At 35.6% G+C, this 72,089-nt stretch overlaps 1 long non-coding RNA gene across 1 annotated transcript; it reads right to left on the minus strand.

The window, feature by feature from the left end:
* Nucleotides 1-1,611: 1,611 nt before the first annotated feature.
* On the minus strand, nucleotides 1,612-30,389 carry LOC140639473 (uncharacterized). The gene is made up of 3 exons (XR_012036188.1): nucleotides 30,225-30,389; nucleotides 29,342-29,432; nucleotides 1,612-1,920 (listed from the first exon to the last, which is right to left on the minus strand). It is a non-coding gene; the product is annotated as an uncharacterized lncRNA (long non-coding RNA).
* Between the last annotated feature and the right edge of the window lie 41,700 nt (nucleotides 30,390-72,089).

The following is a 72,089-nucleotide window of genomic DNA, read 5'->3' on the forward strand; positions in this document are numbered from 1 at the left end:
TAAAACTCAGGATCATTTCTGAAAAAAGGTCTGACATTTCTGTTGAGGGTATGTCCTGTGTGGGTGAGACAAAAGACAAACATGAAAATGGTGAGAACTATAATGTCAATTCAAGAGTGGAGAAATATCAGAAGAAAATAAATGAGGTAGTGAGCCAGAGAAAGAGGGAGGGGCATCATCTGAGCTTATGTGGTTAAGAAATCCCTTACAACACTGGGGACATTTGAGATACCATCCCAGTGACAGAAATAAGCCAGCCATCTGAAGAGTCTTTCATATTAGCATAGACAGTGGCTCATCATCTCAAAGCTGGAAGTATCTGGGGACATTTGAAGAAGAGAGAAAGCCAGTGAGACTGACAGGATGTGCGGTAGAAAATGCTTCCAGAGAGGTAAGCAGGTGCCAGATCAGTTTGAGAACTTTCTAGGTAATTACGTTAGATTGTAAATGAGGAGCCCCTATAGTAAACAGAGGAGTTGCATGTTCTGATAGATGTTTAAACAATATCCTTGGATGTTGTCTGGAGAATCGAATGTAGGAAGCAAAAGAAAAAGAGAGCAGAACATACAGGAAGCTCTCACTACAGTCTAGGCGAGAGGTATACACATCTTTAATGGAAGTGGGAGTAGTGAAAACAGTAGTAGCCTTGGCAGGTTTGGGTTCTTACTTGGACACAGACCTTTGTGGCTGTGGTGTGCTGGTGATCTGGCTCCATAACCAACCAAACAAACTTTGATGTGTGATAGTGCCAATTTTTATGCTGTAAATGTGTCAACTATGAGCATGTTTGAACTATCAATGCAATATCACTGAAGATGTAGCTAAGGAAGGATAAGCAGGAACAGCTCTTCGGAGTCATTATGAACCAGCTCCAACATATCACTACTTGCCTGCCTTCTGCATTTCACTCAACTGCCATCTTTTCTCTTGGTTGTTATCCCACTCATATCACACCACTGTTCTACCTCAACTGGGATGAAATGTCACTCCATGCAGCAAGAGATCTGTGCTTTTGCATAGTGTCACGGTGGTCAAAGGATAATTTCCACACAAAACCTTAAAAGAGGGAAATGTGAGGCAAGATAAAACTAGTAAATTGAATTGTCCACTCTTTCACTTTTTAAGATTTATTTATCTATTTAAGAGAGGGAGAGAGAATGACTGAGCCTCCCAGGGTCCCCTTTTCTCCCTTTCAGTATGAAGCTAGATATAGTTTTACTGATGCAAACAATTGCTCTGACTTTTAGTGGCCGATATTGTAACACGACATAATGCATCATTTACATGATCTGTTTCCTGGCATTTACGTGATTTGTTATCCTCACCTTCGCATCCTTGGGCTGGATGGCATGTCACACATAGAGTGTCAGACCTTCAGTGCTTCCTTGAAGCTCTTGTTTCTAGTGGATGTAGACAGAGATTTGTATGTGTGCAAGTAGGTATGAGTGCATGATAGACAGACATGACTATGCTTGCTAATAGAATGGACGTGTGGGATGACAGAGAAAAAGAAGTGGCCAATTGTTTTTCAATAAAATTTTTATTTTAGAACAGTTTAGATTTACAGAAAGATTGTGAAGATAGTACAGAAAGTTCTCATGTACTCCCCATCTAGCTTCCCTTTTTTATTATCATCTAACATGGTACGTATGTCACGATTAATGAACCAATTTTGTAACATTGTTGTTAACTGAAGTCCGAGTTTTATTCAGATCCCCTTAGTTTTTATTGAATGTACTTTTTGTCTTCCAGGATCTCATCCAGATACCTCACTGCATTTGATTGTCTTGTTCCCTTAAGCATCATCTTGACTGTGACAATCACTCAGACTGCCCTTGTTTTTGATGCTCTTGAGAGTTTTGAAGAAATCTGCCCAGTTATTTTGTAGAACGTTCCTTATTGAGATTTGTCCAGTGGTTTCTAGGAATAGAGAAGGATTATCTGTTTTGGCAAAAAAGATCACAGAAGTAAAGTCCATTTTCATCTTACATCAAGGGGACATACAATCAACATGCCTTATATTGACCTTAACTTCTGAGCTCACATAGTCTTTGCCAGATTTTTGTGCTGTCAAGTTATTCCTTCCCCATCTCCCTTTCCCACATTGTGCTCTGGAAGGCAGTCACTATGTGAAGCTCATTCTTTTCCTTAAAAACATTTTATTTATTTATTTATTTATTTATTTATTTATTTATTTATTTGAGGGAGAGAGCGCACAAGCAGGGGGAACAGCAGGAAACCTGACGCAGGGCTTCGTCCCAAGGACCCTAGGATCATGACCTGAGCCAAAGACGGATACTCAATGGACTGAGCCACCTAGGAACCCCTGAAAGTCATACTTAATAGTGGAAAATTATGCTGTTCCTGAGAGTAGAGTACATAAGTTATTTGGGATTCTACTGTACAGGAGATTTGTCTCTAATTATTTATTTAAATATTTAATCATTTACTAGTATCAATATAAATTCATGGTTGTATATATATATATATATATATATATATATATATATATATATATATATATCATGGGTTATAATCTGATACTATTTTGTCTATTTTCTTGCTCAGATAATTTCAGTTTTGCCATGGAGAGGTCTTTTAATTGGCTCCTACCCCATAGCATGGGTTTTTGTTTGAGCACTTCCTTACTTTCAGAGACTGCAAAATGCCAAGTTCATCCTTTGTTTCCTGTCCCTATCCTTGAAAAAATCAGCCCATTTTGAAGAGTAGCATTACAAATTAAGATCTAGGACCTTGACATGCTAATTGTTACTGAAATGCCTTTGGTTCTATGCTTTCCCTGCTGACAAAGCAAGGAAAAATGTGTGTACATTAACATATATAGATCTATGTATTTTTATATATATCTCTATGTGTATTAAGTTAAATATCAGTAGAAATGTCAATAGTGAGTCTTTACTGATATTTCCAACTCTAATCCATCAGCACATGAAACACTTTAGCCTTCTCCCCTTTCTTGCCTGTAAACTTCCACTCCAGCAGTGAGAAATCGGCTTCTTACCATCTGCCATCCATTTACCAAATTTTTCAGTTTCAGTGTACACGTGCCCATGTATATCAGCATCTGAACTGTTAACCCATACCCCCATGGGGAAAATTATCGACTAGAGTACGGTCCTCACATACAATTTCCTTAGCCTTTAGTTTACTGACACATTTCATTTCTGAAATCACTTAGGTCAACACCTTTCCCCCCCACATCCTTTGGTGAAGTTGTTTTATATATCTGTAAAAAATTAGATTATTTTGTAACATTTTGCAATGCATCTTGATGTTCCTTGATCTGATTTTTTTCAAAATTTTGCATACATTTTCAAATTTGTAAGAACTCTTTGTACTTTAAAGTTCTATGGGTTTTCAAACATGTGCACCTTTATAGTATTACACAGAATATTCACTCTGTGTTGTCTTTTCAATTAGACTTACATCAATACAAATGCCTGGCAACCACTGCTTTTTACCTTCTTTATAGTTTCTATAACTTTGCCTTTTCTAGAAGACCATATAATTAAAATCATATAGTATATAACCTTTCAGAATAGTTTATTTCAATCAGCAATATGGATTTAGTAGCTTTCCTTGGTGTAATAGCTCATTTCTTTTTATCACTGGATACTATTATATTTATGGATATACCACAATTACAGTTCACCTATTTAAAGACATATTGGTTGCTTTCAGTTTGGGGTGATTATGAATGAAGCTACTATAAACATTCACTTACAGGTTATCATGTAAACACAGCATTCATATATATTGGTAATTATCAAGTAGAGCCATTACTACATTGTATAGTAAAAATATTCTAGCTTTTTGGGAGCTATCAAACTGTCTTCCAAAATAACAATGTATATTCCTACCAGCAACGAAAGAGAGAACCTGTTGTTCCACATCCTTGCCAGCTATGGATGAATATTGTCAGATTTTGGGATTTTTAGCCTTTCTAATAGGAGTGTAGCACTATATCATTTTAATTCGCATTTTGTGAACAAAATATTAGTTGAGCATCTGTAATAATGATTAAATGTGCCATGCATATATCTTCTTCATTGAGTTATCTGTCAGATATTTTGGCCATTTTTTGATTGGTTGTTTTCTTTATTGCTGATTTTTTTCTTTTTTTTTTCTTTTTTTTTTTACATTTTTTTTTATTGGAGTTCAATTTGCCAACATATAGCATAACACTCAGTGCTCATCCCAAGTGCCCCCCTCATTGCCCATCACCCAGTCACCCCAATCCCCCGCCCACTTCCCCTTCCCCTTCCCCTTTCATTTCCCAGAATTAAGTGTCTCTTATCTTTTGTCACCCTTACTGATATTTTCACTCATTTTCTCTCCTTTCCCTTTCACTAATTTTTATATTCCCCAAATGAATGAGACCATAGAATGTTTGTCCTTTTCCGATTGAAAGTTCTTTTCATATTTTGGAAATAAATCTTCAATTAGGTGTTTTACAAATGTTTTCTCCCAATCTCTAACTTGTCTTTTCATTTTTTTAACTTGAATAAGTTCCAACTTATCAATTATTTTTGATAGATTATAATTTTGCTGTTTTATCTAAAACTTATTGCCATATACAAGGTCACATAGATTTACTTACATGTTTTCTTACTAGAGGTTTTAAAATTTTGTGACTTATATTCAGCTTTATAATCAACTGTTGAGTTTTTCTTTTTTTTGAGTTTTTAATTTTTTTTGAGTTTTTCTTTTTAATTGTACATCTGTGTCACACTGATTTTTATTTATTTATTTTTTCCCCAGTCTGGACATCAAATTGTTTCACAATAATTCGCTGAAAGACTATCATTTCTCCATTGAATACCTTTGCTTCTTTATACAGGACCAGTTGACTGTATTTATATGGGTCTATTTTTGGCCTCTCTATCCTGTTGCATTGATCTGTGTGTTTATTCTTTTGCATGTGTGTGTGTGTGTAGAAGGCATCTCTTTTGGGATCCCTAGGTGGCTCAGTGATTGAGTGTCTGCCTTTGGGTCAGGGCATGATCCTGGGGTCCTGCATCAAATCCTGCATTGGGCTTCCCACAGGGAGCCAGCTTCTCCCTCTGCCTATATCACTGCCTCTCTTTCTATGTCTCTCATGAATGAATAAATAACATATTTTTTAAAAGGGGGGGAAAGCATCTATTTTTATTTAAATTCAATTTGCCAACATATAGTAGTACATCACTAGTTTCAAATGTAGTTTTCAATAATACATCAGTTGTGTATAACACCCAGTGATCATCAAATCACATGCCTTCCTTATGCTCATCACCAAGTTATCCTATCCACCCATTCACTTCCCCTTCAGCAACCATCGGTTTGTTTCCCAGAGTTAATAGTCTCAAGGCTTGTCTTCCTCTCTTATTTTCCCCTTTCCGTTTCCCCTCCTTCTCTTATGCTCCTTGCCCTATTGCTTATATTCTGCATATACATGAAACCATATGATAATTGTCTTTCAGATTTTTTAAAGATTTTATTTATTTATTCATGAGAGACACACAGAGAGAGGCCATAGGCAGAGGGAGAAGCAGGCTCCATGTGGGAAGCCTGATGTGGGATTCAATCCCAGGACCCCAGGATCACGCCCTGGGTCAAAGGCAGACGCTCAACCACTGAGCCACCCAGGCATCCCATCTTTCTCAGATTAACTTATTTCACTTAGAATAATACCCTTCAGTTCCAACCACATAGATGAAAATTGTTGATATTTATCCTTTCTGATGGCTATTCTTTTTCTTCTTTAGTCTGGTGGTATGGTGAGTTATATTGATTGAACTTTGAGTGTTGAACCAACCTTACATCTTTGGAGTATCTCACTTATTTATAGAGTATAACACTTTGTATACATTGTCAAATTCATTTTCTGATATTTCAATAAGAAGTTTTGAATCTAGATTTAGAAGAGACATCGATGTGTAATTTTGTTTTCTTATAATGTCTTTGTATGCTTTGAGTATTAGGGTAATCCTGCTCTCATAGAATGAGTTAGTAAGTTTTAACTCTTGTTCCATTGCTACAATTACTAGTAAAAACATCTGGGACTCGTGCTTTCTTTGGGGGCTATTAACTGATACAATTTCCTTAACAGAAACAAAGTTATTTCAATTATATATTTCTTTGTGTGTGAATTTTGGCAGTTTTTGTGTTTCTTGGAATTAGCATATATTATCTAAGTCATCGTTTGTATGGGCATAGAGTTGTTCATAATGTTCCTTTACTATCCTTTTATGTTCGGGAATCAGTAGAGATGGTTCTTCTTTTGTTTCTGATATTATTAGTATTATCTTTTCTCTTTTTCTCTTGGTTAGTGGTTTATAAATTTTATTGATCTTTTCAGAGGACCACTTGTTTTTCAAAGAACTAACTTTAAAGCTGACACTTGTTTCTTATTCTGAGGTCTACTTTGTCTAAAATTAATATTAGCTACTCCAGTATTCTTTCAACTAGGGTCAGCATGTCATATCTTCCTTCATCCCTTTACTTTTTCTCACAACAGAGGCTTTATGTTTAAAATAGGCTTCTCTTTAACAATGCATAATTGTTTTTCTTTTAATCACCTTAGATATTTTCTGTGTTTGAATCGGTACATTTAGACAATTCATACTTAAAGTAATTATAGATATATTGGTTTGATACTATTTTTACCAGTTTCTATTCATTACATTTGTTTTTATTTTTATTTTTCTATTTTTTCTGATGTTAATTATACATTTATTTAACATATCTATTATATCCTTTTAAAATATTATTGGTTATCCTCAGAGTTTGCAGTATACATTTTTAACTAATTTAACTGCATCTTCATATAACACTATACTGTTTCATGTATAGTGCAAGTAACTTAGAGTAGTTCCAATTTTTCCCTCCTATCCCTTATGACATTTCTGCCATTCATATCTCTTATCGACCAGTTATAATATCCAGTATATGTTTACTATCATTACTTTAAATATGTAACTATCTTTAGTTAAATTGATAGTAAGAATTTTAAAAGATTTTATTTTGTCATCATATATTCCTTTTATAACACTCTCTTTATGTAGATCTGAGTTTCTAACCTAAGTAATTTTTTTCTTCCCTGAATCACTTCTGGTCAACATTTTTTTAGACATTATTTATTTATTCATGAGACACACACACACAGAGGCAGAGACACAAGCAGAGAGAGAAACAGGCTCCACGCGGAAGGAGATGCTCAACCACTGAGCCACCCAGGCATCCCTAGTCAACATTTTCTTAGTGCAAATATGCTAGCTGTGACTTCCCATTAGCTTATAGTTGTCTGATAAAGCTGTTATTTCTCCTTCACGTCTGAAGTATAATTTCACTGCATAAAGCATACTAGATTATTGGATTATTTTTTCCTTTCAATAATTTGAATATTTCATTCTGTTCTCTTTTTGCTTGAATAATTTCTGACAAAACATTTGCTTTAATTTTTAACCTAGTTCCTATATAAGTAAAGCATACTGTCTTCCCTCTAGATTCTTTCAAATCTTTCTCTTTGTCTTTGGTTTTCTGCAGTTTGTATATGATTTGCCTAAGTATCATTTTTGGTATGTGGCTCATAAAATGTTATCTGAGCTTCCTTAATCCATGGTTTGGTATGTGTTATTAATTTTGGATATTTCACAAATATCATTATTTCAAACATTTCTTTGATGTTTCTTCTAACTTCTGTTTCTGATAGTTCAATAATGTATATGTTCCGCCTTTTGAAATTGTCCCACACACTCACAGTTCTTTTATGTTCTACTCTTTTTTCTTTTTCCTTCTCTTTTTTACCCTCTTTACATATAAGTCTGGTATATTTCTATTGATCTTTCTTCTAGCTTACTAGTTCTTCTCTTGGCTATATTGAATCTATCATTGTGTCAGTCAAAGGCCTTCTTCATTTTTGTTATAGTATTTAACACACTAATCATAATTATTTTACATTCCCTGTCTCATAACTCTGACAACCTTTATCATATTTGAGTCAGATTCTCATAATTGCTTGGCCTCTTTCGGCTGTATTTTTACTTGCCTTTGGCATGCCTTGTTATTTATTTTTGGAAAGTTCAGCATGTTTATCAAGTAATAGGAACTTGGAAAAATAAGCTTTTAGTGGGAGGATTTATGTTAATCTGATGAGAAGTTGGGTTGTCTTTGATATTTGCCATAGCTTTAGTGCCAGGGGTTTCAAATTCTTCCAAATATCTCTATTTTCTCTCCTCTGTTGACTTTGGGCTTTTCTAAATACTCCCCCTCAGAATCTTGCAGGTATTTCAGCTGAAAACAACTATTACTACATTAGAGCTCTTTAGATGTGAAGGAAGGGAAAACATTCTTTAATTTTATGATAAGTCTCAGTCTTTTAGTAGGCCTGGGTCTCTTGGCAGGGGCCTTACAACTCTATCTCATGTCCTCTTAGACAGGATGGCTAGAGGACGGACTAGATGAATTAACATATGGAAAGGAAAAAAATAGCTGTAAGAAGATTAATATAGAGGTAAACAAAAATATCCTTGACCTCAAGGATCTTCTGTAATGAATTAGTATATTTACAAATATCCAATATATTGGTTCACACTAGGGTGATTTTGTATTTGATGATAAGAAACAATCATCAAGTAGATGACTTTATTGACATTTGTTTTCAGAGTTAAGTACTGTCTTTTTGGTGGGTTAAGAAGCAGTTCATCCTTTTCTATGCTTTTTCTCCAAGTATACATCTTCAAAACTTTAGCATAAATCAGAGCCATATGATAAAAGGAGGTTGGGTCCTGAATTGCTATGTGGGAGATACACTCACCAAGGAGAATCATCAAGGAGAATGACCCCGTGGAAGTTATATGAGAAACAGTTAACACTTCTATGAAATCAATTTAGAGGCTGTTTGAAGGACATATAGCTTTGTTCTATAGGTTAACCTTACATAGCTTCATCTTCTTGTTAGCCAGCCTTTCTCACACTTTACATTTGTCAGTTAGATTTAGTGCTTCAGTTACTATGATGCTAATCTGTGGAGAATAAGATAGAGTGTGTGGTTTTGTTTCCAAACCCCCTTTTCCAAATAAAAACTAATGTAAAATTGATTCAAATGGAGTTGCTTGGGTCCCGTACTGGCTGGGGTGCTTGGGGTGCATCCAGTGGGGCCATTCTATCTAGCCTCTGTGTTGACATTTGAGTTTTCTGCTCAATACCTTCAAGAGTCTGAAGGCCATGGTTTGAAACACATGGGGACGCTTATATTGAAAAGCATGCTGGAGTCAACAGATACGGTTTTTAGTAGTCTAGGCTTTGCTAGTTACATGTTATGTGACATAGAAGAGTCATTTTTGTCACTGAATCCAGTATTCTTAATTATGAAACTTGAGGATGTTTAAATTTAAGTTAAATTTAAAGCAATAACATAAACTAAAACTGCCCGTCAACTTATTATCAGAATCTGTAAAGAATTTCCACAAGCTACAAAGTCCTAAGACTAATTTATTTAAAAAATGAATTTAGGGCAGCCCGGGTAGCTCAGCAGTTTAAGCGCTGCCTTCAGCCCAGGTTGTGATCCTGGAGTCCAGGGATCGAGTCCCACATCGAGCTCCCTGCATAGAGCCTGCTTCTCCCTCTGCCTGTGTCTCTGCTTCTCTCTTTGTGTGTCTCTCAAGAATAAATAAATAAAATCTTAAAAAAAAGCCTTTGTTACCTTTGAAAAAAAAATAAATTTGATTATTTAATTAAAAAAAATAAATCAGAGGACAAGTAATGTTGGCCATTTAGAAAAGTTTGTGCTGTTTTGGGAAAGAGAAAAAGCACTTGAAAATGTGCAAAAATGTGTCTTTCCTCCTCCTCTCATTGTCTGCTGCGTCAATTCATTCAGAGATGTTTATTAAGTACCATCAAGATTGCAAGATATGCAATTTGGAATTTCAAAATTTATATTAACCAGAACACTGAAAAACTATTCGTCTAATAAGCAAATGTGGAATTTTAAAGCCTCACTAGTGCCATCACTTACCCTTTATAAATACTTGCCTTGATCTGTGCAATCAAAGGCTGAATTTTTTATAAAATACATAAACAGAGATACAGAAGGCTGATAAAAATGATCACCTATGTTTATACAATTATGGATGATGTTAGTGATTTTATCAGTAAAAAAGTGATACATACTCTGCATAGATTTGGAAGGTATAAATGTGTAATCAGAACAATATCATCTTATAAAATTTAGCTTATTTAGCTTAATATAAAAATCATTGCCAAGAGATTGTGGGGAAAGCTAAGATTTATGGATTCTTGCTGCTCTATCAAAACTGCCAACAGAAAGTTTATCTGGTTGCTAGGAAGAAGTCCAGTGAGATTATTTGACACGTATGTCACTGCCTTGAATCTTGAGGTCAGCATAGTACACTACCAGATATGGTGATGATATAGCTTGGCAAGATGATAGTCTTTGCCCCCTGGCAATGAGAGGCCTTCTATAGGGCTGTCTGCATTTTCTTGTGCTGAAGAACCCAAGTTGTATAATATTGAGACGAAGACTGTCTCTACTGCCATGTGCTACTGAAAATCATTTTCAAAATATTCCCCAGGACTCATGCCATCAAAGTTCCTTTTGCTCATAAATTCTTCAGACTGCAAGTTCATGTTTTGTAGAGGAAGATCATAAATTCGACGTTACGCACATGGATTCCTAGATGCCTTTGAGACCTTGAAGTGTCTAGTAGTCCATTGTATATATGTCTGAAGGTCAGAAGAAGGATTTGAACTAGAGATAAAATTTTGTTCATCTTCTGAGTATAGAAGAGTCTGTGCATGGAGGGTAGAGAGTGAGAGGAGAAGAGCTTTGAGACTTTTCCTGAAAGACTCAATATTTTAAAAAGTGTTGGCGGAGATGGAGCCCAAGAACATTGAGAAAGGAAATCAGAAGGGAAAGATGAACATCTGGAAGGAATGTGCACCATCCTGGTAATGAAAGGAAGAGAAACTTTCCGAAGGGCAGGTGTGGGGAACTGTTTATAGTTGCTAAGATTTCTAGTAAAATAAACATGGAAAAAAATGCATTTCATTTGGAGATACGGAGGTCTCTCAACAAGTAGGCAAATTCACATTATCCATGGATCCCATACTTGGGAATTCACCTATTCACTACAGTTTATTTGCAATCCCCCACATCAATATTTGCAGTATTTTCACCATCATTTGTGGATATGCACAGAGCTGCAAAAAATTTCTTAGCCTATGGTGCAGGTACCCAGCTGAGGCTGAACCGGGCATCATTCTGCCTTCTTTCTTTCAGTTCTCATACCACAAATGTGTCTTTTTCATACTTTATTTAGTGGCAGGTATTTCTCATTTGTGTGTTGGTGATGGTGGTTGTGGTGACTTCAGTGTTTCAAATATCCTCCAAGCATAGCGCCGAAGTATTGTCTGATGTTACTTACCAAGTGTGAGAAGGCTGGGATGTGCCTTATGAAGAAAATACAGGTGTTAATTAAATTCATTCATGAATAGTTTATAGTGCTATTGGTCGTGAGATCAATGTTAAAGACTCAACAATGATATGGAATAAGGTGTCTTTAAATGGAAACATGATAAAACAGGTTACTTACTGACCTATTGATGAAAATACTTTAACTAGAGGCTTATAGGAACCACTACCTGTATTTCTCCTAGGAGCAAATGGTTCATAATAAGCTCATTGCTCATGGTGATGTTGTAGAATGCAACTACTAAGAATAATGAGAAGCACTTATATATTTAAATGAATCAATACAATTTTTATCAGACATTTGTACCATAGAGACAGAGAATTCATTATCACCCTAAGCAGGCTTGTGTCACTTTGGATTTTATGTTAAAATATTCTTTTTTATATTAAAATATTCTTAATATTTACTGAAATCTCTCCCACTATTTCTCCTGTTGATTAGGAGATTCATTTGCTTTATTTTAGTAAAGCTTCATTTATTTCCTTTATTTTAGTGCAAACTTGGAACCTTTTATAGCAATTTTAATTTCAGTTGAGAGTTGGAAAACATTTATCTTTCAATATCATTTTTTTAATTTGGACTAGTAGAGAATAACAGGTCAGTATAATTGCCTGATACTTTCTATATTGTATAGCTTTTTGGTCTAAATAAAATAATTTGTATATCTATGTTTTAAAATGCTGGAAAAAGAGTATTAAATTTACCATTTGTTATTTGTCTTTACCTCCTTGTCTCTGATTGCTCTCTTATTAATAAAATGCCAAAAAAATGTATTATTTGACTCTTCAAACTCTTTTTCACTGTGTTATTCTATGAAATCAACTTGGAGATTGGGTTGAAGGCATATAGCTTAGTTCTATAGGTTAATCTTATATAGTTTCATCTTTCATCAGCTAGTCTTTCTCACAAGGTACATTTGTCAAAGTTAGATTTAGTGCCTCAGTAACTATAGTACTAATCTGTGGGGAGTAAAGGTAGAGTGTATGGTTTTATTTTCAAACCCCCTTTTCCAAATAAAAGTCTATGAGGAAAGCTTAATATGTAAAATCAATTCAAGCAGAGTTGCTAGGGTCCCATAGTGACTGGGGTGCTTGGGGTGCATCCCAGTGGGGCCATTCTATCTAGTCTCTGTGTTGACATTTGAGCTTTCAGCTCAATACCCTTGGGAGTCTGGAGGCCATGATTTGAAACACATGGGGACGCTTATATTGAAAAGCATGCTGGAGTCAACAGATATGGTTTTTAGTCTAGACTTTGCTAGTTACATGTTATGTGACACAGAGGAGTCATTTTTGTCACTGAATCCCGTATTATTAATTATGAAATAAAAATTCTGATATCTAAGGCCATGGTATCTATGAAAGAGTTTTTAGATACTATAGAAATTGGAAAGTATTCTTGAAACATTGCTAGATGTATGGGTTTAGGGATAATCTAGAATTATTTGTTTCCAAAATTATCAGTCTAATAAAAATATGACCTAACTACATATTCCAGAAGACAGAGGTATATGTCTACCTGAATATTTAGGTTATTCTGACAGCCAGAGGAGTCAAGGAATATTTGGATTTAATTTATCTTGCAGGTGTTGGTCAGGTTTGAAGACAGAGTTCTTTGAAAGAAATTTTGTATGGTAGAGAAGGCATAAAACTTTGATAAAAAAATAAACAAGGAAGGTTATATTCTAGGGAATACACATTAAGCCATGATCATTTATTAATATCTCGGCTGCAAGAATGGTAAATAATTAGATAAATATTTCTAGCCAAGCTGAGCATTGAGAGAATGGAATAGTTTTATAGATTGTGGCTGAAAGAGTAGTCTCAGGCCACCAACACTTAACGGACTTTTTGTCTTTTTACTTGTCATGTTTCTCCTCCAAATGTAGTATAAGAAAACATTGTGTATCTTTCCATTTCTTTTAAAATCCCCAATGAAGAGTTGTTTCTGCCATTATTCCTGGGAATCTTCTTTCTCATTCGATCACCTACTCTGATCACCTATTACATCTCCATGAAAGAAGTAAAACAACTACTTCTTGGAAGTAGCATTGTTTAGTGTTTCTGAGTTTAACATTCTGTGCATCAATCTTCTCTTCCTACCCTTTTAATTCACACTTAAATATGTCTAATTTTTTTTAATTTTTAGAAATATGCATAACATCTAAGTGAAAAAAAACAGGGACTGCATTTTTAATTTCATTTCATAGATGAAGGCTCATCTGATGTATGAATATATTCGTTGTCTATTCTTAGCACAAATTTCCAATTTAATTTACTACAGAGAGACAGCAAGTAAGTGTGAAATGTATATATATTTTTTTAATTTTTCAAACAGCAAAGGTTAATTTTTCCCATATTAAATCACTGTTTTTGTATCCATTTCCTGCAAGCATGAGCTCAGGAAGTGATAAAGTTGACACAGTTGCTGATGGATTTTTCAGCAGCTCATGCCAGGTTGTTTCCTGGTGCCAAACACAATGGAGCAGGAAATATGGCACGTGACCAGAAAAATCTTATTGTTTTAAATAAGTTTTCTCTCTCACTATGTCTCTGAGCAGAATTTCCCAGAATATTTAAATATTTCTTCACTATGATGGATGAGCCTACAAATGTTCTGATAGTTATCTTCATGCATAGTTTTCTTGTTAGCTTAACACTTAGAAGCCCCAAATTATGAAATAGTCCAAGAAATTCATGATAACTCTTTTCAGAACAGATTAAATAAGACATATTTTTGGAAGAAAGGATTTGATCAAATAGAAAAACAAAAATGTCTCAATATAATTCTTATGACTTTGATTTCATTTAAAGTAATAATCCACTTATTAATGTTGTATTTCAAATAAAGGATTTTGCTTCTAAGAAATATTTTTCATAATGCTATATTATCTGTCCTTTTTATAGGACCGATTGTTGCCAAACATTGAATTTTCTTCCCATCTTTATCCCCAAATGTTTATTAATTTATAAAAAGCATTTCTTCCTTTCCAAAGATCCAAAACTTATGGCTTTCTGGCTGTTCCCTTGTAGTTAGTATAAATTTGGCTTGGATAGTCATTTATGTATTTTTTTTTCTCAGAGTGGAATTAAAGTTTTTATAAGGACACTGCAATCAAGAAGTCAGCAGCCAAATGTAGACTTTAAAAAGACTATTCATGTTGCATAAGGGTCTTTTCAAGTACAAAGACCACATCATCATTTAATGTGTGAATTGTTTAAATGAGCATTTTAAAAATCAAGCCTGCGGAATTAAATTACTCTATTCCCAACTGCCAGGACATAAATAGATCATACTAAGAGTTAGGAAGCCTTTACTTTCTCCTGAAAAAACATACTACCAGGATTCTTTCTTTCTTTCTTTCTTTTTTTTTTTTTTTTTTTTTTAAGATTTTATTTATTTATTCATGAGACAGAGAGAGAGAGAGGCAGAGACACAGGCAGAGGGAGAAGCAGGCTCCATTCAGGGAACCCAATGTGGGACTCGATCCAGGTCTCCAGAATCAGGCCCTGGACTGAAGGCGGTGCTAAACCACTGAGCCACCCGGGCTGCCCTACCAGGATTATTTCTTGAAGCAAACACTGTCACTGAAAAACTGCGATTCATTTGGTGGACTAATGGTAACTCCTACTGTAGGCAGCTGTAAGAAAGTAACCAAACAGATAATCAGACAAACAGACCTGCTATGGGTAGGCCATAGTTCTGTTGGTAAAGCTGAGCTGTGGTTCAGATTACCAAATTCATTAGCATCAGAATATTGTTATTTCTTAAGAAATGGGATGAAAACAAATAAGTAGGCAAGGAAACAAAATGAAAACCTTATTTAAAAATGAAAATTGGGGAAAAGATGATAAACTACAATGGTGAATATATCACATAATGGAGTTGACTTACTGTAAAATTTTAACTTTCTGTGCATCTATTGTCCTTTCTAAATTTATCACAAAATATCAGGAAAATCAGAAAAGAGACACAAAAAATGAGAGGGAGAAAAAAAGGGAGAGGGAGACAGATGGAGAGAGAAAAAAAGAGAGAGGGGTGCGTTTATAGCCTTTCCTGTTTTCCTGAAAGTAGTGAACACAGCAAATACAAGAGAAGAGGGCAGCTCAATTCTTACTAAAGAGAAAGTTGCCATTGCCTTAAACAAAGCAGAGATATCACCCATTACTGTAGAATGACCCACCAACAAAGAGATCAGACTGTGGAGGTTGCATCTGTTTGCCCCATATTTTAACTTTATTTTGGTGTGCTGACATTTGGAGTGGCTCTGATTGGTCTGGAATTAGCCTTCTTATCATGTGAAACATCTGTACTGTATTGTTCCAAAGGATTAGCTGCCCACTGGGGATTTTGTGAAGTCAGGACAATAGAGGTCATTAAAGGTGCAAACATTTATTTTCCGGTCTCTAGTTCAGCAGGGGAAAGCCATGCAGCTGATAGATTTTTTTTCCTTTTTAATCCAAAGCTCAGCATTCTTGCAAATATAATGAAACAAGAGTGATCCGAGCTGGAGTTGTTAGACTGGAATTGATGACTTTAGGAATTCAGAATTTTTTTGCTGGCCAGAAAGAGGAGAGAGGAAAACATGAATTCTATGTTGAAGTTATGAGTTGAAAGCAAAAGAACATGCTTTTGGAGAGTGGTGCCTGATGGTTCTGAGTGGGATACCCAGAACAGTCTTGTGTGATATTGCAAATTAAAATATAAGCTTTCTCCTGCAGTTTCAAGACTTGCAATCAACATTTTCTTGTTTTCCCTTTCATCTGGTATCCCTAATTCTATCAATTGTACTCTCCCCAAGCTTCCTGACAGTGCAGTTATAACTTACAACATAGTGATATTGGATAGATAAAATCTGAGAATGTGGAAAAATGAGTTTTCTAGTGTTACAGGTTGAAATCCGCCAGTCCCACAAAATAGATTATGAAGTCCTAACCTCCAGTACTTTAGAATGTGAACTTATTTAAAAATTGAGTCTTTACAGATATAGTTGATTTAGATGGATCATACTGGAGGAGGAAGGGCTGCCAATCCAATGACTGCTCTCCTTATAGGAAGACAACTACGTGAAGATAGAGGCAATGGGAAGAATTCCATGTGGCAATGAAAGCAGAGAGCGGAGTCATTCAGCGGCAAGCCAAGAAAAGCCAAAGATTGCCAGCAAATCACTAGAAGCTAAGAAGAGGCAAGGGAGGATTCCAGAAGGTATCAGAAGAATCATGGCCCTTGATTTTGGACTTCTAGTCTCCAGAAGTGTAAAACAATACATTTCTATTGTTTTAAGCCACCCAGTGTGTGGTATTTCGTTATGGCAGCCCTAGAAAAACAATATACCTAATATCATAAGTTTAATGAGTGAGGCCCTGCTTCAACCTTAGCTTTCTCTAAGTGGCAAAACGATCTGCCTATACCATCCTTTTATCTTCTAAGCTGTATTAAGGACAATGTGAAGGTTGAGTAGGTAGGCACATGGAGGTGGTGTTGACACATAAAATTTTGCAAGCAGGTATGTCATCTCCCAACTCTCTTTGCACATTGAAGGGCTAAGGGCCCCTCCACTGGTCTGCTCTGAGCAGCTTTTCGCTAATACTTTGCATATCACCTCTGAAAAGTTGTCTTACCTTTGAGTTCTATAAGGTACATGATTTAAATGCCCATTATATATATTGGACCAATATTTTTCAAGTTGTGGGTTGTGACCCACTAGTGGATGATAAAATCGATTTAATGGATAACCCCCCTCCCACACAAATGAAACCAAATAGGATGAAACAGAATAGTTATGAAGTACACTTATGCATTCTTCAGATATTGTTTTGGAGACATTTATACACCTATGGCTGTATGGAAGGTAGAGGCTTGTGTGTGTGTGTACCCGCACCTGTGTGAGCGCACACATTCTACGTTGTGTTATAAAATGCATTTCTTATTATGGGTCACTTAGAAAAATATTTGAAAGCCTCAGGATTAGGTTCTGTCTCATAAGTGACAACTATCTAATTATACGAAATTGAGAATAAATCACTTTAAATAAACTTAATGTTTTATTTTACAGAATACACTGGTCATGATCCCATTATTTTTGATAAATAATAGAAATTTGTGGATTTTCAGTGAGAAAAAGGACATGTTAGGATTGCCAAACTGCTTTTTCTCCAATCACAGACTTGTCAGATATCTTAAATATTACGAAATTTTATGTTTGCTTTCAAATCAGAGTTTCCTTAGTTTTCCAGGCCTCTTGCCCTAGGAACAATAGGGCAAGGAAACACATTATAATAAATATTTTCAAAGCTCCATTACACAGCATCAACAAACAGAAGAAAAAAACAACACATCTGTGAAAAATAACACAGATAAACTATATAAGAACTTTCAAAGTAAAACATCCAGAAGGAACAACTAAATGTGTTATTGTTTAATGGGACATTCTTTTGTTCATAATGTGAAAGGATCACTTTATTTTTGGTCCCTCAAAGGTTATCTAGCCATTTCCTTCTAAGTCAAATGAGAGGTTTAGCTGGCCAGAATTATGAAATGTTTTACCAGTGATATCCAAGAAAAAGGAAGACTGACCCTGGTGTCCTAATTTCCAGACTTGTACTTTAGAAACCATATAATTCTGATACAATGGAATCAAACCAATAATTTCTTGAAAGATACAAATTACCAAAAATGATAAGATACAGAATATCTGACTGACTTTTAACAAGTGATATGATTGAATCAGTAATTAAAGTTCTTCCAATGAAGAACAGGCTAATTTGAGTTTGCTTAATTGGATATATCTATCAAATGTTTAAAGAAGAAATAATATTAGTCCTCATGGAATCTTATAGAAAATAAAGAAGGAGGAAATATTTCACAACTCCCTCTAGGAGGCCAGTATTAGTCTGATAATATAAAAACTAGGCCAAAACATCACAAGGAAAACAACTACAGGCCAATAACTCTCATGAACATAACACATGTAAACAATATAAGAACTTTCAATAGTTTCCATATAATAACAACAATATTTATATAATTATTTTAATATTATTTATAATAGCATCAAAAATAAAATACTTAAGAATAAAGTTAACAAAAATGCAAGACCTCAACAGTAAATATTATAAAATATTGCTGAGAGAAATTAAATGTATAAATCGAGAGACATTCCATGTCTGTAAATTGAAAAACTAAATTGTTAGGATCACTGTTCTATCCAAATTTTTCTACAGAATTTTTAATAGAAATTTACAAGCTGACCCTAAAATTCACATGGAAATAAGAACCCCGAATAGGCAAAATTAGTTTTAAAAGAAAAAAGTGAAGGACTTCTACTACCTTACTATAAAGATTTCAAACTTGATTATAAAGCTACTGCAACAAGACAATGAGAAAACTACTATGGAGATAAACATACAGACCAATGGAACAGAATTAATACCCAGAAATAAACTCTTATACTGATGGTCAACTAATTTTCAACAAAGATGCCAAAAGTATTCGATGGGAAATTTTTCAACAAGTGAATCAGAAACAGAAGAAATTACCAAATTAATTATATAAAATGATTAATTTAGTTTTCTAACCTCATTCCATATATAAATATTGGTCACAGGCTTTAATTTACAAGTGACAGCTATTCAACCTATAGAAGAAAATATTGGAGAAATATTGATGATCTTGTGTTGTATAGAGTTTTTAAATACGGCATCAAAAGCAGGAGCCATTTTGTCAAAAATCTTATATTAAATTGGGGTTCACCAAATAAAAACTGTGTGTACTTCAAAAGACTTCATTATAAAAGGAAAGGATGGAAGTGGAGATAGTGATGAATAGAGAGCACAGAGAACATTTAGGACAGTGAAAGCATGATGTATGATACTATCACAATGACTACATGTCATTATACATTCATCCAACCTGTAGAGTATACAACACCAAGAATGGATGCCAAGGCAAATGATGGACTTTGGGTGTCATAGATGTGTTAATTAATATAGGTTCATCAATTGTAGCCAATGAATCAATCTGGTGGGGAATATTAATAATGGAAGAGGTGATGCATGTTTGGGGACAGGGGCTATATGAGTAATCTCTATATCTTCCTTTTAATTTTGATGTAAACCTAAAATAGTTCAGGGACTCCTAGGTGGATCAGTGGTTGAGCTTCTGCCTTTTTTTTCTTTAGAGACAGACTGCATGTGTGAGGGGTGGGGGAGAAACAGAGGGAGAGGGAGATAATTTTAAGCAGACTCCATGCCCAGTGCAGAGCCTGACATGGTGCTTGATCTCACAATGGTGAGATCATGACCTGAGTCAAAATCAAAAGTCAAAAAAAAAAAAAAAAAAAGTCAGATGCTTAACTCACTGAGCCACTCAGGTGCCTCATAGCACTTTCCTAATTTAAGATTTATTTACTGGGATGCATGGGTAGCTCAGTGGTGGAGCATTTACCTTTGGCTCAGGGTGTGATCCTGGGGTTCTGGGATAGAGTCCTACATCAGGCTCCCTGCAGGGATCCTGCTTCTCCCTCTGCCTATGTGTCTCTGCCTCTCTCTTGTCTCTCATGAATAAATAAATAAAATCTTAAAAAAAAAAAACTGAAACAGTTCAATAAAAATACAGAAAAAGAAAAGACACGGACTGGAAGAAAACATTTGCAGATTATGTATCTGATAAAGCACTCATATCCAGACCATATAAAGAACTACAACTCATAGTAAGAACATAAACAACCCAATTAAAAATTGGCAAAAATGCTGTATCAGTTTCCAAGGGCTGCTATAACAAAGTACCAGAAACCAGTGGCTTTAAAACAACAGAAATTTATTGTTTCACTATTTTAGAGGTTATAAGACTAAAATCAAATGGAGTCATGCTCTTTTTGAAGCTCTGGGTAGAATCTGTTCTTGCCTCTTCCTAGCCTCAGGCTTGTTATAATCTCTGCCTCTGTCATCACACAGTGTTTTTTCCTCCTGTGTCTGTGTCTTCATATGGTGTTCTCTTCCCTCTGTCTCTCTCTTTCTTATAAAAGTATTGGTTATGTTGAATTAAGGTCCTACCCTACTCCAATATGACTCCATGTTAATATGACTGCATCAGGGAAATTCTTATTTCCAAATAAGGTCAAATTCACAGGTACCAGGGGGTGGGACTTCACAATAACTTTGGGAAAATACAATTAAACTCATAGTGGATGTATATAGACATTTCACCAAAAAGATATACAAATTGTCAATAAACACACGTTCAATATCAGTAGTCATGGGATAATACAAATTAAAAATTTAGTAAGCTATCACTTCATACATTTCTGATGGCTATAATAAAACTGATAGGCTCTGACAAGTATTAGGTAGAGCTGAGGAAACTGGAAACTAGATTTTCTCCTCTAGCGGGCATAAAAAGGGAGAAGTTCAGCACTTTCATGAAAAATTAAACATAATTTTGCTATGCAATTTAGTAATTCCTCTCCTAGATACTGACAAAAGAAAAACCAAAACACGTCCTCACAAAGGCTTATATGTGAATATTTATAGCAGCATTACATGAAATAGCCAAGAGCCTTAAACAATTTAAATGTCCATCAGTTGGTGACTGGATAAACAATATGTCTATACACAGAATATTATTTAGCTGGGGGTTCCCTGGGTGGCTCAGTGGTTTAGCGCTGCCTTCAGCCCAGGGCATGATCCTAGAAACCCGGGATCGAGTCCCACGTCGGATTCCCTGCATGGAGCCTGCTTCTCCCTCTGCCTGTGTCCATGCCTGTCTCTCTCTCTCTCTCTCTCTCTCTGTCTCTCTCTGTCTCTCTCTCTCGTCTCCCATGAATAAATAAATAAATAAATCTTTAAAAAAAGAATATTATTTAGTGATACAATGGAACTTGCTGCAACATGGATACATCTTACTAACATTAGGGTAAGTGACGGGAGTTAGATTCAAAACACTACATATTGGGGGTACCTGGGTGGCTCAGTTGATTGAGCATCTGCCTTTGGCTCAGGTCATGATCCCAGGGTCCTGGAACCGAGCCCCATATCAGGATCCCTGCTCCGAGGGGAGCCTGCTTCTCCCTCTCCTCTGCCTGCTGCTCCTCTTGCTTGTGCTCTCTCTCTCTCTCTCAAATAAATAAATAAATAAATATTTAAAAAATAAATAAAAATACAATGATTCTACCTAAATAAGTTTTAAAAAACACACACAAAATACTACATATTGTGTGATTTGATTTACATGAAATTTCCTGAAAAGCTAAATGAAAAGGACAGATAATCAGTGATTGCCTGGGGTTGAGCATGGGAGTGGGAATTGACTGCTGAGGGGATTATAAATTGGGATGATGGAATGTTCTTTTTTTTTTTTTAAGAATTTATTTATCTATTTCAGAGAGAGAGAGAAAACACAAGTTGAGGGAGCGGCAGAGGGAAGGGAGAAGCAGAGGGAGCCCATGCTGGGCTAGATCTCAGGACTCTGGGATCATAATTTGAGCTAAAGGGAGACACTTAACCGACTGAGCCACCCAGGCACCCCTAATGGGAATGTTCTAAAACTAGATTGTGGTGATGGTTTCACATGTTTATACATTTACTAAAAATCACTTGTCTGCATTTCTAATCTGTGATCAATCTGTAAATTATACATTGCCGGAACTACTAACAATTTACTGGCAAGGATGGTGGTTAGGCAGTATAGATGGATGAAGCCAGCTTACAGTGATGATTATCAAAGGTGGATAATAATTAATGGAGATTCATTATAGTATTCTTTTTACTTTAGTGCAGATTTGGCATTATTCATAAAAATTTTTAATTAAAGAAATCAAGGAGGTAAGGTTCTATCTCAGAAGCTTGAAAAAGGACAAATTAAAAATAAGTAAACATAAAGAAGCAAGTATTAAAGATAAAACCATAAATCAATAAAATTGAAACTAGAGAACAATCTACAAACCCCAAAGTGGGTCCGCTGGAAAGGTCAATAAAATTGATAAACACTTATAGCACTGAAGAAAAAAGGGAAAAATATATCTGTGGTAGGTATTATTACAAATCTTATAGACATTAATAAGATAATTAGAAGATATGGACACATTATATAAATCTTAGGCAAGATGAACAGATTCCTTGAAAAATACATGTTATAAAACTGACACAAAAAGAAATCAGAAATCTGAACAGTGACATAACTGTTGAAGAAATTGAATTTGTAATTGGAAAGAGAAAATTTTACTTAATTGGCTTCACTTGTAAATTCTGCCAAACATCCGAGGAAGAGAAACTATCATTGTTATACCAGCCCTTTCAGTACAGAATGAGAAACACACACACATACACACACATATTATTTTAGTTATAAAATCAGTCTAAAACTATTGTAGAAAATTAGAATATAAAGATAAGAGTAAGATGAAAATAAAAACCATTTACCTTTCCCTTTCCTCTACATTGCCTAGGTTAACGTGGTTGATTTTATTTTATAATTATTGTGTCATTTAATTGACTGTATCATTTAATTATAAACAAAAGAATGTGGCATGCTTTAACACAGCAAAAGCAACCATCATGCTGCTAATAATTGACAGTATTATCTGGAATGAAATCATGAATTTGCAAAAAAATATATTTATTATTATTATTATTTAAGATGTATTTATTTAACCATGAAAGTCATAGGCTGAGAGAGACAGAGACAGAGACATAGGCAGAGGGAGATGCAAACTCCTTGCAGGGAGCCAGATACGGAACTCGATCCCGGATCCCGGGATCACGACCTGAGCCGAAGGCAGGTGCCCAACTACTGAGCCACTCAGGTGTCCCTTTATTACTTTTTTAAGTGATTGAAGTATAGTTGATATGCAATATGTAATTAGTTTCAGGTGTACAACATAGTCAATAATTCTACATATTACTCAATGTTCACCAAGATAAGTATGCTACCATCTGTCACCATCCAATATTAGTTTTTTAAACATTTTGTTTAAATTCAATTTGCCAACATATAGTATAAACACCGGGTACTCATCCCATTATGTGCCCTCCATAGTGCCATCATTCAGTTACCCCACCCCACCCCAATCACTTCCCTTTCTGGAATCCTGTTTGTTTCCCAGAGTTAGGAGTCTCTCATGGTTTGTTCTCTTCTCCAATTTTTCCCCATTCTGTTTCCCTCCCTTCCTTTATGGTCTCTTTCATTGTTTCTTATATTCTACATATAAGTGAGGTCATATGATAACCGTCCAATATTATTACGATATTATTGTCTGATATTCCCCATACCACACTTTTCAATCCTGTGACTCATGTATTTTATAACTGGAAGTCTGTACTCCTTAATCTCCTTGAACTGTTTCACCCCTCACTCCATGTCCCTCTTCTCTGGCAACCACCAGTTTGTTCTGTGTATTAATGAGTCTGTTTCTGTGTTTTTGTTTGTTTGTTTTGTTTTTCAGATTTCACATATAAGTGAAATCATAGGGTATTTGTCTTTGTCTGACTTATTTACTTAGCATAATATCTTCTTAAGTCCATCCATGTTGTAACAAATGGCAAAATCTCATTTTTTATGGCTTTGTACACACACACACACACACACACACACACACATACCCCACATTTCCTTTATCCATCCATCTACTCATGTACACACGTGGGCTGCTCTCATATCTTGGCTATTGTAAATAACGCTACAATAAACATAGTGTTGCACATATCTTTTTGAATTAGTGTCTTCATTTTCTTCAGGTAAATACCCAGGAGTGGAACAAATGGATCATATGGTAGTATATTTTTAGGTTTTTGAGGAATCCCCATTTGTTTTCTACTGCAGCTGTATCAATTTAGTAATTGTTTTTATTTTTATTTTTTTGCAATTTTCCTTTATGAATGATAATCATATAGCTAAATTCATAAACCTTATACACTATTCTTTTTATATCACTCAATAATATAATAACCTTTTTGTGATAGTAAAAAATGAAATGTTCTCATAATATTCAATGTTATTAGACATAATACTCATAATAGGTATCACTTGCACAACACTTATTGATAGGATGATATATATATGTCATATATGTATATGTCATATATATATATAATTTTAAGCACAGAACTAAATCATTGCATTTGAATCTCAAAAAATACATGCAGGGACACCTGGGTGGCTCAGTTGGGTTAGCATCTGACTTCCGCTCAGGTCATGATCTTGGGTCTTGGTATCAAGCCCAAAGTAGGGCTCTCCACTCAGCAAGGAGTCTGCTTCTCCCTCTCCCTTTCCCTTTGCCTCTCCCCCAACTCCTGCTCTCTCCCTCTCTCTCTCTCAAATAAATACACAAACTATTTTTAAAAATTACCTACAGGTGTCCATTTTAGGGGTATGGAAAATGTGACAAAGAGGTTATATAATATGCCCAAGTCTACACAGCCAGGAGCTAGCAAAATCATACTCTTAACCACTATGGTCCACTGTTTCCATGCCAAATTATAGCTTACTCACTCGTTCTCTCCTACTGTAGACTTTTAGTCTTGATTATCTCTTTGTATAAGACTGTCTAGAGTTTGGATTGAGTGAATTTCCTAGTAATTAATTTTTCTTCTAAGTTTTAGGCATTGCCCCAGTGGGAAAAATCTTGATTTTGAGAAATTTAGTGAGTATATTTATATCTCTCCATTGGATTACTTTTCTCCACTATCTGTGCTTTATTCTCTGTTCTTTTAGTAGCCAAGTGCCCCTGGAATTATATAGTATGAGAATAAGGAAACCACCTCTGCTAAATGTCAGTTTGGTTCATTTGAAAGAGAGTATTGCCGTCAGAAACCAATTTTTGTTTTATTGCTTGCCATCTTATTTCAAATTAAATCACCTAATCTATTCTTTGCACCATACAGTATTTGTTATAAAAATAGTACAATACTGGCATGATAAATGTTTAATATATGTCCATTTAAATTTGGAAAATTTTCTAGACTACTTTGAGTATTTATATTGTTTTTATTTCTCCCATCTGGATATAGAATACATGTGCATATATATTAAAATATGTGTATATAAAATGGTATATATATATATACATGTATTTGAGAATATATATTGGAAGTCATATTATTATAGTCAAACATCTGAGTTTTTCCTTTTTTGGTAATCTAAAAAAATAATTATCACTCATTGAAAGTATCTTGTATGCCAAGTATTTTATATGTTTTGTGTACATTATTTCATTTAATCCTTTTGATAATTCTGTGAGGTCAGTATTACATATGAGAAAACTGAGATACCCTTAAGGAGCTTGATAGTAAAGATAAATTCTATATTATTATTATATTCTTTTTTTAAAAAAAATATTTATTTATTCATGAGGGACACAGAGAGAGAGAGGCAGAGGCATAGAGGAAGAAGCAGGCTCCTCGCAGGGAGACCGATGTAGGACTGGATCCCCGGACCCAGGATCACGCCCTGAGCTGAAGGCAGATATTCAACTGCTGAGCCACCCAGGCATCCCGTGAAGGTAAATTTTAAGTTGCAGATCCAGCACATTCAGAATTGTAAAAGCATACCGTTTGACTTTCAAAGTCCATAACCTGAACCACAAGGCAATAGTATCTCCATGGGTTAAATTATCCATTGACAGTATAGTCTTAAACTATTTCTACGTTAATTTTCACACATACTTAAATAGTATTATAATAGAGCAGTTTTCTTAACCCTTCCTGCAGTTTTGAATTACTGGGGATGCTTTTAAAATACTGAAGCCTGGGCCCCAACTCACCTAAATTGAAAGCAGAAAATTAAGACATTGTGTCCAAATGTCAGCATTTTTCTAAAGCATTTTAGTGATGGAAAGTAAGTGAGGGTTCTAAACTACTATAACAAAACAGTGCATGAGCAAGCATTTCCTTGAAGTTTGAAGACCAATAAGGTTTTTTTTTTTTTAGTTTCCAATAATAAGATATCAAAATGTCAATTTACTGGTATGAAATCATTTATTTAATTAATATCTGTGAGTAAATATATTTATAAACTCTGACTAAGTCTACCTCCATGAAAATACCCTCTTGAAGTTTCTACATTTCTTCATGAATGATAGGCAATAGCACTGCCATTATTAGGGAATGGATTAACAGCAGGGTTGGGTTATAACCGTTATCAAAGGATATCAAGTTACAAACTTTGGAAAGCAGTTATAGGTAATGAATTAATTATTGAAACATGCAATTAAATAAAAATGTTCTGAATCTCTTAGATACAAATTTCAGAAATAAGCAGAGGTAAAGCAGATATACAAACGAAACTAAACTAACCAGATGTCATTTATTATGGAGAATGTCAGTGTTTCAAAAAAAAAAAAAACGATTTTAGCCAGTAAATGAAACTAGAAAATAAAATAGAAGAAAAATATAATTTTATAGGATATAAATAGTGAAAGATAGAAAAGCAATGTTTTTGTAGCGGGGGAGGATGATGTGATAGCAATTGTTCAGTGTGCTCCATAGGTAAGATAATTGGTAAGGAAGGGCATCATATATTGGACCAGTTCCCTCTATTTTTGTGAGTTACTCATATGCAGTGCACATCTGCTGTAAGTTTTCATGCCTAGAGGATAAAAGGAACTGAGTGCCTAGAGTTTCAAGCAGAAAAAGACTAAGAGAGTGGAGAAAATAGATCATGGGCAAACATATGTACATAAGTAGAATAATTGGGAAAGTACAAGAATCTTGGAAGATTGAAATTATAGAAATGTGAAGTCTGATAAGGAATAATAGCATAAAACTGAGAAAGAGTAGGTTTGGAAAGTTCCAGACATGGGAATCCTCACAACCTAATCATCCACGTGAACAGGTTAAAACTCTATCACTTATTAGAGTTAGTGAGGACTAGAAAACACTCCAACTATTATAGGGGAGATTTGCATAGACTAGGACAGAGAGCCGGCGGGATTTAATTATAATTGCATAATTTAGAATGAGTTTATTGTCAAAATTGAGAAAATACACTCTATGTTATTTTTTATTTTTATTATTTTGTAAGATTTTATTTATTTATTTGAGAGGGAGAGACAGAGCATGAGCAGGGGTAGAGGGAAAGAGAGAAGCAGACTCCCCACTGAGTGAGGAGCCTGATGTGGGCTCCATCCCAGAACGCTGAGATCACGACCTGAGCCAAAGGACGCTTAACCAACTGAGCCACCCAGGTGCTCTGAGAAAATACACTCTAATTAGTTATTTCATTACAGTTTTGCTGCTATCTTGATGCATTTACCCTTTGTATTATTATATTCCACACTTGCTCTGCAGAAACATCTCTGTAAGGGCTGAGCCAGAATTTCTATATTGTAAGGCTTTTCCTTCCTGGGTAATTAGATGTAGTGGAGTAGGGCTAAGCTAATTTTCCAGAAACTGCTTTTGGATAGCAAGCTCGTGGTCTTTGGATAGACTGTAGGTTAATTTGAGATGAATTGGCAATAAAGGTCATTTAATAATGCATTTTATTCATTTTATATATTACATATGTTATATATAAATGTACATATATGTGTGTATATATGTATGTATATGTGCATATGTATATATATATACATATGCACATATACATATTACTGAATGAAATGAAAATTGGGGTGGGATGTTAATGGAGAATTATAATAATATTGAGTCAACAAATAAGGAAAAGGCAATAAGATGGGTTCTGGAAGATCTCACAAGTCTGAGATCACAACCTGAGTGAAACCAAGAGTCTGATGCTTAACCTACTGTGCCACCCAGGCACCCCTATTTAATCCATTTCAAAATGCCAAATCTGGAGAGTGGATTAGGGCCACAAATGGAAGATGGGGCTAGAATTCAAATCTAAAAGGACAAAATTAATCCAAAATAAAAGGATCTTAGAAAAAATTCAAGAATAATTTAGGCTGGCTTCAGAGATTACCTGAAACCCTCTCTTGCCAATTCATTGAATGAAATTTGAAAAGCATATTAGAGAAACACTGTATTCAAGGTAATGCTTACCTGTCAGGGAAGGAAAAGGAATGGGACAAAAAAGAAGCACCTATTTAAATGCAATGACATTGGTGATGTTCTATTTGTTAAATGGATGGTGGGTTCATAGTTGTTCATTTTATTATTATATTTCATCACTTACACATATGTAGTACACATTCCAAATGTATCAAATAGCTAATAATTAAATTTTAAATGTTAAAAAATATCGGTTTAAAACTTAGAACATATTGTAATTCTTATTGGTACGATGTCAACAAATATAATAAGTAACAGTGTGCTGAGCATTTTTCCTAAATGTGGAACTGTTGCCACGTGCACTGTATGTTCATTTGCTCATGTGATTTTTCTTGCAAGAGTTGGGAATGAGAGAAAAGTAAACGAGAGCAATCTCTTTAATGACAGATCGAATTTTCAAATCTATGGGCAATAAATTGTAAGATATTGAAGAGATTTATTCAAAAACTAAAAGTTTAAAATAATCTGCTACAGCCCTTCATGCATAGTTGTCTGGAAAATCATGTTCCTGTTATTCATTTTTATTTATTTGGCATCTGTCACAATCCCATTGCACATAATCATTCAAACAAAACTTTGTTTTCTTCTGGTACTAGTTTCTACGTTTCTCAGGTTTAAACAACTATCTATCCCTGTTTAAGAGGAGTGCAAGGAAATCTTAGTGTTTGGAAGGCCCATCTCATGCCTGTATGCCAGTAGATTTAATTTATAACACTGATTTAGTTTTCTGCAATTTTCAGAAACCATGTTTTTCAATCCTGTGTGGAAAGCACACATACTCAACCCCCCAACACAATCACATACACTCTTCCAGGTAAACAGGTGTAAAAGAAGAGATTGACATACCTTTTCTAGTTGACCAGCAATATGGGTACCATCAGGAGGTTTTCTATCTATCTGGGAAGCAGGAGTTTTCAAAATGCTACAGAGTAGTAAACTGAGTAAATAAAGAACAAACAGCAATAACTCGTTTAGCAGAAACACATTGTCCCCTATTAAGAACTTCTGATCTATAGGTTTTCTCATACCCCTGGAAGTGTCTCCCCTGAGTAGTTCTCTACCCACATACCAACAGTTGGAAAACATTAGCAATGAGAAAAACATTGTCACACATGTGAAATTAGTTCTCGATCCAACCTTCCTTCACAAGTTAATGTCACCGTGCTTATTCTGAAAGACCCTTTTATATAAAGAATGGCCAGAGCAGACATGCTGGAATTCTTTGTATAAAATAATCTCTGTTCCCTGAAAGGTCTGAGCTCAGACCGATACTCTTTCAAATCCTCCTTTGCAGATTTAATTTTGGACAAGCCCAAGGATGCTAGTGAACATAAGACCTGTGCTTCAACATAAGAAACGACTCTGTTGCCAGACAGGTGTGTATGCATATGTTTTAGAATATATTATTGTTGTTACTACTTTTGATAAATTAAATTTCTGAAAATCCCAAAGTAAAAATATTTCCCCCATTGGAAACTACTCATTAGTATCTAAAATTTTGTGAAACCGGGTGCTGGATGGTTTGTACCAGTAACTTCTGAATCTGTATCTCTTTCCTTAGCAGGAGACTCACCTCTTCCATGGTGTATATGCATGTGGGTGTCCATCTGCCAAGCTTCAACATGGCTGAGATTGCATATCCCCCTGTCAAATTCTCCCCACTTCATCATCCATTTTATCTTAAAAACCTGACTGCCATCCTTGATTTTTTTTCTTCCTTCTTACTCACCAACTCTTCTCCAAATCAGCTCTCCAACTTGCCCATTTCTCCTGGTTCCCACACTCTACCTTCATCTGGGGCCATTTTTATCATTAGTGTTTGCTCCACTTCCAGCTCATCCACTTTCCATTCTGTGACCTCAGTAGTCTTTCTACACCTAAGTGTGGTCATGAGCTTCCCTACTGACAACACTGTAAACTTCTTTGTTCATGAGACTTACTTATTGAATAAAGTTGAAACTCCTTAAATGGCCATCAAGTTCCTTTAAACACTGTCCAGTACTCTCTAATCTCGGCTTCTGATGCCCTTACTCCTCAGCCTCCTGAAGTTCTCCCAGCTCCAGAGCTCTCTCTTCGCTCCGAGTTATTTTCAATGTTACTCTTTTGCCAAATTTCAAACCTGTTCACTAGCCCCAGTGTCTCTTTTATCTACATAAAAAATAGGTCGTTCTTTCCTTGATAATGATGACTGGCTCCCTTAGAAGTTTCTATAATCTCTCCAGAGGAGAACCCATTGAGACAAAGTCACAAATAAATGTAAATTCATGTTCATTAAATGTGCAAATATTATAGAATCCAGGAATACTAAGTGTCAGTGAGGCTGAGAAGCCAGGCTGGGTATCATATACTGCTGATGGGAATATACATTGATTCAACCACTAGGGAAAATAATACATCATTAGTTAGTTATGCAAAGATATAAATACTAAGCTGCAGCAATTCATCCCCCAGGTATATATTACTAAAGATAGTCTTACATGTACACTCCAGGAAGACATAAAAATATCATCATTTATAATATATATGGGATATATATATAGATAGGAGGGATATATACAGTAGTCCCTCCTTATCCATGTATCCATGTTTCACTTTCTGGATTTTTAGCCACCTGTAGTCATCCGTGGTCCAGAAGCAGATGGTCCTCCTCTGACATATTATCAGAAGGTCAGTAATGGCCTAATATTATATCCTAATGCCTAGGTCATTCTCCGCACTTCATCTCATCATATCGGCATTTTATTATCTCGCATCACTTCAAGAAGAAAGATGAGTGGGTTGGGGGTGCTAGGTGGCTCAGTTGGTTAAGCATCCAACTCCTGATTTGGGCTCAGATCACGATCTCAGGGTCCTGGGATCAAGTCCTATGATGAGTTCCATGTTCAACAGGGAGTCTGCTTGGGATCCTCTCTCTCTTCTTGTCTCTCTCCCTGCTCGCTCTTCTCCTCTCTCTCTCTAAAAATAAATAAATAAATCTTTAAAGAAATAAAAGAGGAAACATGGGTACAGTACAGTAAGATATTTTGAGAGACCACATTTACATAACTTTTATTACAGTATATTGTTCTAAATTATTCTATTTTATTATTTTATTCATTATTATTAATCTCTTACTCTGACTAACTTATACAATAAATTCTTATCATAGTTATGTATGGGGGGAAAATCGGGGTGTACATGGGTGGGGTTGGTTCTATCCACAGCTTCAGGCATCTATTGGAGGTCTTTGGGCATATCCTCCATGGAGAAGGGGGCATTACTATACAATATAATATACTATCATTCACTTCATCAATAGAATTCCATCAATGGAATTTCAAAATTTAAAGGGAATTTTCAGTATTGAAATTGAACATTAATTAATTTTTAAAATTAATTGAACAAAATTCATTTCAAAAAATATAAACTGTTGTGAGTCAAATTTACAAAATATTGCAGAGTTTACCTAATATATTTGTACATATTCACATGATTTAGGGATTTTCACATATGAAGTGAAATTATGAAGGAAAGTAAGTGACTTATTAATGGACAAGCCAGGATGGTTACCATTAGGTGGAAAAGATAATGTAATTAAAGAGGGACACACTGAGGACTTGAAAGCTTCTGGGATGTTTTATATCTTAAGTTATTTGGTATACTTATGATTTTTAAAATATTTTTAATTTAAATAACATATAAAATTATATATATATATATATATATATATATATATATATTTCACAAAACAATTATAAACAAAAACCTGAAAGGATTTTAACCATACCAAGAGTAAAGTAGATCTTTGTAGACTATGTCATGATTCAAATAAAGCATCTATAGGTCCAGTCTTTGGGCAGATAGAGTTAAGAGATGACAAGAACCTTAAAACTTTTGAAAACTATTTTCCTTCTAACTTCTCTATTGATAAAAAAGAGCTTTGTAGAGAGGCAAAGAGAAAACATGGTGCTATAAAGAAGTTGAATTCATAATAGGTCCAGAGATTTGTAGGAAACACCTCAGTATTTCTAATGAAAATTAGATATCAAGGAGCTGAAAAATCTTACCAAGTTAAGTTATTATCTTCTTATTCATGCTTTTGTTATAATTTGTACATAAATTGAACATTAAGATGCAAGATCATGTTTAGTTTGTCCCATGGTCCATTAATGCATTGAGACTAGAGAAACTTACATTATCACAGTAGGAATTCAAAACTGTGTTGAATGAGTGCATGAAATTTTTAAAAATGTGATAATGACCTGTATAAAATAAAATAAGAAATAATGTTAGCAGTATAACAAAACTGGGAACAAGTAAATGTATTTCTGATGTTTTCTAACTTGGGAACAATTGGTTTCGAAAGCTAAAATTTAGGAACATAATATACATTAAAAAAACATACTTCCTATAAATAATTCCATAAGAATATGAAGGTCCTCAGCAGTCAACATCAGTTGCATAAGGAGAGTTTGCCTGAATATCAAAGCAGTGAGCTTTCCAATGGGGAAAGGGCCCTACAAGATTAGTAATAATACTAGGGGCAGGCTCTAATCCGTGCTTAGTAGTTCTTTATGCATGATCTTACTACAGCTTAATAAATGCATAACAGCTTTATATTTGCATGCAGTACCACACTTGCTGGGACAGCTAGTAACTTTATATTTTTAAAGATGTATTTATTTATTTTAGAAAGAGAGAGAGAGCACCAGAGCACATGAGTGGTGGGAGGGGCAGAGGGAGAAAGAGAGAATCTCAAGCAGACTCCCCGCCGATTTAGAAGCGGGACTATGTGAGGCTCTATGTGGGGCTCAATGTAGGGCTCAGTCTCATGACCTGAGATCATAACCTGAGCCAAAATCGAGTCAGTGGTTTAACTGAGCCACCCAAGTGCCCTATGGGACAGCTAGTAACTTTAATAATGACAATGATATAGTGAAGTTATTTTTCAGAATTTTCATGTGTCAGGCACTGATATAATTGGTTCACAAACTGCATCTAATTTATCAGTAGCTGCTGTTATTATTCCTGTTTTGCAGATGAATAAATTTAGTGAAGCTAATTGGCTTGCCCACAAATACACAGCTAATCAGTGTCAGAACCAGGATTAGAACCCAGGAGGCAGACAGTGATAGAGCACATGTTCTTAAATGATATACATGTGTGCACTGGATCTCAAATTACTGGAATAATCAGTCCAAATGAAATGCAAAGTTATATTTATATATATACTCCCACAAATCATTGTAAGAAATCAATCCCCCGTTAGAGAATGAGGGCAACTAATTCTCTACCTAAAACTTGTATTTGTTATGTGCTCAGAAAGAGGAAGCAATATGGTACAGCTGTCAAAAGAGGTGAACATATTTGGCTGAATTAATTAGAAAAAAAATTGTTTCCTGAAATAAAAAGACAACTTGGCATGGTATTCTGGACATGATTAAAGAACATCTGAAATATTTCGGTCAGTTTGGGATGATATATTTTAAGAATTTAATACTTGGCTAGTGAGACTAGGATATAAACATGTCTGAAAAGCATATCACAGTAGAGAGAGTTGAAAGAATTTGAGCAACTTCATTGTAAAAGACTTTTGATGAGACCCAACAATTTTCTTCAAATATCAGAAAACCACATGGAAAAAAGAGGAATTAGACATCCCATGTCATTCTTTGTGCAGAACCATACCCACCATCTAGAAATTACAGTAAATTGAATTTACTTTCATTGTGCTGAAGAAGAGTCCATTCAGACCTCTTCAAATGGTATCAGCCAGCTAAGGAGATGCTCATTTTCAGAGTTGAAGCCAAAGCTGAATGAATACCTATCAAAACTATTACACTGGTCATTTTTGCATGGAGTGAGAAGTTGAACCAATGAACTCTAAAGTGTCTTCAATTTCTCAGATCAAATTTTATGTCTGTATTTTAATGAAAAAAAAAAGAGAAAGGAAAGGATAATCACTATTCTTTGTGGTTTTATTCTGCACTAGCAAAAATAAAAGTATAATTTAATTTAAAAAAAATTACAACCCTTTTAATCCCCAAGCCATTTTCGACATAGTATCTGATGCATGAATATGGACAGACCAGCCTGCATTTTGTTTTCAAGAGATAAATAATTTTAAAGCACTATATCAAGGTAGTAATTATAGCCTCAATATTAGGCGCCTAAAAATATAGTTTATACTATCGAATTTAGCAGGTAGGACCCAATGGCGAAATACTAGTTTTGCTTTTGAGTTTCAGATAAGACATTACAACTTAACCCACTAGCAGGAAAAGAAACTGTAAATTATCTAACTAGAAGTCTAGAACACAGTACACAGAGAAAAAGACAAGAGTTCTGAGTTCATATACTTTCTGTAATTTTGTTCATCAGCAATATACCTCCTTATGGAAGATGCTGATCTTCAGGAATTCTCTTCATTTCATCACTGAAACAAAAATGATATGCCTATCTTTTTCAAAACCCAGGTTTCTCAGTCTCATCTTTCTGCTTAATTATCTTCCTGTAAAATCAACAAGTAGTGGATTGAGTATGGGTGTAGGAGAATCCATTATGGTAGGAAATGAAAAACAAAGTTGCAGACCAGCCTTCATCATAACCTAATTGTGTGACTCTTGGGCATTATAAATAACATGATTGGACTTCTGGTGTTTGGCTACGATTAAAGGATACAGCTCCCCTATTTACCTCACAAGGCTATAAAACACCTCAAATTCATTCCATCGAATACTTACTCTTCACTAAATATTGAGCTAGTTCCTGGGGGAGGAGACATATAAAACAAAGACAAAACCTTGGAAAACATCACTGATTTGGAAATCAAACAGGAAAACTTTTCATGGATGTGGAATTTAAACCACTAAGGTGAGATCGTCATGTGTCTTCATGATGTAGCACAGTGCCTGGAAAGTGAAAAGTACTAGAACTCTTTGTAAGTATCATAACAAATAATTCCCACGTAATCCAGACATCAACATTATTATTCCCATTTTACGCATGAGGAAAATAAAGTTGAGAAAGATACAAATGAGAAAATTGGGACCAACAATCATATTACCTGAACAACTTTTGTTTATAAAAAGTGCTTTACTAAGATAACACAGATACTCTACATATGCAGTAAAACTTTGGACCAGTTCTATCATCAGTAAAAGCTTAAATGGAGGAATGAATGAATCACTAAATAGTTCATAAATATGGTGAAAAGCATAAATGTAGTTTAAAAAGCATCACTATAACTTCATCAAAGTTTTAACCATGAGTATTTCAGGCATTAATTCATGTCTCAGTGCTGATTTTCTTTTAGGTTTACACTCAGTAAGAAGTTACAATTTACTTGTTTCCTTTTTCCAAGTTCAAGGCTCGTCCCAACTGAAAAGTAATTCTGTACTAAGCATCATGAACCATCTTGATGGAGAGAGATAATTTCCTCCTTTGGGAAGTTTCAAGGTTTCCCTAGTTTGCTATAATACAGCTGTTTCCTGCTCACCCAGCACTCCCCTTTAGTTCATGGTTCTTTGAGATTTTTTTCCTGATTTCTGATCTCTTAATCCCAGCAGTATAAGTGTCTTCCAGGAGAAACTACCCTTCCCAGTTTCTGATTTACAGGCGCTCTATGCCATTTTACTGTGGGCCAGATACCTTAATCCTGCCTGCAGCATCTGTGGCTGTCTTCTCTTGAATCTCCATTTGCTTCATCTTGTGTCTTAGCACCCTTAATTTTATAGCCACAGTTTTATTATCCCACACTGACAGAATTAGTTATGAATTTTCTTCCTTTCCAAGACAGAAACAGAACTGATTTGTTCTCATTGTAGCCGGCCATTTTCTATAGAAGATAAGGAACATCTCTTTTAAACACTGATGAGTGGCAAATACCAAGAAAGTGAGAAAAGGCAAGCTCTCTTTGGAATGTTAGCCCCAAAAGGGAATATCAAGATGATCACCCCCAGGCACTCGCAACTGAAATTAGCTGATGTGCTAATTGCTTTTCTTGCAGATGGATGACTTCTACTGAACCACCTTGAGATGCTGCAGCACAAGACGGCATTTGAAAAAAAAAAAAAAATCTAACTTTTATCAGGCTTCTGTGTTCTCTCCCAACCCTATATTAGAACAATGGATTTGGAAGTAAATGAGATATTTAAAAAACACTCATAAAGCTACTTGAATTGCATACTCAGAGAAGGCCAACCTGTGATTTAATTAAAGGAATTATACATCTACAAATTGTCTACCCTGACTGTTTCGATGAAGAAATGATCAAAAGCATATGCTTCTTTAACAACAATTCAGAGTGCAATTGGAAAAATGCTATTACTTCAGAAATTGATGACGGTGCTGCAGGCCCCCAAAGATGTGGACAATACATTTGGAGAATAGTAGCTACTCTGAAGACCAGATTCTTCTTTCAAGCTTATATGGCACCATCACCAACCCAAACTTTGTATCCATCTAAAGTATGCAGGTAGAATTAACATCAAGGGACACTGTGGGGTTGCGTTTGATTCAGCGATATGTGGAGAATTTATGCTAGCATAAAAATGATGAATTTAGTTACCTCTGATAATGCCACTGGAATTGGAGAGCATCAGGTGTAGGGTTGGAGCTTAGATTAGATGCCACTCCCTGAGAAGTTTCACTGTGAAGAAGGCAGCTCACAAATACAGTCATTATTTGCCATAACCTTAGAGGATTTTTGAAATTTACAAAAGATCAGAGTAAACAAAAAATAAATAATAATTGAAATTGTAGAGTTTGAATCCTTACAAGATTCCTAACCTCTGAATTGATTGCATATTGTAATCTGTCATAACATGTTTAGTATTTAATAGTGTAATGAAAGTATTGAGTTTTTGGCAAATAGTGTGAACTATTCTTTTACAAAGTTTTTAAACATTTATGTGAAGAGGCTTATTTAATGTAGATGAACATAATGTCAAGTTTCTAGGGAAAGAGACATGTTGAGAAATGCATTACAGATATTAGAATTCAGACAGTTATGTTCTTTCTTAATTTACTGAGTGAATTATTTTCCAGGTACACACTACAAGGCACATTTTTGTTGATTCTCCATCAGGATGAAGTTATTTCAAATTTCTCCTTTATGTGTCTTTTAAAAACACAACATCATCATTCAAAACAGAATTTTCCTATAATATGATTTACTCTCAATTAAGAAACATACATATATTTTTGAACTTTTGTTATTATCATATCAGAGCTTTTATCAGGCACTCTTTAGTAAACTTGTGGTCATTGCACATTGTCTTTATTATTAGGAGAGTAATCCAACTGTTTCCTCTACTCTTTATTTTTCATGTGTGAGTTCCTAATAATTCTAGGACTCAAAATTAACAAAGGTACAAAAGCCCAGTCTGTGTTACCAGAGTTTTATGGTATATAAGCAAACTCTCCCTTCCTTCCTTCCTTCCTTCCTTGCTTCCTTCCTTCCTTCCTTCCTTCCTTCCTTCCTCCCTCCCTCCCTCCGTCTCTCTCTCTTTCTCTTTCTTTCTTTCTTTCTTTCTTTCTTTCTTTCTTTCTTTCTTTCTTTCTTTCTTTCTCTTCTTTCTTTTTTTTCTTTCTTCTTTCTTTTTCTCTTTCTTTCTCTCTATCCCTCTCTTGCCCTCTCTCTCTCTTCCTCCCCCTCCTTGAGCACACACACACACACACACATATTTAAAAATAATGTTTTCAATTTCACAGTTATTCATCTACATAATAACTAAAGATTGGTTATATGCAGCTGGCATTTATGGCAATTAACTTTATATTTACTTTGCAGATAATGTTAATAATTTTCCAACTCCCATACTTCACCTGCATAATTATAATACTCTTTGTTCCAGTCCCTAAAGAGACTGATGACTAGGTTTTCATTCTCATTGCTCCAACACAGGCATTTGGGAGGGGTGGAGGGGAAGAGGCTGGAGAACTTCCAAAAGCTTCTTCCAGAACTTGGTGGTAAATTGACACTTCCTCTTCTCCCCAGCAATTTTCAAAGGAAACAAACAAACAAACAAACAAACACTCTCATGCAGCTTTGATACGAGCCATAATTCTAGCTGGAATAGAGGATACAAAACAATATAAGTAATTCTCAAATTATAAATAGTTAACCAACCAATAATGATTAATATTGGAAATGTTGCCTATAGTCAACCACCCAAGCCTTTAAGTGGATATTTAAAAATGATGTAGGGGATCCCTGGGTGGCTCAGTTGTTTAACGTCTGCCTTCGGCCCAGGGCATGATCCTGGAGTCCTGGGATCAAGTCCCGCATCGGGGTCCCTGCATGGAGCCTGCTTTTCCCTCTGCCTGTGTCTCTGCCTCTCTCTCTCTCTCTTTCTCTCTCTCTCTGGTTGTGTGTGTGTGTCTCATGAATAAATAAATAAGATCTTTTACAAAAATGATGTAACACTATTTCGATGTGCTGAACGAGGACACTGAGTGGGTGCTAGTTTGAGCAAGGAAAGAATGAAGATAGAAAAAGCAACAGCTCAATATCCCCACAGTCAGGGAGAAGCATTGCCCATTTTCTCTTCTGTCACTTGTTAATTGGTAAAATTATGGTGCAATGGCATGAAGAGTAGAGAAATTGACATGTCATTTTACAAGCTAGTAATTGTTCTAGATATCTTACTGTATTCCCTACCTGGAATAGTTTTGCCCTTAATGCTATAATGTAGCTAAATGAAGAGCACTTGAAAATACAAATCCAAACAGGAATTAAAGGTAAGGGATTTGAAGAATTTGGGCAGGACCCATCAAATAGTATAACTTTAGGATTTTTCTATCTCAAACAATTTTACTCAGAATTTTTGTAGTAATTCTCTGGAAATATTCCTGTGGCTAGGGTAGTGGAGAATGATATAATAGCATTGATTAAAGCCCTCGTGTGTGTGTGTGTGTGTGTGTATGTGTGTGTGTTTTAATTTATGGAACTTCTGCAGATTCATGAAAGTTAGAAATAAAAACACTAGCAATAAACATTCACCACACTCTATGAGATTATCACAATTATAATCTCAATTTTATAAATGTGTCAACTGAAACTTATGTACTTAATTAACCAGACCAAGAACAATCAGTTATCAAGTCATAGAGTGAAGCTGTGGTGTGGAAAGACCCAGATCTCAAGACATTTTCTTATCGAACCTCAAAATTACTGCGCAGGTATAAAATACAGCAAACACAAGAGAGTCAAAAGTGCTTGCTGACAAGGACTGTCACCCTGTTCAGGACACTTAACATCTCTGGTTTCTGCTGTAAAATAAAATGATGAGACCAGATAGTTAATTGGCAGGGTCCAAGGCAGAGGACAAAGGTGTGAAAGACATCTCTATCAGTGAGAGATAGGCATTGACTTGTGCTGTTTGGACTCTAGGATGTCTTAGGTGAATTTACTGTTCAATGACAAGAACACAAACCACATGAAATGTTAACTCTCTAATCTGGCCCCCCATGAACAGCAGCATCAGCAAAGTATGACAAATAAGGTTGGCCACAGTATGTCCCACAAGGGATGGCTAAGTTTATCACCGTAAGTGAGACTCAGATTGTGAAATACTTGGGACTCCTGGGTGGCTCAGCAGTTGGGTGCCTGCCTTCAGCTCAGGTGTGATCTTGGGATCCCAAATTGAGTCCCACATGGGGCTCACCATAAGGAGCCTCCTTCTCCCTCTGCCTATGTCTCTGCCTCTCTCTCTCAGTCTGTGTCTCTCATGAATATATAAATAAATCTTTGAAAAAAAAAAAGAAATGTGAAATACTCAAGCTTCAATGTAAGCCCAACAAATAATACTCAGACCCTCAGTTGCTTGGAAATGTGGTTTTTAAATATCGGAGCAATTTACAAAAAGTACTGTTTTAAAGAGGAAAGATGATTAAACTGGAGATCAATCTGGCTCCAGCTCTGTGAGAAACTGAGACAGCGAGCTTAGGCAAATTATCTAAATCTTTGGGTCTCAACTATCTTCATTTTCAAAATGAAGGAGTCACACTCGATAGGCCCTAGAGATTCGTCCAATTCTAAAATTACCTGGCCTTTTTTTTTTTTTTTTTTAGATTTTATTCATTAATCCATGAGAGAGACAGACAGAGGCAGAGACATAGGCAGAGGGAGAAGCAGGCTCCCTGTGGGGAGCCTGATGACGGACTCCATCCCAGGACTCTAGGATCAGCCCTGAGCCAAAGGCAGATGCTCCACCACTGAGCCACCCATACAACCCTGGTCTTTCATCTCTAGAAAAATGTTGATAAGGAGTGAGAATATATGACACCGAAACTCTGTGCTCAACGCCATTAGAAACAATACCTGGTTGCTGTTTGGAAGCTGTGTGTGTATCCTCAAAGAATGAAGACATTTCCTGTGTGAATTTAAGACAAGTAGTATGCAATATTGCAGCTTGAGAACTGATTCAAAGATTACTAAAATTTGTGCATAATTGCAAAACATTAAGTAATTTTAAATATATGGTTTTTAGAAATGTAGGAAATTCTAGATTTTAACCATCGCACTTTCTTTTTAGTATCACAAATTTGATTTCTTTTGGTAAATGCACATGAAATCAATGGAACTTATCTGATAACCTGGGGTTGATCAGAAGTACTTCAATTTTGAATTGATAATCCAGTTACAGTGAAGTATTATCATCTAAGGATATAGTACCCCAAGCCATTTTATGGGGATAAATTGCCTCATAGGTTCTGGCTGACATTTCTTTTCTGTGCATATGTTTTATCAAGATTTTTCTCCTGTTGTCCCAATCCTTTCAGGAGAGTTTGATACGAAGGGCCTTGGTTTAATATTCTTTGAACAATGTTTTGAGTTATTTGGATAATAGGTGCTATATAAATCTAATAAACAAATGGTAAATGTTAGAAAATATTAAATGGGAGCACAGTAAAATGAAGTTTCATTATGTTGTGTTTGGCTTTGACAGTGTTCATAAACGTAGCATGTTTAGATTAAATTTATTTCCAATATAACACCAGCTTACCACATGTTTCGGAAATGAATAAAATTTTTTGAATTTCCCATAGAGTGATCACACTTTTTCTAAATATTTCAGCTTTAAGCTGCAGCTGAAAAGTTTCAGTTCAAATTATTGCTCAATAAAAGGCACAGGATATGTATTAAGTCTGAATATAAATATCATATAAGTGAAGCACCCCAAATGACATTTCAGTTTTTCCCAGCTCATGGAGTCAACTCTAAAATATACTCAAGTATACTTGCACACAAAAGTCATAAAAGTCAAAGGAATATGAACAATGTAAAATGGCATAAGCCTTTGCTTCCATCAAGGTTACCATTAATTTTCTATACTTGATGGATTAGATAATATTCAAGCATGAAACACAAAGGAGACATATTTTATTAATTTAAAACAAATATGTTCAAATAGGAGTTGGCAAGCTCTAGCATATTAGTCGATCACTGAGATATAAGTGCTGAGTTTCCTTTTCTACTCCTTCTTGTCCTGTACTTTCGCTTTGCTCCCCACATGTCCTATAAAATCCTGATTGTTCATGTTTCAACTCTAAATATATAAGTGTACCTTCACAGATTAAAAGTGATAAAAGGAATCTAATTTTCCTCTTATCCAGAATTGCCATATAGTTGTCAAAATCAAAGGAAAGAGTGACACATTACTCAATCAGAGTAATTAATACCAAACTCGTTGCTCAGTCCCAAATGGTAGAAACCATGTATCTCACTCAGCATGAAAGAAGGGATGGTCTCTGACCTCACTCCTTTATTCTTATCTGGGATTGCATGGAATAAAATGTAGATGACAAAGGTAAGAAGGTTTGAAATAAGTTATGCAGGACAGTATATTTTTTGTATATTTAGGAAATCTGTCTCCTAAACAATAGATAGGGGAGGAAATGGTCATTTCTTCATTGATAGTAATTACATAGTGAAAAGTGATTTATGAAGTTAGTGAGACTAGATGAAATACAGTATAGTGTCTCCTCTATATAGAAAATTTGTGACTCAATAGGTGACTTTTGAATTGGTATGTCAATAAATTATAGGGTCCACACTAAGATCAGTAAACATATGTGTCCAGCACCAAGGAACCAAATCATAATTTTCACCTCTTGAGACTCTAAAGAATTGAGACTTACCATGCAGGTGGATAGATAATTTATATTTTAGCCAGAGATTCTCTGTGTGTGTGTGTGTGTCAGGCATGTTGTCATAATTTAGATGTAATATTTAGAGCTTTTTAGTACAGGTAACATCAGAGCAGCATTGACTAAGCATTAATTAGTCAATGTTAGGTCAAGAGAAAAAAACAACTTCAACAAGAAACCATGAAATTAGACCCAAGTCAATGGAATTGGCAGAAGAGTTTTCAAACAAACGAAACTTTATAGTTTCAACTACAACTTGGCTAAAAAGTCAACATTTTCCAAAGACGAGGGCTTCTAATTTCCTAAAATACATACTAAACTTTCAGAATTACTTGAGACTTTCCTACCTTGACCACAGTAATTCAATAACATCTTTTTTTTTTTTTCCACTGCCAGTACAATGGAAGCATGAAAATCAAGCCATACATTTTCTAGTGTTTCCTACCTTCTTGCCTAATCCCTTTTCTCTTAGGGCAAAATTGATAGTAGATTGCTGGAATGGAAACACATCTAGGAAGTAGCTCTAACACTTAAGAAAATTGAAACTTTCTTGAGAAGTATGAGGGGGATATAAGCATACAAACACACACAAACACACATCTCATAACCTCCATATGAAAATATTTCTATCCTGAATACTTAGAAGAAGGTCTTTCCAATTAACACATTGCCAATGCATATTTTTGAATGCATTAATAACAGAAGCAATACATAAGGCTAGAATTGCCTCTGGAGGTCAGGAAAGACCAGTCAACATGCACTAAGGTAGAAAAGTCTTCAGAGTGAAGATCAGTTTGACACATCAGTAGAATCTGAATAGGCGGAGAGAGACATGGAAGATGTTGCATGACATGAGCAAAGATGTAGGAATATAGTAAGAATGATATGTATGAGAGGAAGTAAAGGAAGTAAAGGCAAGAAGAGTAGATTTAGTTGGTCATTTATACAAATATAGGGCAATATATGGTCATATGAGATAGGAAGAAGATATGGTTTGACTTTCTGAAAAAATTAATTATTCTGGTGCATTCAAAATGGCATTTCTTTACATATAGAGGTAAGTGGCATATAGAAGATACAGAATTTGACATTTGGGACTTTCTTATAAGATGGATTTTTATCATTCTTGTTATGTAGAATGAAATAAGCCCTTGAAGATATGTGTGCCTTCACCTTATCAAATGTTTCCATAACATATGTTCACGGAATATGGTAGACATTTTTTGTCTCCTACCCAGTGAATCCCCATTTCCCCTTCCTAAACTCTTTCTTATTTTATTTGATATACAACCTGCTCTCCTCCTTCTACTACACACACGCACACACACACACATCCACACACCATGTGTTTTGGTGGATACTTGCCCCAACAAGAGTCCAGAGTGCTTTGAAGGTATTTCATCCCCCACCCCTATGCCATAATGATTTTTTCTTCGGGAACTAAGACCCAAGGTAGCCACCTTTTAATATTTTTGCCTGATCGCAGGAATTAATTAAAAAAAAAACAGTAATGTGACATACTGCAAGCAAGGGTAGAGAGGAAATTTTTGTTATGGAATATTGGGAAAGACATCTCTTTGCCTATATGAAAAATAAATCATAATAAGAAGAAGCTCTCTCTTCCCCTGAATGACTAAATATGCGCTGATAAGCCCGAATCTGGTGCCTTTATTTTGCCATCACATAAAAGATCAAAGGACACTAGATTAAGTCAAATGCCAAGCTTGAGCCATTTCTGAACTTCCAATATATGCATCACTAAATTATCTCGTACATGTAAAGCTTATATCTGGTGCTCTGTTACCTACAGCTGAAACCATCCTAATTAAAATAGAGAACTTAAAAAAAAATCCAATTAAAGGACTAAGGACAGATTATGGTTTTGTTCATGTGTTATTCTATGCCAATCCCTCATAAAACATTTATGTGCAGATTTTTTTTACAGTAAAGATTGACCTTTTAGTATTCTAAAATCTTTCTATAATATGACACAGTTTCTTGTTAGCATAAGACAAACTTAATTAACTCTGCGCATTTCTGTTACTTTAGATAAATCCAATGGCATGTCCTTAGAGTAAAGTAATTGGCTTCCCAGTATAATGCACATTATACTAATTATAATATATCCTCTGAACATGACAGGATACATGTGCCTTAAATTAACTTCATTTGAATATAGGGAACACGGGGTGATACCTCCAAATTTATATTCTTTTTAAAATTAGACTCACTTCTTCCCAACTCTACTTATTTATCGGGTCAAATGAATATATTTCTCTAGGGTAATCAAAGTGTCAGGGAGAACCTGCAGTATCTGTAGAACCGAAGAGGATCATGGCATCATATTTGTGATTTAAACATATTTCAAGCCATGAGAAAAATAAATGGCCAGTTGGCTTTTCTTTTGAAAGATACTTTTTCATAAGTTTATTGAAACATGTGAAGGACCTTTATGGATTTTAGCTTTCTGATACATAAGCTGCACACTGTGCTTGTCTATACTGAAAATCACAGTGAAAGCAGAACTCAGTACCTATGATGTCATTTGAAAACTCAGTGCTTAAAAAAAGAAAAGAAAGAAAACTCAGTGCTTGATTCTCTTGTTCGTGGCTGTTTGAGGGCTGCCTTTGTGCAGTAGGAATGATTTCATTTACTTAACGCATGTGTTCTGCTAAAAAGATTGATTTTTCTCTTATAAATTCTCCATATCATCTCTCTGCTTTAAAGAAGCGAAGTTTGGGGAATCCCTGGGAGCGCCTGCCTTTGGTCCAAGGGCGTGATCCTGGAGTCCTGGGATCGAGTCCCACATCAGGCTCAATGCAGGGAGCCCTCTGCCTGTGTCTCCCTCTGCCTGTGTCTCTGCCTCTCTCTCTCTCTCCTGTGTCTTTCATGAAAAAATAAATAAATAATCTTTTAAAAAAATTTAAAAAAGTAAAGAAGCGAAGTTTGTATTTGGTGGTGTCATGGTCAGACCAACTATGGGTTGCTGTTATCATTCTCATCATCAAGAACTCCCATGTTCATCCCAATAAGATGCACTCAAAATCAGAGATAGATTCAAGGAATTGAAATCAAGCAACTCTTCTGCATTAGGTCAGCTTGAGGGAAGATGGTATGACCCGCCGAAACCACAGTTATTTATTGTACGAATTGCAACATAGACTCTGAGGTTCCAAACATCAGTCCGGCTCCATTCATCACGCTTATCTAAAAACATCCACTTGTATGAGAGGGTAAAGAAGCACTTCTCCTAAAACCATTACAGTTATTTTAATTATACCTTTATGGTAGAAGACTATTTGTAATAAACTTATACAGATTCAATTTACATGGTCTCACATAGTCTTATCAATCAGCATTTGATAGTAATACTATGCCAACTTTATAACTACTGAAACTGATACAGAAATTAACAAGAAACATGGCACACAATCAGTAAGTACACAAATTTAAATTTGAATTCTAAAATTACTTAACTGTCAACTTAAACTTGTTTGGTAGCTATATTTATCCAAAAAATTTAGGAGAACAAATTCCCCAATTTAACCTATATTCTTTTCCCTGCTTAAGAATCCACTTCTTCAATCATTGAAAAATTGTCTTTACTAAGATAATCTTTCTTTTAATATTTCTTACATTTCTGTCTACCTCTTTCCCTTCATAAAGTCATAGCTCTAGATGTTACAATTCAAGGTCACACACATCTCATATCACTAAGCATTGCAATGATATTTACGTTATGTAACCCTGAAGGTCTCAGACCACAGTTGAAAGGACGAGGGAAGGAGGACTGAAGAGGCAACCAGAGTTGAGCCACTTCTATTTTGTACACATTTAGAATGTGGATATTGAGGTTTTCACTAATCTCTGTTAAAAAGCTGAACTCAGAAGTTATGAAAACCGAGGGATCTTATTCACACAAAAACAAAGAAACCTGTTCTTCAGAGAGTGAATAAAAGTGAAGGACATCTGAACCAGAAGAAGCAGAGAAAAGAAATGACAGATTTAGAAAAATGAAAAAAAGTAGGAGCATAGGTGTCACTGTGCCCCTGGTCCTTACCTCATGAAAAATCTCCAAACACGCCCAATAAATGATTTTTCAAAGTTATCTTAATACAATTTTTTCAATTAAAGTAAATCACATCTTGTGGGAATCTCACATATAGAAACCAACATCCTTTCTTTGTGAGCACAGAAGCCCTTGTAATTCTGGCAAACAGGCTGATTAAATAAAACCAAAGAAAGAGTTCTTGGAAAGAATAAGTCTTTTGTTTTAAAAACTATTGTCTTGTTTTTAAGAATTTGCTTATCCTTTGGGCTTATGTTATATCAAAACTTGGTGTACTTGTACATTAACTTATTTAATTATTAAATTGAGAATGGTTATTGTGAGCCACGCATCATTGAAAGACATTGACTATATCAGAATGAGACAAACCTCAGAATGTCACGTTTTATTTTTTTTGACAAATTGATTTTAAAATATGTTTATAAATGAAAGGCCTCAGATTAGCCAAAACAGTCTGGGGAGGTGGGAGAGCAAAATTACAGCATTTATATTTCCCAATTTCATAATTTACTCAAATAAATAGTAAGCAAAAAAGTGTGGTCTAGTCATGAGGACAGATAAATAGATCAGTGGAATAAAGCTGAGAAAGGAAGGAAGAAGAGAGAGAGAGAGATAGAGAAGGACAAAAGAAACAAAGGGAAGGAGGGAAGAAAGAAAGGAAAAAGGAAAAGCAATGGAAAGAAAGAAAGAGAGAAGAAGGAATAAGGCAAGCAGGCAGGCATTTTTGGTTAATGGATTCAGACATCCGCTCCATGACATTGCAATGAGATAAGAATAGTCTTTTCACTAAATGGTGCTGAGACTCCTGGATATCTACATAAAAATGAGGTTTGGACCCTTACCCCACACCATATACAAAAATTAAATCAAAATGAATTATAGTCCTAAATGTAAAAGCTAAAATTTAAATGACAAAAAAGGATAATTTTTCATGACCTTGGATTAGGCAATGGTTTTTTGACTATTACATGGAAAGTATAAGTGACAAAATAAAGAATAAGTAAGTTGCACTTCACCAAAATTAAATTCATTTGTGCTTCAAAGCACACCATCAAGAAAGTAAAAATACAATCTAGAGAATAGGAGAATATGTCTGCAGATCATACAGCTGATAAGGGATTTGCATCCAGAATATGTAAAGAACACTTTCATCTAAACAATAAAAAGATGAATAACCCCATTAAAAACTGGATAAAGGATATGAATAGTCATTTTTCCAAGGAAATATAGAAATAGCCTACAAGAACACAAAAATGTGTTCAATATCATCAGTCACTAAGGGAATACACGTAAAAAACCCGTCCTACCCACTAGCATCCCTAAAATAAAACAGTAAGGGATTCCTGGGTGGCGCAGCGGTTTAGCGCCTGCCTTTGGCCCAGGGCGCGATCCTGGAGACCCGGGATCGAATCCCACGTCGGGCTCCCGGTGCATGGAGCCTGCTTCTCCCTCTGCCAGTGTCTCTGCCTCTCTCTCTCTCTGTGTGTGACTATCATAAATAAATAAAAATTTAAAAAAATAAATAAAATAAAACAGTAAGACAATAACAAATGTTAAAAAGATGTGTAGATATTTGAATTCCCATATATTGGTGAGATTTTAAAATGGCCAAACAACTTTGGAATAAACCGTTTGGCAGTTCCTTAAAATATTGTAGATGGAGCTTCCCTATGACCAAACAATTCCACTCCTATGTAGATAGTCAATAGAAATGAAACAGATTTCCATGCAAAAACATGTACATGGATGTTTATAACAGCATTATGCAAATTAACAATTCAAAAAGTGGGAACAGTTCAAACATTTATCAGCTGTAAGTGGACAATATAATGGAATATTATTTGGAGATTAAATAAAGGAATACTGATACAGGCTACACTGTGGATGAAAGCATTTGTTAATGAAAATGCCCATGAATTTGCTTTGAAAACCTTATACTAATGACAAAAGCCAGTCACAAAAGACCACATATCACATGATTCCATGTTTGAAACAGCCAGGACAGGCAAATCCATAGAGCCAGAAAGCAGATTGTTTACTATAGGGTATTGGAACAGGGAAGAATGGAGAGTAGCTGCTAATGGGCACAGGGTTTCTTTTTAGGTTAAGGAATATCCTGAAATTAGTTAAAGGTGATGGTTGCAGAACTCTGTGAATATACTAAAAGAAAAACCTGAATTGCACATTTTGAAAGGGTCACTTTTATGATCTATGATGATAAATTACGAAAATTACAAATAATAAAACACCTAGTAAGTTAAAGACATGGACCATGAACCCATTCCGTCTGGTTTCAGAACTGCAAACACCAAAGAATTTTTACTCTTTGTGTGGAGCATGTTTTACAGACCTCTTGTGCAAATGTGGATCCTTTAAGTGGCTTCATGAGTAGCCAGGTACCAAAACCTATTTTATTACTGAGGATGAGGTGAAATTGCTTTGAGTGACAATAAAGAAGACAGAACCCATGAGTATGTTGATGAGAGGACTGAAAGCCAGTCTTTGCTCTCTAAATCCAAGATGGTCTCCTTCATCTCATGACCCCATGCTGCTGCTGAAAGTCCTGACTATAGTTTCTGCACTTCTTTTTGTTCATATGTTACTAATTTTTACTTCCCGTAATTTGTTTCAATAAATTGAAGGAGAGATGAAAACTCTCTTTTGCCCTCTCAAATCTATGCAAATGCTGCGTTGAAATAACACAGATGTGGCTAGATATAATAAGATTTATCACAAGTTTATATTTATCACAAGTTTATATTCTGATAATGACAGCAATTTAACCTCCTAAGTCAACTCAATTTCAAGTCTCATTTCTTTGAGAAGGAAGGTCCTAATGGTTGCACTTATTTAAACGTGGAGCTAATAAAGAAATCAGCAGATTGCATGCACACACGAAGTGTGTTCCAAGCTAAGGTATTAAACCAATATGTAAGTGTAGCCAGGGCCAGTATATTTTTCTAAATATTGATCCACTGGCAAACCCATATCTTTTGCTTAGAATTTTTCAATTCATACAGAGACCATTCATTTTCCCAGCAAATATCCAAAGCACAAACAAATCAATGGGCTGCACACCAACCAATATATTAAACTTACAGTTCTATTCAACTGCTGCATGCAACTATTTATTTCACACATAGGGCCAACTAATTTTGTCAGGCTTTTACATATATTAATGTTGACGTTTCCCTAAATGGCATGCAGTATGGGGAATCACCATTACACCTTATGATTTCACCTTTCATTGTGCCAAATACGTACATCAGGAGTTACAGATCGAATGGCTCTATCAACGGTTTGGTAGGTATGCAAATACCACCTTTACTACTTTTGAAGATTTATTTATTTGTTTCTGTATTTAGGTGAGAGAGAAAGTGCATGCAAGTGAAAAGGAAGAGGAGCAGAGGAGGAGGAACAAAGAGGGAAGGAATTTCAGGCAGACTCGGTGTTGAGCACACCTACCTAAGATACCTGTGGCTCAGATTCTGGATCCTAAAATACAACATAAGCCCAAACCAGGAGCTGGTCCCTTAACGGACTGAGCCACCTGGGTGCCCCACCTTTTGTACTTTTTAATGATAGAGTATGAATATTTTTGATATCAAGAGAAAGCCAGAAATTTGAATGGATCAGGATGGACATTTCCTGGTTCATGTTAAGAGCAGCTCCTGCAAGGAAATTAACTGCTGCTTTATGCCCATTAGGCTATAATTGAGAGGTGATTCATTTCTTTGGTTCTTACAAGAATAATAGAAGCTCTCATTTTCACTTAAAGGTTTCAGAGTTTGGAGATTTTTCACATAGGTGACTAACCTTGTATTTGGTGAGAAATGTGCATTGTTCATTAATGAGACTGTATTTTTTTATTTCACTATCATATTTTTACCACCGTTTTTAAATTTGACTTCATATCCAAGAAGACATTATGACTAAAAATGCAAGTCATTAGAACTCATGCAGGCTGACAACTTCAATGGGAAAGGCCAGCCGCCACGAAGACTATGTAACTCTTCTTCCTGGGAGAAATGGCTCCACCTTGACATTGTGCATTTCAGATGTCCCCACACCTAATAAATATACTAGACTTTAGTGGCCACTCTTTTGTACATCTGTTTGAAAAGAGCCAACCTACTATAAAATGTGACATTAACCTTTAATTTTAATTCCTTTCTCTCTCTTAGTCTAGGCTGTTGGATTGCTCTCTCAGTATAAAATCATGCAGCGTGTTATTGGAATGTCATCGACATGAATAATGGAGCCCACACTCATGGAGATGAACCCCAGAAAGAAGGGTTATCAAGATGGTCATCATCGTTCACACAGGGCATTTTGAAAGGAATGTCCTAGATATCCAAGACACCTAATGGGACTAACCTAAAAAACCACGACAGTGTTTTTTTTTTTTTTTTTTTTTTAGTGGCTTAATATTGGTGTTACGACAGTGCTTTTTAAATATACCATGGATTGTGCACACACCAAGGATGACAAACGTATCACACGAATGTATTAATAAACTCGATGGTCCTCAATTGTGAACATTGACTTTTCTACTTTTTTTTTTTAGCAGTAAAACGAAAATGCATGTAGGTTATTGGTAGTGTGGGGATTGTATAAAAATGGTCAATCCAGCACTGGTTGCTTTTAGGAGATTGGACCTTGAACTGGAGATGCCAATAGTGAAATTCCAGTATAAGTAACGTCTCTCAGAAATGTCAATCCACCTATCACTTGTGTAGTTGTCATTTTCTTAAACTTATTTTTGCCATCCCAGAATTGTGCTCTCATCTTTGCATGTGTTGTTTTTGTAAAGAAGATGCACTTTCTTTTTGAAAAGAAAAATATCACAGGCACATGTTTTTTAAAATTTAATTAGCATAGGTATTAATAAATATCACTTCAACATTTGAGACTAATGGGTTTATTTTACACGCAAGAGACTAGACTCGCTTTACATGTCGTAGACTGACAGAGGAGGCTAGCTCTTGTATGACACCAATTTTTAAAATTGTTCTCAATCAGGACGATTTCTGAGTGGTCAAAGGAGAGTTTCTTTGCAGAATGGCAGACTGACCTTCAATGGCAGAAGAAAGCCTGTTCACCTGAGCATGAATTACTTCTTCAGTAGAGGTATGGAACAAATTGACTGAGAGGGCACCAAGTCAGTGAAAATCAGAAAGTTGAGTGTGCAAGAGCGCTTCATTTAGCCTCTCTAGTCACTGTTCTTCCTCTCTACCATGTTCTCTTCCCCGGAAGGCTGAACTGCAGGGATTATATTAGAAGTTCCTATCTTCTCTGACATCTGATAGAGCCCCTGCTAAGGAGAAAAAGAAAGGGAAAGTAGGCAAGTGAGAACAGCATATTTATAGTTTCCCACCTCCTTCCTCATGAAATTACCTCAAGCTGGCTGTGTGCCTCTACCAACGGTGATTCTTTCTGTCAAAAGAGTTGACTACACAATTATGTCTTTTTGGGTTCTGCCGGCCAATCCCTCCCCCTCATCCCTTTAGACCTAGGGGTGGTAACACATTGCTTACTATAAGCTCTGGATTAATGCACTATTCTTTCTGGTTCCTTATAATTACACCTTTATGAATTAGTCACTATTTTTGATAGTTCATCCATTTTCTGATAGGGCCTGACTGATCCCATAGAATACTTAGGGATCAAATGGAGACTTGTTTTTTCTTCCACAATCTCCACACAGAATGGAAAATTTATTCAGATATCTAGATCCAGTTTTCACAGAATACACAGATCCAGAATAGCCACTGAATTGTGTCACTGTTTACTCTTCTTTTCTTTTTCTTTTTTGACATCATTTTTTCTTGCACAAAGATAAACAACAGTCTAGCTATAGGAATTTTCTAGTGTCATGATCTATATTATTCTTCTCACTAGGAGGTATCCTTTCTAGGTTGAGAAAGATATCTGACACATATCTAATTGCATGGAGAGGAAGCCTTATATTCATAGTCCAAGAAAATAAATATTCAAGTTCCCTGCACTTTCAATTATTTTTACCAGGTAATCATCAGATACATTTTAACCTGCTACATATAAAAGCTAAAATAAATAACTATTGATATCTTCCTAGTGTACAATTTGTATTCTAAGACTTTTTTCAATAAAAATGCATCTATAATGGAAGTTTTATGTAATAGTAGTAAACAACAAAAGACCACTTCCCAGAAGTCAATAGTCAATTCCCTCTTGATTTTGCAGCACCTTGCTGGTTGCTCTTTTTCATCGTTATTTGACAATTCTTTCTCTTATCACTGTCCTCTTAACTATGAAGTAAACCTCTCTTTATCTATCTTATACACTCTCAGTTTTCTGACTCGGGCTTATTACTTTAAATACCTTAAATGAGCCTTAAATTTATCTCCAGCATGAATCTCTGCCTAAATCCCTGACTGATATATCAAAGTACCTACTCAATAGCTGTGCCTGGATATCTTGTAAACATCTCACACTCAACACTTTGCAAGCACAATCACTGATTTTAACTCCAAATTCTTTGCTCACAGCCTTCTCCCTCCTTCTGGCTATTCAGTCTAAAGTTGGAACAATTAATATTGTTCTCTCTCTTTCATGCCCCATAACCAGTCCATCAGCAAACGTTGTTAATTTGTATTAATGACGTCTGGACCATCCAGCTCCTTCTCACCAACTCCGTTGTTCTCTTGTCCAATCTGCCATCATCTCTGCCTTTAAATACTGTTCTGTGCTTCTAATCAGTTTTCTGCTTCCACACCCTCACCCTCTCTACCCCCAAACTGTCCACTATGTCTACTGCGTCCAGAATAATGGTTAAAACTGAGGTCAGGTGATGTTGCTGTATTTATATTTCTCCAGTGACAGTCCTCTGTATTCATTTCCTAGGGCTGCCCAAAGCATCACAAACTAGGTGGCTCCAAGCAATATAAGTTTGTTCTCTCACTATTGTGGAAGCTAAAGTTGGAAGTAAGTTGCCAGCAGGGGCTGTATTCTCTCTAAATCCTAGAATCTTAGGAAAGCCTCTTTCCTTGCCTCTGGTGGCTGTTGGTGACTCTTAGCATTCCTTGGTTTGAATTTGCATCACCCCAATTTCTGCCACCATTTTTATGTGGCCTTCTGCCCTGCGTCCCTTCTGTGTCTTTATATATAGACAGCCCCCTCATTTCTCCTATAAAGATACCAGTCATTGAATTTAGAGCCTACCCTAAAGCAATATAACCTTGTCTTGACTTAATTAGTCTGCAAAGACCCTATTTCCAAATAAGGTCCCATTGACAGTTTCCAGGTAAACATGAATCTCATGGGGACACTATTCAATCTATACGTCCCTCCATACCATTTAGAGTCCTGGTACTTCAATGGGGCAATTTTGTTTCCTAGAGGATATTTGGCAATATCTAGAGACATTTTTGGTGTTAACAACTGGAGTTGCTATGGGCATCTAGAGATTAGAGGTTTCCAATGTTGTAAAACACCTTATAATGCACAGACCAGCATCTCAAAACAAAGAATTATCAGGGCCAAAAGATTAATGGTATCAAAGCTGAGAAAATTTGTGCTTGGAATAAAAGTCAAGACAGTAACAATGGTCTACAGGCCCTTCATATCTGTTTATCTTCCTCCGCTCCAATAGCATCCTCTTTTTCTTTGAATAGACTGGTCATGCTCCAACACTAACTATTTGGGGCTTTTTTAGAATTCTTGCATTTCTGATATCAGCATGGTAAAATTCCTCACTTCTTTCAGATAATTTTTCATTTTTTTAAATAAAAGATTTTATTTATTTATTCATGAGAGATACAGAGAGAGAGAGAGAGAGAGGCAGCGACACAGACAGAGAGAGATGTAGGCTCCATGCAGGGAGCCCACCTTGGGACTCAATCCCAAGACTCCAGGATCACGCCCTGGGCTGAAGGCAGGTGCTCAACTGCTGAGCCATCCAGGCATCCCGCAGATAATTTTTCCAATGTCACCTTCCTGATGAATCAATCCTATTTTGATAACTCCATTTCATTTGGAACTGCTATCCCTTACACTGACAATTCCCATTATTGGATTCTATTATTTTCATAATGCTTCAGTCATATGCTTGTTTATTAGGTTTATTATTGTCAGACTTTTACCCTCTCTCTCCAAAATCAGTTACATAACAACAGGAATTCTTGTGAAATGAATACATATTTGAACAAATAAATTAACCAATAAATGAAAAATTTATTGTGCACCACCCAGAGAAAACTATAAATCACTGCATCTTCCAAAAGTACACAAATAGAATAAAACTGTATACTCATGGGCTTAGAATGCACAATTCATGTAAGCAAAATGCTGAAACTTTATTTTGCTTAAAATAAGATTTGGTTGTTTCACTTTTGACCACAGAGAAAAGACACCTAATGTTGTTTTTAATTCACCAGAGACTCTGCAAAGTAGTTATAATGAGGGGCCATATGGGTATTCAGATGAAACTTCCACTATTCAAAATGTTGTGTAATTCCTTCCAGAAAGTATGGTATTTCTGACTTTATGGCATATTATTTTGAGTAGCATCAATACGGACAAATCAGTGGTTTATGAAATAAGCTGGAAATCCTCAGAGTAAGCCTGGTGAGTAATGAGAGAGGATGAATAAATTGTGTAAGGTGTTTTAGTGAAACAATAAAATGATAGAAGGGTGCCTGGGTGGCTCAGTCAGTTAGGCCCTCGACTCTCGATTTTTGGCTCAGGTCATGATCTCACCGTCCTGGGGTTGAGCCCACCTCAGGCTCCACACTCAGCACAGAGTCTGCTTGAGAGTCTCTTCTTCTTCTCCCTCTACCCCCCACCTCGCTTGTGTTAAATACATAACTAAAATCTTTAAAAATAAAATAAAAAATGCTATATGTAATGTCATTACCTAAAGAGAATGCTTCTTTAAAAAAAAATCTTTGGGACTCCATTTATTCTAATTCTTTCACATTTTGCATGATGTGATGACAACAATGAAATAAATACAGAATATATAAAGTAGTAGTAAACAGACTCAAATGAGAAACAAAGCATTTTAAATATTTTTAAAAAATAGGTAAATATAGAACAGGTTAGAAAAAACCTTACAGATATAACTAAAGAAATGTGCCAAATTGCCATTTATATACTACCTTAGAAACAGTGGTCATTACATAAGTATTAAATAGATTAGTACATATATATTGATTTCAATAAAAGAGTAGATTGTTCTGAAACTTTTTTTCAAAACCAAAATAATTACTTTTCTTTTTGGGAAATGGTAGTCCTTCTGTGAAAAGTCTACTATTCTCTCAGATTCCAGGCCATTTCTAAGTCAGAAGTGTCACCTGCACAATTCTGCATCTTTGTGAAAATATTTTGCTTGGATTTATCCAATAGAATGGCTCTGAGTTTGAGATACTCTAATACTGCAATAAATTTGACAAGTGACTAATGTTCGATTCATGACCCAGTGGACAAGCATGTCAAATTTTTGTCTGCATGTAGGTAATTAATCCATCATGGTCAATGTTGCTTTGATGGCTTTGAAATAACCAAATGATTATTGATTTGGAATTTAAATGATTATGGGCAATGTTAGGTAGTAGTCACAATTGTAAGCTATCTATGCCAACTTATCTTGGTTCTAAACAAAGTTAAATTGATAAATTTTATGTGAAAATAACACATGTTTGTTGTCTATTTCTTGGGGCATTAGAGAAATTAAAATTGTGGAAAATAAGATTGTTCACTTAAAAATGTTATTTGATAAATAATTGCTAGATGATATTTACATCTCTCTTACTGAAATTTCCTTGTGTTTCAGTTGTTAAAAACAAGACAACAGGCCCAAAATGGAGTTCACCTATGCTAAACCCCATGTCACCAAAAGGAGACTTAATTATAGTTTTTACTATCCCAAAAATGGAATCTTAAACCAGTCAATCAGAAATTGCCTAACCAGCACTAGGTAAGTAATCTGCCTAATACACCTCTGTCATCTTTTGAAGGAAGGTAACCTTGAAATAACTAATAAATAACCCGCTTTTTTTTGAAAATATAACTTCCTCATCCTTACTCCTTTCTCCTTTCTGCTTATAAAAGTCTTTCCTTGAAGCAACTTTCCATCTGCTAGATTGGAAGCTGCCCAATTCAAATCAAATTTTGCTCAAACTTAAAACTTTACATATGCCTCATTTTATTTTTTTAACAAAACTTTAGCTCTGATAGTAACTAAGTTAGATGAGCATAGTACACATGTCAACATGTACGCTAGCTGCCTTCCAGGACTAGGTTCAGTTGATATAACTCTAATAGATAATGTTGTGTGGCTCACAGCATGTGATTCATAATATCCATCCTCCCTCCATCCCCTCAACTCACCATTCCTTCTTGAATAAAGAACTTTTTCTTAGCAGGGTCTTTATAGATGTTTGCTGAATTGAATTTATGAAATGACAAAATGTTATTTAATCCATGAGAAAAAAAAATCCAGTCTTTATAAAGTTTAAAACCATCATTTGCTTGATTCTACCACATTATTATTATTATTATTATTGTTATGATTATTATTAGTTTCATCAATTTCACTAATGTATTTTAACTCTCAATTCTGTTCTGAAAGCAAATAATATCTAAATTCATTTATTTTGGCTTCCAAGAGGTCACTGAGTATTGTACTGTTTGTGAAATCAAAATATCTTGAGATTTTGGCTCAGTCCCTATTTGGGGCTCACAGATACAGTTTTGAGTGGAATTTGGAAAAGAGCAATAAAAACATGAAAAGGCCTGACAGACTTGATTTATGAGTTTAGATTAACATAATTACAGAGTACATATCTTAGGGATAAAAAAAAAAATCCTAAAGGGAAACTATCATGAAAAAACAAGCATAACTACTACAATTGTGTAAGACAGTGAATTACATTACAGGGAAAGGAATATTGTATATATTTGTTAAGAAAGTTTAACACTGGACTACAAAGAAACCTAGCAAAGAACATTTTGACTATAGATTGATCACAAATTACAATTTAAGGGAACGTAATGCCAGCTGTATGATATTCTCCCTAGGGAAGCAAGGTAGGGGCAGAACTGTCTCAATACTTACTATTGATGAAACTAAGAAACTAGAAATCACTTAGTTTTTAGTCAAATATTAAGATGACTTTAAGAATCCATTTTTTTCTGCACTGTATTTTTTAAAAAGATTTTATGTATGTATGTATGTACTTATTTAGAATATGAGGGGTGTTGCGCAGAAGGAGAGGAAGAGAGAAAAAATCTTAAGCAGATTCCCCACTGAACCTGGAGCCCAAGACAGGGATCCATCTCATGGATATTTATAGATGAGCCAAAATCAAGAGATGAGTGCTTTCCTGACTGAGCCACTCAGGGGCCCCTGCTCTGTGTTTATAATTATTCACATGTATGTGTACTGGGAAGCATTATAGGCAGAAGTTTGATTATTATCCTCTGAAGAGAGAAAATTTTAAAACTTCTATTGGAGAGATAGTAAATAACTGATAAATACAGTAGTGGAGCACAGGGCAGCTTCTTTTAGAAAGCAAAAAGTGAGTACAAATCAACTTTTTATTTTTCTTTTACCTTTTATCCTGTTGGCATCTTGCCAAAGCTTAAGATATAAGACCCAGGAATGACTGTTTCAGGTGAACAGACATCTCATTGGGATGATTAAAGGCAAAGTCCTTGCTCCACCTGGACAGATGATCTAACAGCAATTTATAGTTTTTCTAAGAGCGATTCCAAAAATGTGTAAATCCCATCATATCCAATTTCTCTTAACCTTTTTAGTAAAATCTTTCTCTCTTTCAGAATCTTGAGTCCTCTTAACCAGCCTTAACTAGGTTGCCTCAAACAATATGAAGCTAAGAAAATAATTGGCATATAATATACTCAATCGAAAAAGGACCTTAGCTTGATTCATCCTCTGCCTCCCTTTGATGCTAAGAAAATGTGCTCTTTCTCAGGATGGGTCACCATAGCAATGACCATGACACATGATCATTTATGGTGTGAATTTTTGGTAGCTTTCAGTGGGACTACGGCAAGAATGAGGTTGCCCTGAACATTGCCCTTTTGAACAATCCATTGATATCTGGAGAGAAGAGGAAAGGCTAAGATAATTTCAGTGGAGTTTTTTTTCGTGTGAAATTCCAATTAAAATGGCCTTTGCTTGCTTACTTTATGAATGTCCAGTTTTTTTAAAAAAATTAATTAAATCGAAAGAGCCCTTTTTTGACATGTGAAGTGTAAGTTCTCACTCCAGCAAAATAATCAAGATCAGTGATATCATGGTGATTTGTGAGTCTTTCAAATCAGACATCATGCTGAGCCTGTTTCCCCACAAATAAAACAGTGGGTTTGCAAAGCTGCCCTGCCCATTGGGCTCCATGGGAATAGCTTCTGCAACCAGAAAACAGCATCATTTTGTGTTTCTCCACATTGCTGAATACATGTCAGATTCTGATGTGTATTGTTGATTCTGTTCTTATATCTGGTTTATAGTTAATGCACTTAATATCCAAAAATAAATATAGGCTAAGAAATAAACTTTATAGAGTAAATCTTTACAGTTCTTAGCAAGTGTAAGTGCACATGTTTTTTTAGGATTTTTTCCCCTAACCTCCTCAAATATTTAGGCAGATTAGGGGTGCCTAGGAGGTTCAGTTGGGCATCCCACAGTTGATCTCATCTCAGGTCTTGATCTCAGGGTTGTGAGTTCGAGCCCCTTGTTGGACTCCACACTGGGCATAAAGCCTACTTAAAAAAGAGAAAGAGAAAAAAAATTTAGGCAGATTAAATATGTTCATCTTTATACATCGGAATAAGGGATAGGCACACATTTCTAGTAGAGTCAAAAAGATAATATATGTGGGCAGCCTGGGTGGCTCAGCAGTCTAGCGCTGCCTTCAGCCAGGGCCTGATCCTGGAGACCGAGGATCGAGTCCCACATCAGGCTCCCAGCATGGAGCCTGCTTCTCCCTCTACCTGTGTCTCTGCCTCTCTGTCTCTCTCTCTGTGTGTCTCTCATGAATAAATTTAGAAAAAAAGATAATATATGTAAGCCAAGAAAGATATTATTTGAAAACACTTGTAACTGGATTGGAAGTTGAGATGCTGAAAGTCAGTTTCTTCTGATGAAATTTAATAAATATATAAATATTTACCTATTATATATTAGCATTGTTCTTGACTAAAAGTTTTTTTTTTTTTTTTTTTTTTTACATTTAAGTAGGTGGGGATTTCAGTTTTTATGAGATTCTCTGAACTTCAAACATGGAAAAAAATTATTCTCCCATTCTCAATTTTATCTCTTTTCTGGACTCTGTTTTAAAGTGATAAAAAGTACAATGATTAGATTACTTCTGGAAGCTTGATTGTGGCCTTGACAGCTCAATTTGCACAATGGAAGCTAATAATAGAAATGAAGGAAAGTTACCTTAGGTCAATTTTTATGCCTTGAGACCATGTTCACAAAATTTCCTTTCATAAAGTGGGTTATTTAAGTCTTGTTTGAGTTCCTTAATGCAAATTAATTGCCCAAATAATAATTTATGAAGTGCAGGTAACTCTATTAAATTCTATTAATTTATAGACTCTGATCAGCAAAATTAAAATGTAGGAGTGCTATTAGTCATAATGACTATGTACATTATGATTCTAGTATATTGATTTTATAAAGATTATTATAAAGTATACTGGTTTGACGTGATATTTAAGACTCATGTTTTAGTTACATTTCTTAGGATTAATTTCAACCACCTGTATCAAGACAAACCACTCCTCCTATAAAATAATATAAGATACCTCATGTAATATATACATAATCTATAATATAGTCTATATTATATAATATAGTCAGACATTATATATACATGTATATGTTTATCTCCAGATATACACACATGTACTCCAGTTCTCAGAAGTCAAATTTATTGAATTTTTTTTATCATTTTCTACTCTAAACTATGGCTAAAAATCTGTTACAGAATTTGACCCCTTTGGGAATAATATCACTCCTTCAAGAAATTAAATTTCATTTAGCGTAATTGTAACTTATGGATATTATAATTATATATACGCCTACTTAGGAGAGGGCTTTCATTCATTAGTTCACTCAATTAATTATTCAACTGATGTAAACTTTGTCTGCATGCCAGTCACTATTTGGGGTGCTGGGAAATACCAGTAACTTGACTCAAGGATCTCATAGTCCAGTTCTGACAACAGCCCTCACCTCTTCTCTACCCTGTACTCTGGCCACACTATTTTTTTTTTTTTTTTTTTAGATTTCATTTATTTATTCATGAGAGACACAGAGAGATGGGCAGAGACACAGGTAGAGGGAGAAGCAGGCTCCCTGCAAGGAGCCCAATGCAGGACTCCATCCCAAGACTCCAGGATCATGACGTGAGCCAAAGGTAGACACAACCACTGAGCCACCCAGGAGTCCCTGGCTATGCTTTTCAAATGATTTTCAGTCACCACCCATGCTAAGCTCCCAACATTCCTGCTGTTTCTTGTTTTTCTTCCTTTGTAAGTCTGGAAGATGTCTAATGGTCTTCAAGACAGGTCCTCTTTTTGCAAGCTTCTACCCACAGTCTCCATCCTCTGAAGGCCCCAGGACATGTTAGGACTTCCTTCCTCTCTGCTCCATAGGCCCTGCTTACTCCAATGACAGAACACTTAGCACATTGCTTTGTAGCACTCTGTTTATCTGTTTGCCTTCCCCACTAGACAGCGAGTGACTTGAGAGCAGGACTTTGTCTCTGATCATCGGCACATCACAAAAGCCTGTCTCTGAGTTTGGCAGAACACATGGTGGAAATAAAAAGGAGGGGGGGAATGAAGTGAAATGAAATAAAATGAAATGAAATAGACCTCCCTGGCAAATGAGCCCCTGGAGCCTCCTTGTCAGCTTTCTCTGATGGAATTTCTGTTTCTCCACAATGTGTATGTTGCTAATGGGGTGGGAGGTATTGTGTCTAAACATTACATTCAAACACATTCCGATAATTTATTTTTGAAAGAACTTGGGCATAGTGCTTGTCATCAAACATATAAGCAAGGCAAAGCAAAACAAAAATACATGGCCAACGATCACGACCAAATACCTGTCGGTGTGGAATTCTGGCAGAGGCAATTTTCCAGTGGAGGCTCTGGGCCCAGCCCACTCTGGGCTTTTGAGGTTGTCCTTTGGTGATTCAGGTTCAATAGAACAACGGGGGTGATCTATTGCCTGGCAGCCAAATGGTGCTCTTTCAACCTGGTATCTGTCAAGATAGGAAAAAGATAATGCCACTTTGCATCAGGCACAGTGAGAAAGGAACAGCAGGAAGCGGGCGGGGTGAAAGCGCACTGCTCGCATGGTTTCCTTGAGGCTCTGCCTTCTTCAGAAACAATGCACATATTTCTCTGCAGATTAGCCGGCTGAATGGCAAAGATCACACACACCCAAAGGGAGCAACGCAAAGACAGAGAGAGGAAAGAGATTGAAAAGTCCTCTGCAATGAGACAGAAAATAAACTTCCTATGTTAACAACGTAACCATATCTGGATTTATTTCAGTCTAATGTGAAAAGTGTGGTGAATGGAAATTAAAAAAAAAAAAGACTCATCTTAAGGGAGACTTTTTAAATGAGTTACATTGATTTAAAAATATAGCTGTCAACTATTCATAATCTAATCACCTAAACATGAAACAGTTTTTATTATTGCATGTTAGTAAACATTTAAGTACATTTATGATACATTTACAGATATATTTAATATATAATGGATTGCTTTATTTTAATATATCTATTTTTTGTTTTAGTTACAGAATAAATTTCTATTGCGTTCATGTGACTTGATTTACATACATATCCTGTGGAAACTGTTGCAACCAAGTGGGGGTCTATATTAGATAATCATGCAATGAATGTCTTCATTCTATGTATTTTGTCTGCTTATGATAAAATCCAGGGTTAAAATTTCTTCATCACAAGATATACCCTGGCGAGGACCCTTCTTTTGCCCCACATGTTGCTTAACTGAAAGCCTTCTTTGAAGTTAGAGGGATGGATGAGCACATCAGCTTCACCAACTCACAGTACAATAACGCCTTTCCATTTTTTGGTAAGTTATTTATTTGGTAAACCTAAAGGTTGATTTGGTTGCTCATATTTTATGAGTTTAAATTAGGTATTACTTGTTCCTTCCTGTGCTGTGCCTGTGTATTTATTAGTAGATTAATGTTACAGTTTGACTAAACTCTTTATGCAGAATAGATATAAGCAGACATTTGGACAGTCTTAAGCATACACAACTTTTGAATTTGTATATGCTAAATGTCTCCAAATTTTGTTTGGTGATATCTCCATTATTACAAAGCAAAGAAAAGTTAAATTTCTCCTCAATTTTGATACATCCTATTATTTTGGCTGGTCTTGTTTCCCCCTGTAGTTTTTTTTGTTTGTTTGTTTGTTTGTTTTTTTTTTGTTTTTTTTTTTATGTAAAGCTCTTTAATCCACTTGAAATTTACTTAGAAGGATGGTACAGTGAATGGATTAAATTTCATCCTTTATTAAGTTTTTAATCAAAATAGCTATTCAGTTATCTTGTCATCATTTATCATGTAATCTTTTCTTACTCCCTTGATTTTAAAGCTTACTTTCTCATATATATTGAGGGTTTATATGTCATTGGATCTATTTATGGCTTTCCATTCAGGGGTGCTTTCATTTTGTGCAAGTATTATATGACGTTAAATATTGTTGCATTTTAATGGAGCTAGTAACATCATTTTGAGTTGTACTCCCTATTCCCCCAAACATGCTTTTTGAAAATATCCTTGCCTGTTTATTTTGTGATGCCACTTTAAAAACACACAATATTTTAAATGACTATTACCAAAAATAATGGTTGTATGTTAATATTGAATTAAGTACTGAATTACACTGAATAAATCACAGAATGTTTTACAGTTGAATTTAGATTTAGCTTTAAAAAATAACTCTTAGTTTTTAAAAAGATAGAGATAGTATAAAATTTTTAGGACTTCCATATGTTCAGGAGTTTGGCCTCAGAAATGACTTTCAGGGCCAGTAACTCAAGAAAGTTTCATTGCATTTTAGATTTTAGAGTCTCTAAATGTTATGCAACTGGATAATTCATGTAATTGAGTAGATTGGACAGTAAAGGACTCTTGGTTTGTTTGTTCAATTAGCTAACCCTAACAAAATATTGAAGTGATGCATATTTGGTTAACCTAGAGAATTCTGATGTATATTTTATAAATTATTGATTTTTTAAAGATTTTTTTTAAATTTATTTATTCATGAAAGACACAGAGAGAGAGAGAGAGAGAGAGGCAGAGACACAGGCAGAAAAAGAAGCAGGCTCCATGCAGGGGGCCTGATGTGGGACTCCATCTCGGGACTCCAGGATCACGCCCTGGGCTGAGGCAGGTGCTAAACCACTGAGCCACCCAGGGATCCCTAAATTATTGATTTATATTAAATAAGACTGTAGAAATTATTTCCAATTATATGTTATGCAAATCTTAATGTCATCATATAAAGCTAACAAACTATCTAGATAGTGGGGGAAAATAACTAAAATAGGGGATTCGGGATCCCTGGGTGGCACAGCGGTTTGGCGCCTGCCTTTGGCCCAGGGCGCGATCCTGGAGACCCGGGATCGAATCCCACGTCGGGCTCCCGGTGCATGGAGCCTGCTTCTCCCTCTGCCTGTGTCTCTGCCTCTCTCTCTCTCTGTGACTATCATAAATAAATAAAAATTTAAAAAAAAGATTAAAAAAAATAAAATAAAATAGGGGATTCCCTGGTGGCTCAGTGGTTTAGCACTTGCCTTCAGCCTGGGGTCTGGTCCTAGAGACCCCGGATCAAGTCCCACATCGGGCTCCCTTTTGCCTGTGTGTCTGCATCTCTCTCTCAACCTGTGTCTCTCATTAATAAATAAATAAAATCTTAAAAAAAAAGAAAATAACTAAAATAAAATATTCGGATAATTCTACATAATTGGATTGATCAAGATGAAATTATGCATACATTTAATCTTTTAATAGTTAACTTGAGAGTGATCACCCTGATGCAAGGTAAATGTTAAACTTTAAAGAAAACAAAATCTTGAGAGAGACTTAAATTTAAATGAATTTGCTGCAATCTGTGAAGAATAATTAGAGCATAATATACTTTGAAGATAAACGTTTTAGCATGTTCTATATTTCCTCTCTGGATTTATAAATCACATCACTGGAAACTTCACCCTCAGGTACTTGCCAACATGGAACTAAGGCAAAGAAGCCAAGTCACAGACCCACTTCTGGCAGAGTGGTTAAGATCAACGGGTTCGCAGTTCATTGATTACAGGCACAGAAATTTATAACTAAAAAAGATCATTAGAGTATACCTAATGTAAGCTCCATGAATGATGAGACAATTCTGTCACAACAGAACTGATGCTCAAATGCTAATGAGTTTCAGGACCAAAGCCACACTAGTCATCTTACTCCTTCAGTGTAACATCCCAAACATGTAGTTTGGGTGGTTAGTTTTTACTTTCCTACTCATACTTTAAAAAATCCTAGCAAATACCTCAAATTAGGCCTAAAACTGAGTTTATAATAAGGTTTATAATCATGTGGCTTAAATATGCACTTGATAACATTGGTTTTAATCCTTATTTTAGGGCCCTATTATAATTATAAAAGCCAAATTTGGGATCCCTGGGTGGCGCAGCGGTTTGGCGCCTGTCTTTGGCCCAGGGCGCGATCCTGGAGACCCGGGATCGAATCCCACATCGGGCTCCCGGTGCATGGAGCCTGCTTCTCCCTCTGCCTGTGTGTGTCTCTGCCTCTCTCTCTCTCACTGTGTGCCTATCATAAATAAATTTAAAAAAATTATTTAAAAAAAAGCCAAATTTATGAATTACATATAAACAATACTAAAATTTGAAGTAAGAATCTTAGGTTTTAACATAATTTTTCTTTTCTGACACTAAACCAGCTCTTGTCAGTTGACTGTAGGAGTCGGTTTTGCTTATTAATAATAATAATAACCTATAGTAATAATCTGTACCAGAATAACTCAATTCCAAACCACATCCCTCTATACAAACTGCGTTAAAAAACGTTATTCATAAAGCACACATCGGTGCTTGTGAGCTTCAATTAGTGCAATGGTATCACTTATGTGTTTAGTCTCCCTAAATTAATTTCAATTTGCTTGCAATCATTAAGTATCATGTTATTCTACAAAACTTGAGACAGGTCCAGGGTTGTGGAGGGAAACTGAAACAATTCAGGCAGCCCTTGAAAAGAATGGGAATATAAAGACAAAGTTAGATGATAGATGATAGATAGATAGATAGATAGATAGATAGATAGATAGATAGATAGACAGATAGATACAAAAGTATCTTATTGGTATCAAGAAACACAAGTATCGGGATCCCTGGTTGGCGCAGCGGTTTAGCACCTGCCTTTGGCCCAGGGAGCGATTCTGGAGACCCGGGATCGAATCCTACGTCGGGCTCCCGGTGCATGGAGCCTGCTTCTCCCTCTGCCTGTGTCTCTGTTTCTCTCTCTCTCTCTCTGTGTGTGACTATCATAAATAAATAAAAAATAAAGAAAAAGAAACACAAGTATCTTATTGTACTGTTAGATACAAAAGTAATAGGGTGAGAAAAAAAGTCCCAACTATTTAGATATTTGAAAAATGCTGACAAATGTCTCAAGTATAAAATGGGGAAGATAGCACTATCATTAGGTGTTTGATGAATAAAGAATATATTAAATTAATTTAAGGTCAAACTATAAAGAATAACAATTCAGAAGTGTTTAAATTGCCACTGTGCTGTTTTGGCCAACATAATTTTGTAATAGAATTACTCTCATGCTACATTTCTTGACAAACTGATGACCACATGTGAGAGTTCTTATCACAGAACTTCTGCTGCTTCAGTTCATCCCGTAGCATTGCTGAGAAGTTAGCCTACTGTTTCATTTGGGACTACCAGATTTTAATAGCACAAGATTAGTCGAAACTCAGACAGGATCTGATATGCTGAGAGACATAAAATGTGAGACTTCACACGCACACACACATATACACACACACAGAGATTCTCAGTTCTTAGCAATGTGTCAGGGCTGGGCCCAATTACATAGAGATTCTCATGAATCTTTACATATTTCTTTTTTTTAAATTTTTTTTAATTTTTTTAATTTTTATTTATTTATGATAGTCACACACAGAGAGAGAGAGAGAGAGAGAGAAGCTGAGACATAGGCAGAGGGAGAAGCAGGCCCCATGCACCGGGAGCCCCACGTGGGATTCGACCCTGGGTCTCCAGGATCACGCCCTGGGCCAAAGGCAGGCGCCAAACCGCTGCGCCACCCAGGGATCCCTCTTTACATATTTCTATTTAAAAAAGGAAAATTTTCTATTTGTTACCTTGATAATTATATATGTTGCATTATCAATACTCTTTTTGAAGGTGCCAATAAGAACTGAATTTTTAATTTTCAAGTTTATAAGTTGAAAATTGAAAGGATTTCCCATAGACTAGCTTCTTGCTCAGGATATTTTATGTTACTTCTTGCTGGTTTTACTATCTTCTTATGCTAATAAGCACTATAGGCAATATTTACAGGTTAGATAAAGATAAGACGCTCTGGATATATAGAGAGATGAAGTTGTAGGGCCTAATCTTACAATTTCTTAATTATTCCTGGACATACCGAGGATGGGCCCTAATCCAATCTAAATGCTGTTCTTATAAGAAGAGAAATTAGGCCACACGGAGAGAGGCACCAGACATGTGTGCACACAGAGGATCATTGGAGGACACAGCAAGAAGGTGGCCAAGGAATAAAGCTTCAGGAAAAAAAATCAGATCTGCCAACATTTGCCAAGATGAAGATCTTGGATCCAGCCTCCAGAACAGTGACAACATAAATTTCTGTTGTTTAAGTTACCAGTTTGAGTTTTGTCACCGCAGCCCTAGAAAACTAACACATCGAACCTATAACTCAATGGTCCCAGTGTCACTCCGTTTTCTACCTGATGAAATGAGGTGTTCTAGGAAGGATGTGACACCAGAAAAAGACAGTAGTATTTAAGGAATGTGCTAATACAACTTAGATTTGTGAATTTGACAATAGAGTATAGGACACTCTACACTCAGTTTCAGGACTCTTCGAAGGTCTCTAAAGTGACTCATGCAATCCAGGGGCCCTGAAACTTTAGTACAAGTTTAAGCTCCCTGGTAAATATGCCCTGACTCTATCATATAAAGATGTTTTCACATGTCAAATCAGAGTTTTAATTCATTAAATGACTTACAGTCATATTCAATGAAAGAAATTGATTTCAAATCTCCACTGAGAAATATGTATTTTGACTTTATGACTGGTAAAATAATTCAAAACACTTGCACTGGAGGAAATGTATTTCTTTTATCATTTTAGGATTAGAATATGCAAATGATAGCAGGCAGATATGAAGTCAAGCTAAACAAATCGCTATCAATATAGATACCAATATAATAAACACCACAAAGACTACAGAATCTCAAAATGGCACTGAAATTAAGAACAATATTAGGTTATAATATAATCCTCAAGATAATGCAAGATGTGATTATCATGTCATTTAAAAATTATCATTTAAATGGGAAAGCTAACTTATGAATAATACTTATAAAGGGAAGTTTATGGCATCTGGACCCATTGGCCTCAGTTGGACAAACAGTGCTCTGGACCTTATTGCTCTTCCTATCTCTTATAGTCCTAACTAATTTGTAATGTTTCTTCTGGTGATACAATTTAAAAAGTTGAAATTTTGTGTATGTGATGTTCAGGGCAAGTCTGGGTAATGAAATTCCAAAGGGTCATGGGTATGTTTTTTCCTTTTTAACATAAGCTCCATGCTCAGTGTGAAGCCCAATTCCAGGCTTGAACCGACAACCCTGAGATCAAGAGTTGAACCAAGATCAAGAGTTGGGCACCCACAGGTTAATCCACCCAAGTACCACTGGAGCAGCATCTTTACATAGCTTCACTTTGAGTTACTAACTTGTCCTCTTTTCTGGAGAGACAGAGATAGAGTACAGCTACAATTATCTATAAACAGTTGTACATGTGTTGTATCTAGAGCATTATATTATTTGTATCACATAGAGAAGAATTAAGTCTGCTAAAAGCTAACAGTACTTAATAGGATGAGCATAAACATAGAGGGCACCTATCTATAGAAGTAAGTCATAATGTCCCCCCTCCCCACAAATGTGCTCATCATTGCACCTGAACATGGCTTTTGACAAGACATACGGCCAACTGATTTCCATATATCAGGACCCCATGGGAGTGGAGTAGTTATTACCAACATTTATATTTCAGAGGTGCCGAACTGTCTCAGTCAGGAGAGCATGCAACTCTTGGTCTCAAGCCCCATGTTGGGAGTAGATATTATTAACACCCACATCTCTGCATAAAAGACAGAAAAACTGTACTTAGAACACAATAATATATAGATACTTGTTATATAAAATAAATAAAAGTAAATAATCTGAATAATTATATTTTTAGCTTAGAAGCTTAAGTATTTTACACACATATAGATCTATTTAGGTATTCAATTGATATTCACTCATGAATTAATGCCTATGTACATAACATCATTTGATAGTAAAAGTATCTATGTCATATTTTCCCCCCTCTATGTTTAATATGCAATGGATAGCCAGTGGCCAAGAAGTTTAAAAGCTTTGGTAGTACTCTGAGGTACTTGCTTAAAACATATTCTTTAAAATCTTAGTAAGTATAGCTATTTTAAGATAAAGCTATTTGATCAAGGACACCTGGGTGGCTCAGTGATTAAGCACCTGCTTTTGGCTCAGGTCGTGATCCTGGAGTCCTGAGATCAAGTCCCGCATTGGGTTCCCCACAGGGAGCCTGCTTTTCCCTCTGCCTGTGTCTCTGCCTCTCTCTGTGTGTCTCTCATGAATAAATAAATAAATAAAATCTTTTTTAAAAAGCTATCTGATCAGCCACACACATTAAAGATATTTTTCACTGTTAATGTTATATGAAAGGTAAATTTTTTTCACATAATGTAGTGTTCAAAGATGTCAGATTTCTCTCTATTTCTCTCTCTCCCTCCCTCTCTCTCTCTCTCTCTCTCTCTCTGTTTTGGCTTCTTTTTCTTAATTATTTTTTTTCTTCTTAATTCTTAAGAAGACTCTTCATTTATTTTAGAGAAAGAGAGAGAGAGAGAGAGAGAGAGAAGGAGCAGGGGGAGGGGCAGAGCAAGAGGAAGAAGCAGACTCCCCACTGAGCACTGAGCCTGATTCAGGGCTCAAGCCCAGGACCTGGATATCATGACCTGAGCCAAAGTTAGCCACCTAATCAATTAAGTGGCCCAAGCATCTCTTCTTTTCCTTAATTTTATACAAAGAGGATAAAGAATATTTAACAAGCAGAATATAATGTATATCAAAGAATACAGTCATAAGTGAACCAGGACCCGAGAATAGTGTACACTTGGTTACTTTTAAACTTGTTCCAGTATTTTAGCACAAGATGACCTTGGAACTTTCGAGGGTATAAGCTTTCTTCTGGATATACCATCTTGATCCTATAAACCCATTCTCGAGGGCAGCTGAATAGCTTCTCAGAGCACTTTGTTGAAAAAGATGACACAATATGCATCAACCCCAAAGAAAGGAGTTATTTGATCTACTAGAGATGTCTTTCATGGGTACCAGACAAATCAGTTGTGTATTTTCTGGTCTGTCAACTGGACATGACACTATGTGCTCTGCCTACTTCACACGAGTGTTTTAAAAAGAACATGAATTAAAATATTCCAATAGCAGCTAACTACATGTAACCATTTATCCATGTATTTTCAAAGCTCTTTTCCATATAAATTTATTAGCCAAAGACACCGAAATTACCTCAAATATCTAGAGGAAAAGAACACCTAAGGGCTGCTAACCAGTCTGATTATTTGAAACTGGAAGTTGCCCTTGTATTTGTCAGGTTTTATAACCGCTCACATAAGGGAGAGACAAACTAGACTTGCTTCTACTAGCACATGCAAGTGGAGCTGTCAAGTTTCTTTACATTGCTGTTCTGTCAAGAGACCTCTATTGAATCTAGTTACATATTCATTGCCATTTATTTCCTACGTAAGTGTTCAAGGTACTGGAGAGATTCCTTACACCTTAAATTATAGATTAAATGATTCTCTTCATGTAGCCCTGAACTTAACGTGCACACTTCCCCATAATGGCAATTCTCTTGGTTCTTAAGGAGCAAGGTGACAGTGATAGTCAATCAAATAATGTTTGAATAAAAATTTAACTTTTGCAGAAGTAGATCTAAACTAACACATGTCCTCCTGTGCATGCAAGGATTTTGTTCATAGCATTAGAATTTGATAAAATCAATACAAAGTCTGTGTGTGCAACCCAGAATTTCACTGTAGTAGCATGGCTTCACATGATCTTGCTTTTAACCCCTTCTTCTTCTTCTTCTTCTTCTTCTTCTTCTTCTTCTTCTTCTTCTTCTTCTTCTTCTTTTTCTTCTTCTTCTTCTTTCTTCTTCTTCAGATTGTATTTATTTATTTATGAAAGACACACAGATCGAGACACAGACACAGGTAGAAGGAGAAGCAGGCTCCCTGTAGGAAGTCCGATGCGGGATTCCATCCCAGGAATGGCCAGAGCCAAAGGTAGACACTCAACCACTTAGCCACCCAGTTGCCCCTTAACCCATTCTTTCAGTTCTCTCCCCCCTTAAAAATAATGTCTCTACAATGCTGAGATCCATTTAGTTTAATTAAATTTATCTAACTAATTTTGATTTAATAGCATTCAATATTTCCCAGTTGATATAAGCTACTTGAGGGCAAGACTATAGTTTATTCATTTCAGCCTCATTTCTTATCCTTATCCTTATCTTATTCTATCCTTATCTTCACATAGGACAAGCACTATCTCTCTCTCTCTCTCTCTCTCTCTCTCTCTCTATATATATATATATATATATATATATATATATATTCCAATAGCTCATTATTTGGGTGAGGTGCTGGGACACAGTGGTAAGTGTGCTAAATACAGCTCATACCTAACAGTTGAAGACCTTACCGATGATCGGAAGTAACAAGAGGAGGGGACATTATCTGGAAAAAGTCTCTTTAAAGAATGGTTTTACCAGGGATGTGTTAATCTCACATTCTAAAGATAAGATTTAAGAGAACTGAAAATTCAGAAGACATGTACTCTATGAGAAGGGAACTTCGTGTAAAAGACAGGTAGACATAAAATACCAGGCACTCAGGAGACTTTAGAGAGTGGTATAAAATGTCT

This window comes from Canis lupus, chromosome 9, assembly GCF_048164855.1.
Source record: "Canis lupus baileyi chromosome 9, mCanLup2.hap1, whole genome shotgun sequence".
Lineage (NCBI taxonomy): Eukaryota > Metazoa > Chordata > Mammalia > Carnivora > Canidae > Canis > Canis lupus.